The 62,934-nt window shown below is 39.0% G+C and overlaps 4 protein-coding genes, 1 long non-coding RNA gene and 1 other non-coding gene across 10 annotated transcripts; 5 read left to right on the top strand and 1 right to left on the bottom strand.

Moving 5' to 3' along the window:
- The first annotated feature begins 8,625 nt into the window (after nucleotides 1-8,625).
- Nucleotides 8,626-19,155, top strand: AFH14 (Formin Homology 14). 3 transcript variants are annotated; one of them, XR_013583219.1, is made up of 20 exons: nucleotides 8,629-8,815; nucleotides 9,177-9,371; nucleotides 9,458-10,158; nucleotides 10,231-10,452; nucleotides 10,548-13,018; nucleotides 13,361-13,490; nucleotides 14,853-14,924; nucleotides 15,108-15,206; nucleotides 15,623-15,664; nucleotides 15,742-15,822; nucleotides 15,894-15,944; nucleotides 16,014-16,095; nucleotides 16,191-16,285; nucleotides 16,719-16,790; nucleotides 17,327-17,443; nucleotides 17,554-17,622; nucleotides 17,941-18,007; nucleotides 18,352-18,518; nucleotides 18,599-18,731; nucleotides 18,826-19,155. XR_013583219.1 is itself a non-coding variant. In XM_078583795.1 (19 exons), the coding sequence occupies exons 2-19, from the start codon at nucleotides 9,299-9,301 to the stop codon at nucleotides 18,599-18,601; spliced, it is 4,614 nt and encodes a 1,537-aa protein (XP_078439921.1). In that variant the 5' UTR covers nucleotides 8,626-8,736; nucleotides 9,177-9,298; the 3' UTR covers nucleotides 18,602-18,811. The 3 variants fall into 3 exon arrangements, 2 of the variants coding, with proteins under 2 accessions (XP_078439921.1, XP_078439919.1); XM_078583795.1 differs by lacking the exon at nucleotides 18,826-19,155 and having other exon boundaries at nucleotides 8,626-8,736; nucleotides 18,599-18,811; XM_078583793.1 differs by lacking the exon at nucleotides 18,826-19,155 and having other exon boundaries at nucleotides 18,599-18,811.
- Nucleotides 19,156-31,741: 12,586 nt separating this feature from the next.
- On the top strand, nucleotides 31,742-34,430 carry LOC144710032 (B3 domain-containing protein Os11g0197600-like). 3 transcript variants are annotated; one of them, XM_078583693.1, is made up of 5 exons: nucleotides 31,742-31,951; nucleotides 32,023-32,578; nucleotides 33,235-33,486; nucleotides 34,089-34,203; nucleotides 34,273-34,430. In XM_078583693.1, exons 1-4 carry the CDS (start codon nucleotides 31,781-31,783, stop codon nucleotides 34,160-34,162), a joined length of 1,053 nt encoding a protein of 350 aa, XP_078439819.1. In that variant the 5' UTR covers nucleotides 31,742-31,780; the 3' UTR covers nucleotides 34,163-34,203; nucleotides 34,273-34,430. The 3 variants fall into 3 exon arrangements, with proteins under 3 accessions (XP_078439819.1, XP_078439818.1, XP_078439820.1); XM_078583692.1 differs by having other exon boundaries at nucleotides 34,089-34,430; XM_078583694.1 differs by lacking the exons at nucleotides 34,089-34,203; nucleotides 34,273-34,430 and having other exon boundaries at nucleotides 32,023-32,574; nucleotides 33,235-33,308.
- Nucleotides 34,431-34,478: 48 nt separating this feature from the next.
- LOC144710757 (U6 spliceosomal RNA) lies at nucleotides 34,479-34,581 on the bottom strand. Its single transcript, XR_013583401.1, has one exon. It is a non-coding gene; the product is annotated as a U6 spliceosomal RNA (small nuclear RNA).
- A 5,106-nt stretch (nucleotides 34,582-39,687) lies between these two features.
- On the top strand, nucleotides 39,688-42,134 carry LOC144710031 (uncharacterized). Its single transcript, XM_078583690.1, has 2 exons — nucleotides 39,688-41,643; nucleotides 41,730-42,134. Exon 1 carries the CDS (start codon nucleotides 39,723-39,725, stop codon nucleotides 41,571-41,573), a length of 1,851 nt encoding a protein of 616 aa, XP_078439816.1. The 5' UTR covers nucleotides 39,688-39,722; the 3' UTR covers nucleotides 41,574-41,643; nucleotides 41,730-42,134.
- A 1,645-nt stretch (nucleotides 42,135-43,779) lies between these two features.
- Nucleotides 43,780-49,163, top strand: LOC144710676 (uncharacterized). The gene is made up of 2 exons (XR_013583369.1): nucleotides 43,780-46,245; nucleotides 46,511-49,163. It is a non-coding gene; the product is annotated as an uncharacterized LOC144710676 (long non-coding RNA).
- Nucleotides 49,164-49,371: 208 nt separating this feature from the next.
- On the top strand, nucleotides 49,372-50,641 carry LOC144710284 (TRP-like ion channel protein (Protein of unknown function, DUF599)). The gene is made up of 2 exons (XM_078584010.1): nucleotides 49,372-49,936; nucleotides 50,001-50,641. Exons 1-2 carry the CDS (start codon nucleotides 49,775-49,777, stop codon nucleotides 50,523-50,525), a joined length of 687 nt encoding a protein of 228 aa, XP_078440136.1. The 5' UTR covers nucleotides 49,372-49,774; the 3' UTR covers nucleotides 50,526-50,641.
- The last annotated feature ends 12,293 nt before the right edge of the window (nucleotides 50,642-62,934 follow it).

Raw genomic sequence — 62,934 nt, 5'->3', positions numbered from 1 at the left:
ATAGTAATTATAAATGACTAATTAGGAGTATTTATGGATTTATATATAATTAATGATATATATCAATAAATCTAATTGGATCATTTAAAGTAATTAACTAGACTGTTACATGGGCTTTGTGGGTGACACATAAGATCTATTGATGTTAATTGATATTTTGATGTCATTCTAGAGTATATTTATATTTATCCTATAATGAGTATAAATAGGGGGAGCCCATTTTAGGTGCCCATGCCAGTTAGATTTGAGCTACCCCTTGTGTTATCCCCATCACAAATTCTCTCACCCTTAAGTGTAAATGGATGGTTGGAAGATCAACCAGATCTGCAAGGAGAATTGAATAAGCTAAAGAGGAGATCACTCGTTCCAGTGATTGTATGGATACTTCTAGATGCCAGATATGTGAATGACTTAACATTACTCTTCTGGAGGAAAAATTGTGAGTGATGTCAGCTATGTAAAAGGTGATATGATCATCTATAAATTTAAGTTTTCATACAAATTGAAACATATATAATGATGGGATATTTACCATTACATATTCCCATCAACTATAGCAAATTAATCCCATTCTAGTTCATATAAAAATGTTATATCATACACATGAAAATAATACATCTGATAAGTTATTTAGTTGAACTTATCACTTAAGGCGACTGAGGCATGTGGCAAAGGAGACATCACATGTGGGTTAGAAGTTATGAACTAGAAATAAAGATGCAGATGGGAAAAGCGTTTGCATACATCTTTTTAATAATCATTGACGAGTGGGACTGAGTGGGAGCACTTAGAAGGAGCACTCCTAACAACCAAAAAAGAGCACCAAAATTTCTCTTCCCTTGATTTCTATGGACATTCCCAAGAGTGTTTCAATATAAGTTAAGTTCTTCATCAATCAATATACTGTTTCATTATTCAGGTTCATCTATATTTCTTTGTGACATAGTACTAACTATGTTGGCATCTCTTCAAGATAGAGTATAAGCGCAATATTGTGTCAACTTGAGAATTACTATAAAGCATAATTGATGAGAGACAATACACATAGTAATCAAAACACAAAAATATCAACATTCTAGTGATTCTGTGATCAAACATTAATATGTGCACTAACGTTTGGTGTATCAGTCTAGTGATTCTTTCATTTTGATGGAGCTTCTATCATTCTGATGCTCCCCCTCTTCCACGAGCACGAGCTTGTCTTCTTCATCCTATTGAGTCCCTCGTATTTGTCCTTCTAAGTTGTTCATAACCATTATCTATTGATCTTGATTCAAATTTGGAAGGAAAGCTTGAATTATGAATTAGATGTAACTTTATATAATTCTATACAATTTATGCAAACTCTATTTGGTATTGTTTAGCATCATATATATATATCATATTTCTTTTTTCATCTTCCAAAACAAAGAAACACCCTCATTTTTCATGGATACATATGATGAAAACTTCACCCTAAATCCTTTTTTAAAAACATAAAATGAAATTATTTTGATGTATAGTGAGCAGATCCTCTCTCTTGTATCTTGTTTATTTGTATATATTTTCATGCCCATTAACTTCTGCCTTAATATCTCTCCTCTATTTGAGATTTTTTTAACTGCTAATGGAGAAAGTTAAATGGGTGAATTATATTTTCCCTCTTTCAAAAGCATCAATCCCTCCCTCGCTCCTCATCCTTAGGTATCTGGCTGAAGACTAGGGTTCTCCTGGTATAAATTAACCATGGTATAAACAAAAGAGTTGATGTACACTGGCTTTTTCTCCGTCAGGCAGAAGTCCCATTAATCAGAAATTGATGACAACCATATCTCTATAGCTTCACCAAGTGTTTCTCATCTATCTCTGTGTACAAGGCACTTACTCCTTTTTAAGATGACCTCATTTTTTGAATGTCCTCCTGGTTATAAGAGGGGGATAACTTGATAAGTTGATTAAATGTTCACATCAAGACCACACGCCTAGGTGGTCTATTTGCGTTGATGCATACCTTTGAGTCACAAAAGTATTGTGCATCTGCTAGCTAAGATATGTTACCATGAATCCATAGGCAGCATTCCTTTTATTGACCTGTCTCATGAATCTGATAAGCACTACTGTTGATGTTTTTTACTTAGTCTGCATGTTTTTTTCTTTAGATGATCAGTTTCAAGTTCATCAATCATTTATTCCTTGGTTGATATGATCTGAACCCTATTTTTTTCTGAAATGGATAATTAAACCCAAAACATTGTTTGAATAATCTCCCAAGGCTGTGTTAAGTTATCCTTATTATTTTTCATTATTCTATTTTATATATTGTCTTGCCTCTGTTTTCATTTCATAGAACTACAGATTGATATGTAACATAATACGTCTTCACATTTATTGGATTTCGTAGGCATGCCTACATAAGATGAATCAAATGACTTTAGCACAAATAACAAGAAAAAACTCGCCTTAACACCAGAGTTGTGTGAAGATTCAACACATGAAGGAAGATAGAAATTAAAATGCTACTTATGTGGTGTCACCATGTACAATAGTAAATATCAAAGCTGTACTCCTCTTTGTAGACATCCTTAAAGGTTTCTTTGTAATGTGTTTGTTACCTTGAAGGGAATGGGGAATAGAGTGATAGTAGATACATCATTAACTAACTTGGTTGACACAATATTGTATGGAGGAGTACTATATAGGCCATAGAGTAGAGAAGACAAAGAAAGTCTCTACAATTGATGGAAATATATGTGGCCGTCAAGCCAATCACACATTTCACATCTCGTTCCATGTTCATAAATAAAGCATATTCATTATAGTGCATGTGTGCTGTTTATAATGAAGTTCATAAATACATGATCAGACTTAGTGAATTATGATGAGATCGTAATATGAAGATCACTTGTCTTTAAGCATGTGTTATAAATATTCCTATTCAAAGGATATTCGAGAATAACACTATCTAGCCTCACTCAGGATGAATATGGCTGTTCTCGTTGCCATTAGTGTGAAGACACAAAGGATAGATAGTGGGTACTCTTTAATGGAAAGCGTTAATTGAGTTGATCAGTACGAATCACAGGAATGATATTACACCAAACCGTTAATCAGGTTGATTCACATGACGGTTGTGTAAGTGGTCCTTAGACCTAAGACGCCAAAGACGTCTTGTGGACAAACAATTGTACTTTTGACTATAATCATGAATTTGTAATCATGTAATTCTAAATAATCTTAGTTTGGGTGCATCAAGAAGTTCAGAAAGACGAGTGAGTGATCAAGATGGTATTGTCCAATGTCGATATAAGAGGAGATAATTTAATGAAGATGATGTGATTAACTTGGCCGAGGTTGTGAAACATCGGAGAAGAGTTCTCTAATGATTTCAGAATGCATCTAAACTAACTCGGATGACCGATTAGGGTTTGATAGTTGACTATACCCTACGTCATCATAGGAGCGTTAAGTGGATGAGGGACTACGTAGATGATAACCGATGATAAACAAATTCCATGAATGGCATGATACACAGTCTTTTGTATCTTCTAGAGTACAAGGTGTAGCTTGGCTCTCCATGTGGTGGAGACTCAACCTATCGACTGTGTTAAATCAATACGACATTAATTAATCAATATGATGATGTAGTTAATTAATTTGAAAGGCCAATAAAGGATATTGGTCCGATAGAGTTATTAACTAGAACGATACATGGATCTAGAAAGTCACATGCGAATGATCTTTTGGACGTCGGAAGATAAACTTAATATTGAGGGTTTTTATGATAAATACACATTTAGTATGAATAGGGGAAGGCCATGAACAGAATTCCCCTGGGCCTTCTGAGGCCTTACCCTTCTTCTCCCTTATCACCACACCTCCTTTCCACTCCCGATGTGATTGGACGGTGTAACGATGGCGGAAGTTGAACAGAGCTTGATGGAGGACCATCAATGTGATCAGGTCCAGACTCTGTCACCGGCCACTTTGCGGAGCCCTGAGCCGACGTGAAGAACCCAAACTTTTTAGGGCTGACCAAACTTTTCGATCTGGGTCCACCGGACCGAACCCACCAGACCGAAGAACGTTCCTCTCTCTCTCTCTCACCTGACGTCTCTCCCTCTCCCCCTCTCTCCCTTTCCCCCTCTCTCCCTCTGTTCTCTCTCCCTCTCTCTTTCGTCCTCTCCCCCTCTCTCCCACTTGTTCTCTCTCTCTGTCGTCCTCTTTCCCTCTCACCTGGCGTTCTCTCTCTCTCTCTCGTTCTCTCGTTTGTCTCTCCCTCTCTCCCGCTCGTTCTCTCTCACTCTCTCCCGCTCATTCTCTCTCCCTCTATTCCAGTCTCACTCTCCCTCTCGTTCGCTCTCCCTCCCTCCCTCCCTCCCTCCCTTTCTCCCTCTGTCCCGTTCTCCCTCTCTCCCTCTCGTTTTCTTTCCCTCTATCCGTCTCCCTATCTCGTTCTCTCCCTCTCTTTCTCTCGCCCTCTCTCCCTCTCTCCTTTCTTCCTCCCTCTCCCTCCCTCTCCCTCTCTCTTCCCGTCTTAGTCTCTCTCTCGTTTGCTCTCCATCCCTCGCTCCCTCTTTCCATTGCTCCGATTCTCATTCTCTTCCACTCATTTTCTTTTCCTCTATCCCTCTCTCTATCTCGTTCTCTCCTCCTCTCTCTCCCCTTCTCTCTCGATCTCCCTCTCCTCCTCTCTCTATTTCGTTCTCTCCCTCTCTCTCTCACCCTCTCTCCCGCTCTCCCTTTCCTCCCTCTCTCACTCTATCACCCTGCTCTCCCTCTCCTCCTGTCTCCCTCTCTCTCAAGTCCCTCTCTCCCGCCCTCCCTCTCTCACAAGGCCATCTCTCTCTCACCCTCTCTCCTGCTCTTCCTCTCCTCCTCTCTCTCAAGGCCCTCTCTCCCTCTCTCCCTCTCTCCCCCTCTCCCTCCACCTCTCTCCTGCTCTCCCTCTCCTCCTCTCTCCCTCTCTCTCTCAAGCCCTCTTGTTCTCTCTCCGCTCTCTGTCACCCCCTCTCTCCTGCTCTTACTCTCCGCCTCTCTCCCTCTAGTCCTCTTTCTTGCTCGCCCTCTGATTTGCTCTCCCTCTCTCATTCTCTCCCACACATTCTTTCCCTCTTGCAATCTCTCTCTATTGAACTCCCTACCTCTAGCCTGCTCCCTCTCCCTCTCTCCCCCTCTCTTCCCTCTCAGGCTCTCCCCCTCTCTCCATCTCTCACTCTCTTCCTCTTTCTCTCTTGTACTCTCCTTCTTACCTGCTCCCTCTCTCCCTCTCTAACTGTCTCTCTCTCTCTCTCACTATCTTCCTATGGTATTCTCCCTGCATTTGCACTATCTCAGTGTCACTCTCTCCCTCTCTCATTTGCACACTTTTTCACTATCCCCTCTCACTCTCCCATTATTCAACACTACTTCAGCACTAGAGGTGACAATAGATGCAGTGAGATGACCAAGTCAACTTAACATTGACTAGTCAACATGACCGATCGAAGAGCGGACTGGACCGAGCCCAGACCGAGACCGAGCACCTGACTGAACTTCAGGTCTAGGTTTAGGTTTTCGGTAAAACCGGACCAAGACTGGGCCGTGTCCTTCCCTATGTGGAGGCATGCCTGATTGTTGTGAAGAAACCAGATCTGTATTTTCGTTTGCAGTTATCATGTTGTTCATTGGAGTCCCGTTTCTCTTCCGTTTGGGATTTCGTCATTGACAATTCACCTTCCCGATTTTCTCATTGCTCATCGGGTCTCCTGCCATATTTCTAAGATTTGTTTGAAGAAAGGAATCGTAGAAGAACTCGAACAACATCACTGATTTTCCCCACCCAGACTTTTGTGAGTTTCTCTTCCGATAAGAACACCTTCGGATTGCTTGAAGAAAACTCCTTGGAGCGGCCGTCACCATGGGATTTCTATTGTTGCCTTTGGAGGGACCTTACATTCCAAGTTCTTGCCGTGATGTGTACTTCGACCGTGAATGACAAAGCCAATGATTTTTTTTTCACAACGCGGTGCTGTGTACTTCCAACGACGTCGTCTTGCGCTTCCTCTCATGTTTGAATCGTAGGGCCCATAATCTGACTCCACAGCGCTGCCCGTATGTTTGAAGCTTATGCGCCTTGGAATCCTGCCGTCAAAGTCCAATGGAGTTGCACCTGTTTGGCCTAGAATCTAAACCCACAGGACGATTGGAAGTCCAATATACTACAGAGCTGCTTGCACCACTAGAGTGTCGGAATCATATCCCTCGTGTCCTCCTGTCTCGAAGATCTTCTGGTGTCAGACTTATCTGTTCTGTTGTGAAGGCCACGGTGTTCTCAAGCCCAAGGAATAGCTTTAGGTCATTTCTTCTCTCCTTCAGTATTATTATCTCTCTCAGTATTGGTTCCCACTGTTCCTCTGCTCGAGTGTTTTTATACCTGTTTAGGACTAGCCATTGTTTCGTGATAGAGTTTCTCATTGACGGTGCCGGACTGGTGTCACTCTTGGTGACAGTGTGGATGCTCACGGATGGTGAACGCCTCCCACCCATTAGCCTCGAGTCAATTGCCTGGCCATTGGGAGCCGTTCATGCCTCAACTCTCCTCGTTGCTTATTGTGCTTGCACCCATATCAACAGAGCTTACGTACTTCTCGTACTTTTAATATACGTTCATACCTATTTATCTTATTTAAAACATGTTATTTAGTCAGCCCTATGGTGCAACACAAGCCGCTTGATCCCGGCCGTCGTGTTACATCAGAGCTCTTCAAGGTGAAGGAGGATATTTGACATGCCATGGGCTGTGTGGATATGTCTAGAGGCTGCACACATGAGCAAATACATACATCTCACTTGAGTATCAAAGAAATCATGGATGTGATCTGTGGAAAGGTGATTCATTTCATGTTTTAGTTGATGCTATTACGATTCATTAAAGCCTTCCGTTGTGGATCATTTTGAGTTGTTCATCTAAAACAGGCCTTTAGAACCTAATACACTACCCTAAGTTGTTGGACCCGACCCAGCTACAGCCCACTGGCCCAACAATCGACGGGCCAACGCTGTAGAGCCCATTATAGTGGATTGGGTATGACCTGATCTGCCAAATGGTGTGCCCACCCATGGCTAAGCTAGTCCCACTTGCCATGGATTGTGTTAGCCCGTTCAGCTTGACACTTGTCCTTCCATGTTTATATATGGGGCTACATGGCTAGGCTACGTAGGGCCATGGATTAAAAGGGGGGGCACCACCTAAGAGGCTTGCTCAGATGATCGGAGCCACCTAGATGGGTCCTGTTGTAACTTTATCTAAATCAAAATATTACCAAGTTTGCATAATATAATAATTATTATGCACATATTGGTGAATAATTATGAAGTCAACTACAAACTTCTAAATGCTTTAAAAAATACTGCATGGCTATGTAAAAACTTGTGGTTGTTAGATATTAATTAAAGCATTGTTAAGTCCACATAATCTAATAATCATTATCTACATAGTGGTGGATGTGAATAATTATAAATTAAACCACAAACTTATAAATACTTTTAAAAATACTGCACCGTTACATAAGAAATTAATCAGAACATTAATAAGTTTACATGATATAGTAATTAATATGTGCATAATGGTGGATGTGAACAATTAAAAATCTTAATTACATAGTTTAGAAAATACTGCACAGCTACGTAAAAGTTATGGCTGAAAAATATTAATCAGAACCGTATTAAGTTCGCATGATATAATAATTATAATCTACATAGTTGTGGAATTGAATATTTATAAAGTTAATCACAAACCTATAATTACTTTAGAAAATACTGCATGGATACATAAAAACTTATGGTTGTAAAATATCAATCAAAACATTTTTAAATTTGCATAACATTAAAATTATAATCTACATACTGATGGACGTGAATAGTTATAAAGATAAGTAAAGCATAAAATTATAAATACTTCAGAAAATACTGCACGACTACATAAAAAGTTATGGGTGTAAAATATTAATCAGAAAATTTTTAAATTTGCGTAATATAAAAATTATAGTCTACATAATGATGGACGTAAATATTTATAAAGATAAGTAAATCATAAAATTATAAATACTTCAGAAAATACTACACGACTACATAAAAAGTTATGGGTGTAAAACATTAATCAGATGATAAATAAATTTGCATAATATATCCGCGTAATGCTGGACATGAATAATTAATGGTCTGATTAATGTTAATTAATATTTTATAAAATATTACCATGAAAAAAGTTAGGTTGTAAATATTAATCAGAAACTTATTAATTTTGCATAAAATTTATTTCATGCAGAGTGGCGTAAGTGAATAATTATAAAATTAACTACCAACTAATAAACACTTTGGAATACACTGCATGGCTTCTTAGAAAGTATGGTTATAAAATATTAATCATAACATTATCAAGTTTGCATAATAAAATAATTAGTTTACCCAGTGGTGGAGGTGAGCAATCATAAAGGTAATTAAAAACTTCTAAAATTTTTATGAAATATAAATTGTCCAGCGGATGATACTACAATATTATTTAATTTTGTGTCATTTAAATATTTTTCAAAACGATAAAGTAAAGTATTATCTTTAAAGCGGAAATTATATAAGACCAGAAGTGAACCGAAACGAGGTAAGTGGGAGAAATAAATAATTTCAAAAATTCGGAGAACTTCTTCCCCCATTTGTTTTTGAAACTTGTTGCACTCCATCGACACGCCCGCCGTCCTCTCCACAGCTACAAATTTCGCTCTGGTATGATTTCTTGGCGCTCTTCAGCATCGCCTCTCCTCGCCTTGCATCGATTCGGCATCGTATGATTGAAATTTTCATGGTATTTCATCTCCGCTTGCCCACTTTCAACTTCGTTCTTGACCGTCGCCAGTTAGCCGTTTCTCTGAAAAAAACCTAAACCGAATCATCTCTTAAACGAGAATTTAGCCTGCGCGCGGAGTAGTTCTTTCGTTGGGTGTCCTGGTCCGATCAGCCATTAAGACCCGGCCCTTGAACTCTGAATCTGGGGACCTTTTCCGCGAGGTTGCCGAGGAGATCGGAAGAAAACCCATTGCCAAAGAACTAATTTTTCCGTTCTTTTTATTATTATTTAATTTGAGCTGCTTAGTAGAATGTATTGTGTTTTATTCATTATTGGTCTATGTTTTCGAAAACTTTTGATTGTTTTATTTTCATTGCAGAGCATCTTGGCAATGGATCTCATGGAAATGACGGAAAATTAGTAATTTATTGATGGAAGCTTCTTTTTTGGCAAAGGGAGGTATTTCATCAGTATTGATGAGAGTTAAAGCTGATCTGAGATATGTCACTCTTCAGTAGATTCTTTTATAGAAGGCCCCCTAGTGGGTTGCTGGAGTTTGTCGAAAGGGTTTATGGTTGAATTTCTATCTTGCGTCTTAAGTTGCTGCTACTTTATTTTAATTTTTTTTGTTAAGCTGTGTTTCTTTTTCACTTTGTGCAGTTTTCGATTCGTGCTTCTCAACTGAAGTTCTGTCGGACGAAATATATGAAGTCTATCTGCGTGAAATATTGACAGAGCTGCATGAAGAATTTTCTGAATCTTCATTTCTTGCCATAAATTTTAGAGAAGGAGAAAAGAAAAGCAAGTTTGCTCAAGTATTATGTGAATATGATGTGACAGTCATAGACTATCCTCGGCATTATGAAGGCTGCCCCCTTCTTCCTCTTTCCTTAATCCAACATTACCTTCGTGTCACCGAGTCCTGGCTTTCCTCTGGAGATTCACAAAATATTATTTTGATCCACTGTGAGAGAGGTGGGTGGCCTCTATTGGCATTTTTATTGGCCAGTTTTCTAGTTTTCAGAAAATTACAGGCCAGTGAACAACGAGCTTTAGAAATCATTCATCGAGAAGCACCTAAAAGTCTTCTTCGCCTTCTATCACCCCTGAACCCTTGTCCATCTCAACTTCGTTATCTTCAATATGTTGCAAGGAGGAATATTTCACCAGAATGGCCACCTTCTGAGAGAGCTGTTACTCTGGATTGCCTGATCCTTCGAGCTATTCCAAGCTTTGATGGGGGTAACGGCTGTCGGCCATTGGTCCGTATTTTCGGGCGTGACTTCTATGGAAAGGGGGGTATTTCTACTACTATGTTGTTCTCCATGTCAAAGAAGAAGTATTTACGGCAATATCGTCAGGTATAATGTATACTTTTATTTGTTTCGTGTCCCTTCTCCATCTCAAGTTGCCGTCTTTCTTTTCTTTTGCAGGCAGAGTGTGATATCATAAAGATTGATATTCAATGCTTGGTTCAAGGAGATGTTGTTCTGGAATGCCTTCATCTAGATACAGATTCTGAGAGAGAAGTCATGATGTTCCGTATGATGTTCAACACTGCATTTATTCGTTCAAACATCCTGATGCTGAACTCTGATGATATAGATATCCTTTGGGGCTCAAAGGAACGGTTCCCAAAGGGTTTTCGAGCTGAGGTAACTCATATTTATCCAATAATTCATCTTATGTTGCTGGTTTTAAGACGAGATTCTGGTAACACTTAAATATGACATTGCTGGTTTTATTTCAGGTACTCTTTGGCGATGTTGAAAGTGTTTCACCGCGGACCCCCCCTACAACGTTTAGTGGGGAGGAGAAAGGTGGGTTGCCCATTGAGGCATTCTCCAAAGTGCAAGAACTTTTTGGCGGCGTCGAATGGGTTGATGGTGGAGATGATGCTGCTCTCTGGTTGCTCAAACATTTCTCTACCAGTGCCTTACAAGAGAAGCTTGAGAAACTGATCCTGAGTGATGTCAAAGAATCACCAAGTGTTCATAGAAAATTCCCAAGAAAGAGGTATCCTATGTCGCCAACTGATTCAGAAGATGATCTGACCTCAGAAAACTCGGATTTTCTTGAGTCAGTAGATGGAGGAAAGGATCAACAAGAAGGGAACATTTTGACAGATGGTTCACCTACTATGATTGATACACATATTCCTGATATTCTCGTGCCTCCACATCCACCATCATCAATGGATCATCCTTCGTCTTCTCCCCCACGCCTTGTGTCTCCGATTAATCCATCATCCAGGAATGACTCTGCTCCATGTCTGGAACCTGTTGATTTGTCTCGCAGATTGCCTTTCTCTTTGCCTGAATCTCCTTCAGCTACATCTGTACCTCCACCTCCACCTTCACCACTTGACGAAATAGAAATTTCTCACCGACCTCTGCCACCTGTCACTCTCTTTTCTCCACTTGATACAAATGTCATTCCACCTTCCTCACCTCCTCCACCTCTCTCACTTGCTCATAAAGTTACTCCAATTCCACCTCCTCCACCTCCTCCTCCTCCCCCATTTGTTAAACAAGCAACCCCACCCCCACCACCTCCACCACCTCCACCACCTCCACCACCTCCACCTCCACCTCCCCCATTTTCTAAGAAAGTTACCCCACCTCCACCACCTCCACCTCTACCTCCCCCATTTTCGAAGAAAGTTACCCCACCTCCACCACTTCCACCTCCACCTCCCCCATTTTCGAAGAAAGTTACCCCACCTCCACCGCCTCCACCTCCTCCCTCATTTTCTAAGAAAGTTACCCCACCTCCTCCTCCCCCATTTTCTAAGAAAGTTACCCCACCTCCACCACCTCCACCACCTCCACCACCTCCACCTCCTCCCCCACCTCCACCACCTCCACCACCTCCACCACCTCCACCACCTCCACCACCTCCACCACCTCCACCACCTCCACCACCTCCACCACCTCCTCCACCTACCCCACCTCCCCCACTTGCTAAGAAAGTTACTCCGCCTCCCCCACCACCACCACCACCTCCTCCACCTCCTCCACCTCCTCCACTTGCAAAGAAAGTTACTACACTTCCACCTCCATCTCCCCTTCCCCCATCTCCCTCACTTTCAAGGAAAGTTACTCTACCTCCCATGCCTCCACCTCCCCCACTTGCTACCAAAGTTACTCCCCCTCCTCCTCCCCCACCTCCCCGACCTCCCTCATTTGCTAACAAAGTTACTCCACCACCACCACCTCCACCTCCTCCACCTCCCACGCTTGCTAACAAAGTAACTCGACCACCTCCTCCACCTCCTCCACCTCCAGCACTTGCTAACAAAGAAACTCCACCTCCACCTCCCCCACTTGCTAACAAGGTTCTCCCACCTCCCCCTCCCCCACTTCCCCCATTTGTTACTACACCTCCTCCTCCTTCCCCACTTACTAATAAAGTTACTCCACCTCCACCTCCACCTACTCCACCTCCCCCGCTTACTAATAAAGTTACTCCACCTCCACCTCCTCCACCTCCCCCACTTACTAATAAATTTACTCCACCTCCACCTCCTCCACCTCCCCCCCTTACTAATAAAGTTACTCCCCCTCCACCTCCTCCACCTCCCCCCCTTACTAATAAAGTTACTCCCCCTCCACCTCCTCCACCTCCCCCACTTGTGCAGAGAGGAACTCCACCTCCACCTCTACCTCCACAACCTCCTCCTCTACCTCCATTTGCTAAAGGGGGTTCTAGTTCCCCTGCTCCACCTCCGGCTCTGCCTCCTTCCCTTTCTAAATCAGGTACCATTTTCCCACCTCCTCCACCTCCACCTCCATCATCCGCACTTTCATCTCCTGCCCCAACATATGCAGGAACAAAAAACACTTCCGTTGCATCCTCAGCTCCAACCCCTTCACTTCCTGCTAATAGTAGACTGGTCCCGCCCCCACCACCTCCATTTCCATCTCAGGCATCAAGACCGTCTGGGCCTGTGCCCTCTCAACCCTCTTTTCATGGGGCCTATAATGGATATGCACCTGGCCTGTCGCAAGCTCTAGGGTCAAAAACACTTGCTAGCTCAGCGTTGCCGCCTCCAGGTGTCATTGGAAGTGGTAAAGTTTCAGGCCCTTCTTCAGGAAGAACAATGCCTGGCGCCCATGCACAGAAAAAACCATCTTTGAAACCACTTCACTGGGTCAAAGTCACACGAGCATTACAGGGAAGCTTGTGGGCGGATTCTCAAAAGCAGGAGAACCAAGAAAGGTTGTTGACAAAAACTCCAAACATCAAGAATCTTTTATACTAATATATGGCTGGTGATGCAGATTTTCCTAAGATGACACCCATTTTTCCTTATTGTCCATTAATCCGTTGGTTGAGATAGGTTCTTTTTTTGTTTTCTAACACCAGATGAATACAATCAAGTTTCTTCAACTTAATCTCGACCCTTCAATTTATGGATCTATTGTTAGTGACCTTGTTCCTTTCTATTAACTGTTGTATTCAAGACTTTGTCATGATTTTATTAGCTCATTTCCTCTCTCCCCTCCCAAAAAAAAAGCAGAAACAAGGATGCTGATCTTCGTCTTGATTCACACATTTCAGTGCCCCGGAGATAGATATTTCAGAGCTTGAAAGCCTGTTTTCAACTGCGGCATCAGCTGAAGTTGGTGGTCCGGATAAAGCTGCAGTACGCAGGGGTCCTAGTGTAAATAAGCCTGAGACAGTCCATTTGGTATGCAGCATAGAATCTTGTAGATCCAATACCTCCAATTAATTTTCCTGAAGTACCTGTCCAATGTTTGTTCTGTTGTTTCTCCAACATGATTATGAATCAGTAAATTCGATTGTAGCTTTGAGAATTGCATTATTTGTCTTCAAAACAATAGCAATGAAGTCACAAGCCCATGGATATTGGCTTTACGAGTCAGTTCTCATGCAGTTTCTTGTTCTTTCCTCCCGGAATACGCTGAAACAACATACAAACTATGAAAAGAAAAAAATACCAATGCTGTACTGTTGCTCCTCCTTTCTGTTTGCATACTGTGCAACTCCACGGCTTGATACCCTAGTTTTGTACAGTCTAAAGTTAGGGATTTGTCGTGGCTTATTTGAAACTTTTTTGCTCCATATTGTTGCGTTGAATGTCGAATTGCCCTTGAGCTATGCAAATAGCTTACTTCTTAATGATAGAAAGATAGTCCTGCCTTTATTTACGTTTTAGAAATTCTGTAGCTTAGGTCCAGTTTCAATGTCACTCTCACTGGAAAGTGTGATGGAAGTTACATGTGTCCTTAGATAAATCTTTGGATAATTTATTTTCTTCGGCTATCTGTTTGGCTGACAAGGAGAGAAGTTACAATAAGCACTGAATTGTTAGGCCGTTTGAGTTCAGATACTACAGGATACTTTGTTACGATCCACTCTGTCTAGTAAGCGCACTAGGGGCATTCTCGTCTTTCGCATCTCCTTTAAATATGTAGCCTCCTCTTTGGAGGGCAGGACATGAGTTGTTAGTTGTTATTTCCCTTCCAGTAGTCTCTCCTCTCTCGACGACGTCCATTCTGTCGAGCCCCGTCTCTCAGGCGACACCCACTCCGCTGTTTCCCCGCTGCTCCCGTCCCCTCGGCGTCGTCCACTCCGCTAGGATCAACCTTGTTCTCGATACGATCCCGGTTGGGATCTTATCATATTCTGATCAGCTCTTGTCCGTACAACCTTGTGGGATGGTCCTGGTTCATATAGAAAAATTATAACTCTCAGTCCTGGTTACGAAGAAAGAGTCTGTGATTTCCTCACGTAGTCATCGGTGGTCCCCTATTTTTCACCAGAAACACCTGAAATTGTGAGAAGGCCATTAATTGTGATTTTGTATTTGTTTCCTCGGTATTCAAAATATTTTATCTGCGATTTTTTTATTGTTTTTTCTGTTGAATTTGTATCAATATAGTTTATCTATTTCTTCCAAATAAAAATTTATTTCGTTTTTTGCACCATTTTCATCTCAGTAATATTCTTCCTCTCAAATTTCGTTAGATAAACATTCTTCATCACATATCAAAATACCTTTTCATTTCTCCTTGTTTCCTTCGTGAAGGTTGACTTGCGCAGGGCAAATAATTGTGAAATTATGCTGACCAAGATAAAGATGCCACTCCCTGATATGATGGTAGGTCGAATGATACCATTTCCTGATAATCTTATTAACATCAAATTTCATATTTTATCGTTTGGTCACTGGTAGCTTCCCCTTTTTTTATGCACTCTTATATGGCCTGTTTATAGAGCATATCGCAGGGGAGCCATAGTTTTTAATTACTGATGGTTTCTTTCAAAATTTTGAATATCTTAGAGTGCCATCTTGGCTTTGGATGCGGCTACTTTAGATATCGACCAAGTTGAAAACCTTATCAAATTTTCCCCGACAAAGGAAGAAATGGAGATGCTAAAGGTGAATATTACCTTCTGGGCATTATGTTACTTTTCACATTATATTTGTAATTTCCAATTTTCTGAATCTCTTTCTTTGCCTTTGATCCTGGCTCTGCCTCTCCTCTGATATCACAGGAGAAGTCAATTTCCTTTTCATTTATTAAAATCGATTTGCCATCAACTTCTTTTTTACCAATTTGATTGTTTAGCGGCCTTGACTTTATGAGGATGAATCGTTTTCTTGGATGATCTTATTAAATGTTTCGTTTCGAAAAAATTCTTCTGATGTATTCTGCTTTTCAAAATGTCATCTAATTACATAACTTAACAACATATCAACTTTCGTTACTGGCTTCTTGCTCATGTCTTTCCATATCTGAGTTGTTCTTGGATTGCGTTTAATGAAAATTTCCATGAACTTTATAAACCTTACAGAATTACAATGGCAACAAGGACATGCTTGGAAGGTGCGAGCAGGTATGAAGAATCTTTCAAAGCACATATGGACATAATTGCCTTGCAGAAGTTGATTATGACTCTCTCTGGGCTGGCAGTTTTTTCTTGAGATGATGAAGGTCCCCCGTGTAGAATCCAAATTGCGCGTTTTCTCTTTTAGAATTACATTCTCTACCCAAGTAAGATCTCTATATTTGGCCTCCCAAAATTATCCTTTTGGAGAAGGTTTATGATTTGTGATGATTTTCAGATGAATGAGCTCCGATCAAACTTGAACACTATCAATGCTGCCTCACTCGAGGTAGATGATCTTATCTAAGAAGAAGCCCATTCTATGTTATTTGGCCCTAATATCTGTCCCTATTTGCAGGTTAAAGGTTCGAAGAAGCTGAAGCAGATAATGCAGACAATTCTGACGCTGGGAAATGTTTTAAACCAGGGAACAGCGCGGGGTTGTGTGACTTTCCACTCTACATTATCAAATTCTTGCATTTGGCTAGATGGTGGAGTCTTACTGTTGGATTTTTGGCCAATGATGGTCTCATAGGATCCGCTGTGGGCTTCAAATTGGACTCGTTGCTCAAGTTAGCAGACATTCGTGCGAGGAACAATAAGATGACCTTGATGCATTATTTATGCAAGGTTTCTACTTTTCCAATTTCAGTTTCTTGAGTATTTTTAAAATTTTATTTTGTTGTTTTCTGAATTTTGGCATTAGTCAGCGCTGCAAAGTGGTATGTTTTCCAATTCGTAATCCTCCTATGAGTGGGCCATTGAATATTTTTAATGTTTCTAATTTTTCACTTGGTGAGGGCCAAGGCCCACTATGCCAACTGGTGTTTAGACCACCTTTTCGAGGATGCTATATTTTTCATTTGGATAAAATCATAAACGAGGAATAGATAGGCTTGGAGGGCACCGGGGTAGGAGCTTTGCCATGCTGAAGTTTTCTTCTTTTTGTGGTATCATGCCTGTAAAATATGTTTCTTTGCGATGAGGAGCGTCTCTTTTCCTTTTGTAAATTTGTACTTGAATTTCTGTTACTTTTTAATTTGCGTATTGTATGCAATTTCAGCTAATCGCAGAGAAGATGCCTGAGCTGCTGGATTTTGGGAAGGACCTCGTTCATTTAGAAGCGGCTTCTAAGGTGCTCAAATTACCTTTCCCTCTTAGTGGGATGTGATAAATGGTCAAATTATTGATCATACTTCTTGGACTTGTTCTTCTTTTCATCTTACGTTTCTGATCCAAAGTCCTCGTAGTGGAAAATGCTTCCTAGGGGCTCATACTGTCTTTTCCTCTTAGGACAACGAGATAAATGATCTAGCTTGTTTATTTAACTCTTTTCTTCTAATTTTTATGATGTCAAATCTCTTATTTCCCATGAAGCTGCTGCTTAAGTTTTCACATCGCCTTTTCTTTTCTGGAGAATGTGATTAATGACCATTTTCCTGATAAAGCTTGTATTATTTCTCTACGTTTTAAAATCCAAAATTTCTGATGTGCTCTGAGTTGATTTCCTGTTACCTTAGAAGTGGCTGCTCGAGTTTTCAGATTGCTTTTCCCTCTTAGGAGAAATAGATTAGTGATTTTAATTTCCATCAAGATGGAGGTGTATTTTTTGTTTTGATGTTTATTTTAATTTCCATCTAACTTAAATTCGTGGTTTTTTGAAACTGGTAGATTCAACTCAAGCTGCTGGCAGAAGAGATGCAGGCGGTGAGCAAGGGCCTGGAAAAGGTGGAGCAGGAACTCTCTGCTTCAGAAGGCGATGGTGCAATCTCCATCGGTTTTCGCAAGGTTAGAATCAATGTGTTCAAGCTTATAAAACATAAATTGATCCTAAAATTTGATTTTATATTTTTTTAGAATTTATCCTAAAATTAAAGGAATCTGCAATTTTCCTTCAGGTTTCAAAGGATTTTCTCCACATGGCGGAAGCTGATGTTAGATCACTTACTGCTCTGTATTCCGAAGTGGTTAGCTTCTGAGCCCATCTCCACTCTTGCCTCTGTGCCAAACCTTAATTCTCTAATTACCGTCTATTTATGATTGTAAAAATCTCTTCTTTTATCTTAAAAAATCATTTAAATCGCATCCTTGTTTTTCTTTTTATATCATAAAAATCTCATATTTTTCTTCTCGGGTTGCTAGAATCTGGTCTATTTCCTCTTCAATCATAAACTATCATAATTTGTCTTCTCAAAACATCAAAATCTTATATTTTTCTTCGCAAAATGTCAAGATCTTATTTTCTTCTATTTGTGATTGTAAAAATCTCTTCTTTTGTTTTATAGGGAAGGAGTGCAGATTCTCTAGCCCAGTACTTTGGGGAAGATCCAGCTCGCTGCCCCTTTGAACAAGGTCCGACTGCTCCTCATCCTCTTTCTTCTTTTTTCTCCTGCTATCAAGATCGTGTCACAGATGGAGTTTTTGAATTATCAGTCACCTTGATCCAGTATCTTTGATCCATAAAAGCAGAGAGAGATCCGAGTTTTGATTTCCATTTTATGAGAATGAGAATATTTTTCAAGGCAAAATTTCATTTAGGCTAATTGTCAGAGAATGCCGAAAAAAAATTACCAAGATCTTATGCTACAATATTATATAGACCTAAAAAATATTAGTTGCTTGCTGTTCTACCATCTGATTGAAGCTTGTGGGGTTTTCTATCTTACTGTGCGTTTATTTGATTGGATTCCCTTCAGTGACGTCGACTCTAGTTTTGTTCGTCAACATGTTCAACAAAGCTCGAGACGAGAATGCAAAACAGGCGGAGGCGGAGAAGAAGAAAGTGGAGAAGGAAGCCAGAAAAGACAAGGCCAGCCACCCACCCTCCGAGACGACTAAACTCATTTCACCAATCAGGAAAAAGGTTTGGATCATAAACAATTTACCCTCGATCTCTCGCCTACTTGAAATCTGATTCTTTTTCTTGATTATCTATGTATGCAGTGATTGATTGGCACTGATCCGTCCTTTTATCAAAGAACTGGATGGTCGATCTCTTCAGATGATCAGCTCAGGGGCAGACAATCCTTTCGACATAGATCAAACAACTGCACAGCCGGAGTCACTTGTAAAATATGTACATACTCCTTCCTGCACACGCTAATATCAGCTAATTTTTATAAGATCTCTATTTTAATTGCCTTATGTTCTCTGACTGATGAGTGTAACAGAATACTAACAGTGGAGACAGGAAGAGTTATGCTAACGATGGATCAAGAAATTCCATCAGACCATTCCACACAGTGAAACCGAGAGATCCTATGCGTGAATACTTATTATATATTCTGTTGAACACAGGCATTCTTCCCTGAGTTGTTAATCAATGTTCCTAGTAACAGATGTTGTGCAGCCAGTAACTACGCCCATACTGGATAACTTAATTTCTGTTGAATTTTATTATTCTGGGCAGATTAGTGACTTTCTCTGAATGTACCCTTCACATGTAACTGGTATTTAAGCCAGTAATCGCGGATTAATAAATTTGAGGTTCTTCTTTCGAATCCTACTTGTCCACTGTTGTAGTCAGGGAAGAACATTGGACCTGCAGTGTTTGACGGGTGCTTTAGTCAATATTTGAGAACAACCATTTTGTACTCTCTATGTTTGAGACCCCCGATTAGTCATTCAATTTCCTTTTAGACAATCAATTATAATTAGAAGAAGTGGAGCTTTGCGAATATAACGGGTAATGGAGTATCTAGGTGTTGGGCATTTTACTATGGATGGACATTCAGGATGAGAAAATCTTGACATGGGGAGAGATCATAACATAGCTGACAAAGTAGTTCTACCCCATTCAGTAAATTTGTGTCCCAAGAGGTTATTACACATTTATGACAGACTTAGACTTCAGAAGAGTGTAAAAACATTCATCAAAGGATGTTGTTAAATGTATGATGGCTCCAATAATGGGCAAGATTCAAATAGATAAACAGAGGGATGAACTGTCCCTTGGTAATTACTGTGCTAGAATGCTTGGATGAGACAAGGTAGAGATCGAACTGCATGAGAAGAGGGACCCATCTAGTCCACTTGATACCTAAATCATTTAGATAAATTATCCATTAGGTTACTCTTAAAAATTCAATAATGTCATAAATGTGAAACCCATATAAAAATAAGAATATTAAAAGAGAAGGATCAATGTGAATGTGGCATAAGCCTCATTCCATTTTTAATTATTTTTTAATTTAAGTTTATTCTTAATTTATGACACTGTAGGACTGAAAGAGAGATAAATGGGAAATGATAAAAAATTAGTAATTCATTTATAATCCATTGTAATAATTTGATATCAATGTGGTTTATCCAGAAAAAAATAAAATTGTAATTTAAATCCATACTTAGATTGGGTTGTGATATAAGCGGACAATTAATATTTACTAAATATTTAAATTTATTAAACTTGAGTCCCAGCATGAGGGGAAGCACAAGCATGAAAGTAAATGTGAGAGAGAGAGAGAGAGAGAGAGAGAGAGAGAGAGAGAGAGAGAGAGAGAGAGAGAGAGAGAGAGAGAGAGAGAGAGAGAGAGAGAGAGAGGAAGAGAGAGAGAGAGAGAGAGAGAGAGAGAGAGAGAGAGAGAGAGAGAGAGAGAGAGAGAGAGAGAGAGAGAGAGAGAGAGAGAGAGAGAGAGAGAGAGAGAGAGAGAGAGAGGGAGAGAGAGAGAGAGAGAGAGAGAGAGAGAGAGAGAGAGAGAGAGAGAGAGAGAGAGAGAGAGAGAGAGAGAGAGAGAGAGAGAGAGAGAGGGAGAGAGAAAGAGAGAGAGAGAGAGAGAGAGAGAGAGAGAGAGAGAGAGAGAGAGAGAGAGAGAGAGAGAGAGAGAGAGAGAGAGAGAGAGAGAGAGAGAGAGAGAGAGAGAGAGAGAGAGAGAGAGAGAGAGGGGAAGAGAGAGAGAGAGAGAGAGAGAGAGAGAGAGAGAGAGAGACAAATTGATTGAGAAAGAGATATAAAAAGAGAGAGAAAGAGAGAGAGAGAGATAGATAGAAATAGATACAGAAAGACAGAAAGAGATAGAGAGAGACAGAGATAGATATATAGACAGACACAGAGAGAGAGAGATAGATAGATAGAGAGACACAGAGAGACAGAGAGATAGAGAAAGATAGATAGAAAGAGATACAGGCAGAGAGAGAAAGAGATAGAGAGACACACACAAAGAGATAAGGAGAGAGAGAGATAGAGATAGAAAGAGATAGATTAAGATAGATAGAGAGAGATACAGACAAGGAGAGAAAAAAGATAGAGTGAGACAGATAGAGAGAGAGACACAAAGAGACAAGGAGAGAGAGATAGAGATAGATAGAGAGATACAAACAGAGAGAAAGAGATAGAGAGAGACAGAGATAGATAGATAGAGAGAGATACAGACAGAGAGAAAGAGATAGAGAGACAGAGATAGATAGATAGATAGATAGATAGAGAGAGAGATACAGACAGAGAGAAAGAGATATAGACAGACAGAGATAGAGAGACACAGAGAGACAAGGAGAGACTGAGAGAGAAAGCTAGAGAGACTGAAAGAGAGACAGAGAGACAAAGAGAGAGACAAAGAGAGAGGCATAGTGATAGAGATAAACTGAGATAGAGAGAGAGAGGTAGAGAGATAAAGAGAGAGAGAGAGAGACAGAGAAAGAGAGATAGAAAGCTAGACAAATAGAGAGAGACAAAAAGAGAGACAGGGAGACAGAAAGAGACATAATGATGGAGAGAGAGGGAGGGAGAGAGAGAGAAATACAGAGAGACATACAAACAAAGATAGAGAGAAAGCTAGAGAGATAGCGAGAGAGACAGAAAGAGAGACGGAGGACAACGAGAGCGACAGAGAGAGATACGGAGAGAAAGAGAGAGACCTAGAGAGAGAGACACAGACATTGAGATATATTAACAGAGAGAGGGAGAGAGAGAGAGACAAAGAGAGACATACACAGAGAGAGTCGGTAGCACAAGAAATAAGTTCAAGCATAAGTGCAGGTGAGAGGGAGGGAGAGAGCACAAAAGTAGAGTAAGTGTACGCATGAGTGAAAAGAGAGAACAGAACAAGGAAAGTAAGTGATGAAAGCCTACACATTTTAAGGCTCTTTTGGTGTTGTAATGTTTATCTTTGTTTAATTTTAATGAGACATTATATTTCATGTAAAAATTGAGTCATTGTGGTAAATTTACATTTTTTACTATGATATTTACATAACTTACTGGCTGCGACCTTGAGAGATGAGAAGAGAAAACATAAAAGAAGGATTGCAGCCAAACAGGCTGCAATTTTAAGAAAAGAAGAAAGAAAAGATGACCTTGGATTTGACCTGGGCCAAAGCCCATGTCATGACTGGCCTATTTTAAGTATGCCGATTAATCTCAGCCGTTTGATCTTGTTAAGAAAGATCAGGTGGTGAGATTTAAATCACATAATGTTATTTATCTTTTTTTTTTTCTATTGCAGGTCCTGAATTCATGGCTGCGGTGGGAGACCAGTCCAAGGATTGTCCAACCAAAATAGGGTCCATGACAGCCCGGGAAAGGCTTGCCTAGCTCAGTAAAGTGCCAAAGGAGGTCAAGAATGCCTAGGATCTATGGCAGCATAGTCTAAGACGATCGGTGTCCTTGCTCTTGCTCCTCTCAATCAGGGAAAGCTGGGTGATTTCTGAACTCAGTTTGGTGGATATCTAGTTGATAAATATGTTTTTATGTATAGATTTAGTAGAAATCAATGTAGAAATTGGATTTTCAGTTGAGTTTCATAGATCATGCTCATATTGAGGCTTTATGTCAAACATAAAGTTTCAATATGATTTTCATGCTCAAATTGGATTTTCAGGTGTTCATGCAAGTTCTTTTTTCCTATTTTGCTGATTTTCATCCTATTTTATATTAAAAATATTCAAAATTACTTATTAACTATATAAACCTATATTGATCACAATCTATTACTAGAATATACCCACTAACCATACAGTAATATAAATAATAATCCTTAATTACTCCTATTAGTCCCTATTATCTTCTACTCTTTTCTCCCTCTCTATCTAAGTTCTTATATTCCCCTAAAAATATATTAAAAAATTCTCTCATCTCTGTTAATCTTAAATTCTTATCATATATAAATATTTCTTCACTTCATTAATCTATATCTAATTAATAATATCTTCCTTACTATTGTCATAATTATTATCTCCTATTCTTGTCCTTTCTTTCTATTATCTTCTACTAACGTACAGTACCTCTATTCACTACTTCCCTAAATCTCAATATCCATTTAATTATTATAACTACGTTTCCTATCTTACATAAAAATTAAAAACAATAAAAATCAATAATAATTTGAAAAATACGTTCTACGAAGAATTACATCTTAACTAATCTATCTGTACATTATTACTCTTACATCTTAATTAAAAATCTAGAAATAAGTCTTCTACTACCTAAATATCTTCATTTATTATAATAATAATATATCAATTTTGCTAACTTCCATCATACCAATTATTCGCTACCTCTAATATCTATAAAATATTAACCCTAATAATAATATACATAATATTTTAACTTATAAATATATTAACTCTCACTTTTCTAGCTCTCTCTAACACTACCTAATATTAGTTATTATTATAAAATTATACCTTAATTTAATTACTTCTTTCTACTTACTAATCTTATACCTGTCCATTATCTTCATAATTATCACTTTATCCCTTCTATTATTCTACTACATAGCTAATTTCTGTCACTACTTGTAGTAGCCATTAATCTTCCAAAACCTAATGCAAGTATTATACCTACATCTAAAGGCCTGTCCCTATGGAGACGCCCTAAATCCAACTATAAATATCTGAGTGAGTTTGTATAATTGTAAAATTTCTTTGATTTGTATAAAAGCACCCTAATTTTGCTTTGTCAAAGTGTAAGAATGAGTGCATCAGAGAGAGAGAGAGAGTAAGAGTGTGTGTAAAAGATCAAGAGAAAAGGATAGAGTGCAATAAAATACCTTTCATGTGGAAAATAATATAATTGAGTGAATGCGAGCCTGAGAAGGAGACCCAATTTTTATTAGAAAGAGATAAACAGAGAGACCAAATGCAAGATAAAGTTCTAGCCCACAGGCATCAGAGAGTGCAGGTGAGAGAGAAAAAATTGAGCAATCAGAAGTGAAAGAGGAACTCAATTACCAGTCGAGAGTTAGCTCTATCCTACAGTGAGGATAAGCTTGAGGATCAGCAGAAGAGTTAGAGCAAGAACAAACAAAAAGTGTGAGTGTAATAGCAAAAGAAAATATAAGATCTAGTGAGAGTGTGATAACATGAATATTGTGCTTCACTATATTTAATGCCTAGTTCTTATGATTATGATGCATATTATCATTATTTTATGCTATTTTCACCATTACCGTGCCATTCCACTAATTCACAGTTTTTACCTTGATTCAATAATATCTTTTAATCACATGTGATCTTTCTCAAGGTCAAACCATTTCAAATTATAGACATTTTTGGACATAAATTATTTCAGGACTCAAGTGGATGAACATTGAAGCAAGAGATGAAGACGAAGAATATAAGAATAAAAGTTGTCCTAGTTTCACTTTTCAAGTCAAACTGTGATTCCTGTAAACTAACCAATTCTCTGTAATTATTAATTTCAGCTGGAGTGTGTTTAAAGGATTATTTATTAAAAGATATAAATTTTATAAGTTATATTATTTATTTTGAAATTTAATGATTTTTAGGGCCTAAATGTAAAAAACAGTGATTGACATGGACCAACATCAGCAGCTGACATGGTATTATATAGATTTAACTATTTTCAGATGGGATTATTATTTTGAAGTTCTATGCAGATACAAATGGAAGAATGTAAGCGGTAGGATGATGATCTAATGAACATGACTTGGACCACAATTAGGACCTCACAATGTCTTGTGGCCTCTCTCATGGTGTCATGTGTCATAATATCAACATTCAAAGTTTATTTAAAATAATGGATAGCTGAGATCTCTCACATTCATGAGTTTAGTTAAGTCTTTTTCTCTGTTCACAAGGAAGACAACTGAGAAATCCTCGATCGATCCAGCATGTGGTCATGTTTTTTTGGCCAAGAATAGAGTGCTTTGCATTGTTGACCTGGTGACACTTATTTTGGCAAAAATATCATCAATACATCAAATGAAGAGGGAGAATTGTTGCCCACATGCTGGAATATTCCAGAAGCAAAACATGAGGTGATTAGCAAGCTTTAGACTTGATTCAAGGCCTAAATTTTCAGGGTTCTATGTTGGGAACATGTACTCTTAGATTAGAAGAAATATAAATTTTGTTTGAATCCTCATCGCTTTTCCTCAAGTTCACCGCAACTTTTTTGCGGTAACTTCAGAAACCTTTTTCTCATTCTCATTCTCAACTAAATCTCACAATTTTGGTTGCATTAGACCTGGCTTTGAGTCCTATGACCTTTGATCAATTATTTTTAATATTTGATCCCAAAAGTTTTTCTTTGAGTACAGCTTCATCATGCGAGTCATGCTTTTTGGGCATTGAAGTATGACATTCATATCTTGGTACTTGAATTTTCAAATTGTATTATTTTTATATTTTTGGAATATTTTTTCATTGGATTTCCATCCAAAACTTATGAATCCATTAATCGCGTGAATTTCAAAGCCTTGACTTTGAAATTTTGATATTAATTTTAGACTGTCTAAAAATTTACCTAATTTACATGATAATTATCCGTTCTCTCTCTAGTTTATGCAAATATACATTTTGTACAATTATATTACCATTTTGACCCCTACTCATCATCATACTTGTGTGTACGCATTTGAGTGAGTTCAGAATTTTATATACATTTTGATTTATCAATCATGTGCTAAAAGAACCACATGATTTGTTCCCATCCAAGTGTAAGCCCAAGTGTGAGAGATATAAAAATTCGAAGGAGGAGCACAAGCATGACCGAGAGTAAAACCAAGAATGAGCAAGATTGAGTGAAGCTGCGAGACCAAGTGAGAGTTCAAGAACAAGAGTAATCACAAGACTGAGGGGGAATGCAAGTGGTGAATGAGTGTGAATGTGACAATTATTGGGTCTTATGGCCATTATAAGCCATGCAAAAATGATTAGTGAAGCAAAATACAGACTGATAGTAACATACCTTTAAAATAAAAAATATAGATGATCAAATCACCTTGTGCAGAATCAAATATGATATCCTTTTAGTTCCTCGAATGACTTTCAGAAGCCTCACCAATGTTTGTCATCTAAATTTGTCCACATAGTCCTTGACAAGCACCGTTATTTATCCACAATGGATCTTCTCTCCTCTTATTGCACTGGGAAGGGAGGGTGGCCAATGAGATAGGAAACGGGGGGCTCCTAAAAATTTGTTGAAATGGGGATTTTTGGTTTGGATCTTCCATCCTTTTAGTTTAATGAGATTTTTTTACAAAAGCCCATGTCCTTTTAGTATCACTAAATTTCTAATAAGCTTTATGTGAGTGATCCTCTTGGCCCATGTACCAGTCTAGTTAATGACTCCAAAGGTCCAATAACTATTGATTGACTAAGACAGTTAATTAACTATATCCAACATACAGATTAACTAACAACAAAAAAACTTAACCTAATGGATAGGCTGAGTCACCAACATGTAAGGGTGACAAGCTACTCCACATTCTCTTTAGGAAATTAAGAAGTTTAACAACTTTTTCATCGAAAATTTTTTTATCGGTTAACATGCATATATAAACCCCCATACATGTGACAGTCTCGAATGAATTAGTATATAAATAAGTGTCAACTTATAACTGATCATTCCAATTTTCACTGTTGCATCTGGGAAATTAAATAGTTGGAAAAAAATTTGTCTGCTATTTTTTTTGCCTTAGCTAAGGACTGCATTCCTTCATCTTCCTTGAGTTTTATCTTCCGCTATTGTAGGTGGAGGATCCTATGACCACAGAATCACCTTGTGAACTTTTTTTTTGCTTCTAGCTAAGCACTTTTGGAATGAGGTGATTAGGGACTAGGAGGGCATGGTCAACGACAATCATCCATCCACAAGATGTCATGTGTCTCAGATTTGAGGGCTAGTTACCCAATAATGGCATGAATCAACTTGGTTTGTAGGTATAAATCTACATGGATATTATTTTCCATGACAATGTGGGAGGCCAGACAGGTTAGGTCTGGTTGTGTAGCTAACTGATTACACTTACCTTAAGTTATAAACCACACTAACTGAATCAATTTAAAAATATACACATTATTATATATAGGATTTGTAATGATACTTTTTTTAACTATAACATGTGATACACTTTTTTAAAAATTAATCTGATTACACTTACCTTAAGTTATATAAATCAAACTAACCTAATGAAGCTAAAAATCTAATATTAGTATATACTAAATTTCTAATTATATACATTGGAAGTGTAACATATGATATTTTTTTTTTCATAAATCTCTCTGAACCTTAAGTTATATAAATCAAACTAACCTAATGAAGCTAAAAATCTAATATTAGTATATACTAAATTTATAATTATATACATTGGAAGTGTAACATACGATACACTTTTTTCATAAATTAATCTGATTACACTCACCTTAAGTTATATAAATCACACTAACCTAATGAAGCTAAAAATCTAATATTGGTATATACTAAATTTCGAATTATATATATTGTAAATGTAACATATGATACACTTTTTTCATAAATTAATCTGATTACACTCACCTTAAGTTATATAAATCACACTAACCTAATGAAGCTAAAAATCTAATATTAGTATATACTAAATTTCTAATTATATATATTGTAAATGTAACATATGATACATTTTTTTCATAAATTAATCTGATTACACTCACCTTAAGTTATATAAATCACACTAACCTACTGAAGCTAAAAATATGATATTAGTATATACTAAATTTCTAATTATATATATTGTAAATGTAACATATGATACACTTTTTTCATAAATTAATCTGATTACACTCACCTTAAGTTATATAAATCACACTAACCTAATGAAGCTAAAAATATGATATTAGTATATACTAAATTTCTAATTATATATATTGTAAATGTAACATATGATACACTTTTTTCATAAATTAATCTGATTACACTCACCTTAAGTTATATAAATCACACTAACCTAATGAAGCTAAAAATATGATATTAGTATATACTAAATTTCTAATTATATATATTGTAAATGTAACATATGATACACTTTTTTCATAAATTAATCTGATTACACTCACCTTAAGTTATATAAATCACACTAACCTAATGAAGCTAAAAATATGATATTAGTATATACTAAATTTCTAATTATATATATTGTAAATATAACATATGATACACGTTTTTCATAAATTAATCTGATTACACTCATCTTACTTAACTTACAAATCACACTAACTGAATCAATTAAAAATATACATATTAGTCTTTAGTGAATTTGTAATTATATATTTTTTAACAATAACATGTGATAAAATTTTTTGATAAATTAATATGATTACACTTACCATACTTAAGTTATAAATCACACTAACTTAATCGATTTGAAGTTAGACATCTTTTTATATAGAGAACTACACCTATCTTGACTATTTAAAACATCATTAAGTTTTGATCGTTTCCTCAAATTATGAAAACATAGATAATGAGAAAATTTTAAATGGACAAATTATTTACTTCATGTTTGTTATGAAACATATTATCATTTTTTCAGTGATAGATTAATAGGACTAAACTTTAATCTGCTTATATTTTTTTAATGTATTTCAGCCATATCTTTCAAATTTGCGACAAGATTGTGCAATCATTAATATTTTAATTAAATATGAATATACATTGTTCTTTAATTATTTTTATTCCTCTGTAAGGTAATTATTTACTAAATTTAGATAACTCATATTATACATTTTCATCAATAATATTTAATGCATGCTGTAGAAAATTCGAACTTATTTGAATAATATTAGTTTAGGACTAGTTCAATTAGTTAGACTTGGATTTAACACCAGGAAAATAGGTTTTTTAAATAAACTTGTTAGATAAGTAGGCCAAACACCTATATCTTGGCCAGTAAAATATGCAAAGAAGGGGATTTATGGAGGAATGAATTGATTGAAAAAATGACAGAATTGGGAGAAAAAAGTGTAATTACTTAAAGTAACAAGTGGTGTTACAGCCTACTGATAAACCATAATAAGACGTGTCACAGGGTTAATAAGTCGTTTCAAGCTCTGATTTATGCAACATGGTTTATTAAATTTTCTTTAGAATAGGGTAACTTAGGATCGAAGCCACAAGGATCAAGAAATGACAGAGTAAATTCTATATTGATTTCACATATGTTTTAAAATCATTGTTTTAGGTGATTTTATACTTTTGTGTACTTTTAACTATTTTATAAACAGTAAAATGAATTAAATGAATGAAAATTAGTCAAAACTATTTAAACTAATTAAATAAATATTTATTTTGTTTTAGATAAGTTTCAATAATTTAATGTAATTTTTAGGAATGTTTGGGGATTTTTAGGGAAAGAAATAAATTTTAAGGTTAAAGAGCACCTTTGGCCGCCCTTCCCATGGAAAAATCTGCGGGAAGCTGCACTGTCCAGCACACAATCTGCAGGTGGCCGTGCACTGCTGGGCGATAGAATTGGTACCATTGGGTAGTAGATGAAAAATGTTGTAAATTTTACCACAAGAGGAATTTTTTAGTGTTGTTTGATGCGTTGGAAATCTAGAAGCCTAGGCTATCCACCGAAATTTTGATCTAGAAAAAAACTTGAGAAAATTCAAATCAAGAATTCAGGAGATCACCCAAACCTTGTTGTTACTTCCCCCAAGGGCCAAGTGGTGCTTTTTTTCAAAGAATCTTGATCACCCTTGAACTCTCTCTCCCACACTCTTCTAGGATAAGAATGCATCAAATAATTCTGATGCAATAGGCCTCCAATAACAAGTTTGTAACAAAAGTCCAAGATGGGATACAAAGAGAGGGGATACGAGATTGGCTAAAAGTGCACTACCTCTCCCAGCCATTGGAGTTGATTCAAAGGGTTTCGAGGGTTAGGATTACTTGATTTCCAGCCTGGATCCACGTTTCCTCATTTTTAAAAACAGGCATTTAAAATTCAAATTATCGGTTACTTCTATAATTATTGCCTTTAATTAACCTGACTCTTTAAGAGGTTTGAATGGGCTTCTAGAGTGAGATTCTTGTGTATTGGGCCTCTTCTTGCTATCTAGGAGATGGCTTGGGTTTCTTATTTTCTCCCGTTTGTATACCAAAATTTTCACTTTGTTCACCTAACTCCTGTATTTCAAATTAACTCTAAGAAGATGTGGGAAATCCACTTTACTCTAAGGTATCAAGTGAGGTAAGTCTCAAAAATTAATAAAATACACTAAAGTAGAGCATGGGAAAATAAATCATAAAATTCTCATTTTATTCTTTTATGGTGAATAATGCAAGTGCAAATAAAAAGTAATGGAAAAAATAAGTATAAATGCATGTTTTTATGCATCTAATTTGATGTTATCACCTAATGGGACCTAGAACCATAATTGATATCTAGGACTCGACTAGAGTACAACATTCACCCTGATATTGTCATCCCATACATAGCGAAGCTTCCCCCCTGATATCATCATCCATCACCCGAGCACAACATGTAGCCTCATATTGTCATCCAAGCACAACATCCACCCCAATATCATCATCCAACATCTGGTACAGCCTTTGCCCTGATATCATCATTCGGCACCCGAACACAACATCTACCCCGATATTGTCATCCGGGCATAACATCCACCCTGATATCATCATCTGACATTTGATATAGCCTTTGCCCTGATATCATCATCTGTCACCCGAGTACAACATCTGCCCCAATATCATCATCCAAGCACAACATACGCTCCTATATCGTTGTCTGACATCTAGTACAACATTCACCCTGATATCATCATCCATCACCTAATCACAACATTTGCCCCGAGATTGCCATCTTAACACATCATCCACCTTGATATCGTCATCTGGTACAACCTCCACCCTCATATGATCATCCATCAACTGAGCGCATCGTCTCCCCTCATATCGTCATCTGAGCACAACATCTGCCCCCATATCATCATCTTACATCTGGTATAACCTCCATCTTGATATCATCATCAGTCACCCGATCACAACAACTGCTCCGATATCTTCATCCGAGCACATCATCCGTCCCTATATCATCATCTGACATCTAGTACTGGCATCCGCCCCGATATCATCATCCATCACTTGAGCACAACATCTGCCCTGAGGTGGTCATCTGAGCACAAAATCTGCCCTAATATCGTCATCCGACATTTGGTATAGCCTACACCTAAAATCATCAGTCGTCATCCGATCACAATGTCTGCCCAGATATCGTCATCTGAGCATATTATCTGCCCCGATATCACCATCTGACATCTGGTACGACCTCTGCCTCAATATCATCCTCTAATATCTGGTACTACATCCGTCCCAATATCGCCATCTGACATGAGGTACAACCTCCGCCTCAATATCGTCCTCTAATATCTGGTACTACATCAGTCCCAATATCGCCATCTGACATCTGGCACAACCTCCGCCTCAGTATCGTCCTCTGACGTCAGGTACTGCATCCATCCCAATATCGCCATCTGAGTAGAGGATCTGCCATGATGTCGCCATCCAAGATCCAGTACATCATTCACCCCGACAGAATCATCCGTCATCTGAGCACAACATCCGTCCCTATGAAGTCATCTGAGTACAGCATCCACCTTGATATCATCATCTGATATCTAATACAATATTCGGCCCGATACCATCATCCACCATCTGAGTACAGCATCCGCCTCGATATCGTCATCCGAATATCTAGTAAAACATGCTGCCCAATACCATCATCCGCCATCCCAGTGCAGCATCCGGCCCGACACCGTCATCCGATACATGGCACAGCACCAGCCCAATGCATGAACTATATATATATATATATTATATATATATATATAAATATATATATGAGCTTCATTTGAAAACATGATGAAACAGAGGAGAGAAGAGCGGGAACAATGGCGAGAGAGGCTCCATCCAGGCAGAAGACGGAGGAGATCAAGAAGCAACCATCGGGAGAGAAGGAAACGACGTTCACTCGTTGCTCAATGAACTGCTCCAAAGCGCAAGGTGGAACGATTCATCCTTCCTTCTTCAAAATCATGCTCGGAAACTACGAGAAAACCCTGGTTTGCATCCCTTTCCCCTTCTCTTCTCCTTCGTTTTCTGTGAAAATCCAGCCGCACCCTTCATTCTGCAGGCCATGCCTCTCAAATTTCGTCGCGTCTGTGGAAATCTGCTGGGGAGAATCGCTCAGCTGCAAGATTCGGACGGCCGATCGTGGGCAGTGGAGGTTTCTGAGGTCGCCGATCGTCTTGCCTTTCGCGGAGGATGGGACAAGTTCGTGTCCGATCACTCGATCGTTTTCGGAGAGTTTCTCGTGTTCGGGTACTCCGGCGATTTGAGCTTCTCAGTGCGGATTTTCGGTAGAAGCGGCTGTGAAAGGCGAAATTTTCGCCAATCTGAGCCGGAACGGAGGAGTGGATCAAAGAGGCGTGCCTCTGAGCTGTTCTTGGTTTCCCATGGCGATAGTGGTGGTAATGTCTCCAAGTCTGCTGCTTCCTGCAGCTCAGAACCGGAGATCGCCGACGGAGGAGATAGAGATTGTGTGAACAGCTCCTGTGAAATTTCGTCTAAAGAAGATGATGATGTGAAGAAGAAGAAGAAACAGGAAATGGGTGCAAATTTGTCATCAAATTCTTCTGGGCAGGTGGGAAACAAAGCTTCTGCGCCGAATGTCCATCTGGACGAAGTGGGTTAGTTCAAAATTTCATCATTTTGCGAGCTTATAGATTAATTTATCTGGTTTGTATTTGTCGTGGGATTTTTCTGCGTTACTCTGAAAATTTACTAGTGTGGCACTCGGACGTAAATGATTTTCTTATTACTCTAAAAATCATGGGTTTTTCTCTTTTACATTTTAATTTTTCATGAAGTGGAGGTTTTATTTCATGCTGGTTTAGAAGGGTGTGAATGGTGGGGAGAGACCATTTTGGTCCTCCTTGAACTCTTTTTTATATTTTTATAGTACTGGGTTGGTCGCTGATTTTGGGTGATCTTCCTTTTTCTTTGGAAGAAAATATAATTTACATTACTTTACACTCATGAACCAACTCTCTACAGAACTGCAGTGTGTCTATTTCGAGAGCCTGTGTTAGTTCAAAATTTCAACTTTCTCCGACTTTTTTTTTATTTTTTCAGATTTTTTGCTGTAGTCTAAAATATCAACTTTCTGTGACTTTCTGACATAATTCATCCGCATGGTTTTCTATTTTTCGTGTTAATTTACTTATCCATTTACACACATGATCTCGAATTGCTGGATATCCGTTTCGTCAGTTTGTGTTAGTTCATATTTCAACTTTTATGAATCTCTTAAGTAACTTTTCTGTTTTATATCTTATCGTGGCAGTTGTCATCAGCGATGGCGAGGATGAAGTAGAAGAAGATGGGGAGAAACCCTGTTCAGAGAGTAAGAAGAAGAAAGTGGTGTCAAAACTTGGGCAGGCAGAGAATAAAGCTTCTGTTGCTGGAAGCCAACAAACTAGCAGAAGTATAAGAGCTTTGAATCGTCGCCTGATGTTGCAGGCGATGACAAATAAGGCAAACGTTTCTGCGAGTCAACTTCCTGCCGACGTCCCTACTGTCAATTTGAAGGAACAGCGTTAGTTTAAAATTTCAACCTTTAGAGACCCTTTAGATTAATTTATATGTTTTAGATTTAGTGGGATTTTTCTGCATTGATCTAAATATCCGCTTTTGTGATACTCTGACTGAAAATGTTTTAGATTTGGGGCAAAGAATTTTATCATTGATTTTTTATTTTAAGCTGTAATATTTACTTATTAAGTTACCCACAGGATTCGACTTTCTCAGGAAATGCAGAATGTCCATTTGGAAATCTGTGTTAGTTCATAATTTCAACCATTTTTCTGTCTCTCCTGTTAATCATCCTTTTTTTAATGTAATGTGGGAGTTTTTAGCGTTACTCCAAAATATCTACTTTTTGTAATACTCTTGCCTAAATTGTTTGCACATTACTTTATCTTGAGATTTTCTATTTTACGATTAATTCACATTTTCTTTTTATATTTTATAGTGGGAGTTTCTTTCAGAAAAAAATATCATGGGAGTTATTGTGTCATTTTAAAATATTTAGTTTTATGATACTCTGGGGTCAAAAACTCACATATTAGTTTATCATAGGTTTTCTATGTAACATATTACATAGCACATTAATTTACTCACAGAGTCAACTCTCTCCAGAACTGCAGAGTACTGATTTGATACCCCACAGTGTGTACCAACGGAGAGCCCAGCGGTACGGGACGGCAACCTAAATAAGGAAGCCGCTACCCGTGACGAAGGCAGGAAGTAACTCGTGAGTACCCAAATCTTGCTGTCTCATCTCTTTAACCTTTATGTAACTAAATCGACCCTCGCATCCCAGAGTAGCATCTTGTCCACCGATGCTCCTCCTAGGCAGAGATATCTTCAGTCCTGGGCTCCCTGTACATTGTGATAGTGTTTTGGGCAAAAATGATTTCTATTTTGTGTAAGACTTTGCATTTTTTGGGAAGATCTTATAAAATATCCATTTTGGGATCCTGTGTCAGTTTAGAATATCAGTTTTTTTACAACCCTCTTTTGTTTTTTTTAAATCTCGATCACTTCTCGATTTATCTTTGTCATCCTTGCTGAGGGCCCCTATTAATCTTCTCTGTACCATTCCTTTTATATTAGATGTCCTGAATGGATCACCCTCTTTTGTAAAATAATATGTTTGACATTTTAGCGTGGGAGTCTTAAATGTGTACCTTTTAGACATTGCGGTGTAATAATTTGCTTATTAGTTTTACCCACATGAGTCAACTTCCTCCAGAACTGCAGAGTATCTATTTTGGGAACTTGTGCTACCTCAAAATGACTATTTTTTAAAAAACTTATACAAAAGACTATCCTGCCCTTAATGTGAAGGTGTCGAACAATAGGAAATTTTCTCCTTTTTAAAAAAGGAAATGTGGCAATGACCTTATTTTGTTAAACTGTTTGCACACGTGACATACACTCACAGGCGTCATTAACACCTTCAGTCAAACAGGGAATGGATATTGCTCATTCCCTGCTTGAACATAAGTGACTCATGGAGATCCCAAGATTGTGATTTTAGTTAGGAGCTCATCAAGTTGTAGTTTCATGAGTGATGAACCGTGCAATGAGGTTAAATAACATTGTTTAAGGCTTCGGATTTATGGAACACTATTTATGAATGATGGGCAAATAACGGTAGAATCCATAGGGAGCAATAATTTAGTAAATTAGTTTTAAGTTGAATATTATATATTTTAAATAATTAATGTAGTTTAATAAAGACAAACTAGTGAAAATTAATTCAGCATCTTTCTTATAGAAAGTGAAAATAATTTAGTTATTTAACATAATTCATTCAAATTTTATAGAAAAATTTGGGAATTTAGATGATGTTTTTTTAAGAAAAATAATTAAGTTACATTTACCAGCACATTGGTAGTGTTGTATGATAGGGAGCAGGCCAAGTGGATTGATCATAATGGAGTTTTACCATCGCAAGTTGTAGTGGGGATCGCTATGGATATGTTTCGATGAGGGGTGAATTGGGTTAGTGATGTGGATTTACAGTTGCCGGTGATGACCGGAGATGAAGGGTGACACATACTGGTGAGTGGCGGAGTTGCTGATGGTGTGCACAATGGTAAAAACCTAGGCTATCTCTGATGACAATAATCTAGGAAAAAGGACAAAGATATGTGTTTTAAAAGACAAAGATCACACTAACCTTGTCATGACATGCTTAATGGGTTGAGTGGCATTTTCTCTTCATGAGTCTTTAAGCACCAAAACTAAAGTGTCGTCTCCATTCTGAATTTGCCTATTAGCAGGTAAGGTTTTAATATTGTTAAAAACACATTTGCTCTATTGTCAGGTCATCCAAAGCACCAGAGTCTAAGATCCGTGAGTGAGAAAGTTGTTTGGGTACTGAATTAATGTTTTAAAAATAATATATACATGAAAAGGACCCCACAATGTTCGAGTGATTTTTAATGAGGCTCTAGGTTTATCAAGATATTCTTAAATTTGTGTCATACCGCCTGATTTCTGTTGTGTCTTTGACTGTTGATCATAATCATGAGTAGAAACTTGAGGGATTATGTTCCTTCTACTAGTTTTTGGGGCTTTTATGTGCATTTTCAAAAGGTTTTATTCTGTATCATAATTTCTTACAGTAAACACAAAACCTATGGTCTTTCAATTCATCACATTTCTTGGGTATATTTTCTTTTTTTCATGAGATGTATGCTTGAGAGGTTGTCTGGGAACATTTGGTTTGAACTGTCTAGGCATTCCTTGTCAAGGCTTCACATGGGAAGCTGCATTTTGAATATAGCTTTTATATCTCCTTCAGAAGTGAGACCCAAACAACCTTCCTCATTCGGCTCCTTGATATCAATGTCTTCAAAATTGAAGTTATGTTTGTGGCTGAAAATTTGAACATGAAATGTTTCAAATTCAAAACATAACCCCTCCAGGAAGCGATAAAGTTAGTCATGTAATATATGTTCCCTATAAAAATAGTTGTTTGGAGAGGGAAATAAAAGTTAATATATTTCCATAGAGCTTCAAGCTCGTTGGCATATTACAATGTCACATGCTGCTCTTGAAGGAGGTGCATGAATATATCCATTGAATCAGTAATTTTCTATTCATCCTCGTATTAAGAGAGCTGATTCTGTAAAGTATTACATACATCTTTAGCAGCATCAATGTCTATGTAAGGCCCAAGTGAATGGAATAATACCCTCCTCATTTGGACAATTTATAGAAGACTTGGTTGTAGGATCAGCCACGTTCTTTGTAAACATAATACATGCCCCCAAGGATGGAATTTATTCTGGGCATATTTAGTTCATTGGTAGGATTGTGTCCAGTAAAATAGGTTGCGGGGGGCTATTTGAGGTAGATGTAAATACAATTTCCCCCAAATGCATTACGTTACCTATCAGACCAGTATTTTCAGTACTCACTATTTTCTCCTTGGCTACCGATTAAAAGGTCACATTTATTACTGGTATAGGTAAATCATTCTACTATTTTAGCTTCCAATATATATAAACATAGCAGGAGGTTTATAGAATGAGACGAGATGAGAAAGGACAAAATAGCTATTGGTTGTACGAAGACAACCTATCTATAGATGATCAATTAGCTGATAATGACACACATGGTGCTTTGTGTCAGGAAGTCGATCACATTGAAGTTCGTTCAAAATTAGTGAGAAGTTGAATATTGGATGGTTTTTAGCATTTGTGTAGTAAATTTGCAGGCTCTAGAGGAAGACTCAACAAAGAATAGAAAAACAATAAAAAACTTAGTTTGGGATCATCCTTACCTCGAGCTGGATACCATGGAACAGCATTAAGGACTACCTTAAGCTGCCTTAAAATTCAAATAACCTAATTCAACCCCACCCCTTCTTAGGACATACCTTAGCCACTCAAACTAACATAAGCAAAACATGTGCTATAAACTATCCGATCCATGATCAAGACCCCATAGTGGTTCTATCCATGAGCCATCCATATCCGGGGTGGTGGGGGCTCCGTAAAAGATAGGATGAGGACATCCTAGTGTTTGACTTGTGTGATCCTTGTTAAAGAAAAAGTGATATCATTTCCAATAAATATGATAACTCCACTCCACAAGTGAGAGGTCATCTTGTCGCTGACCAAAACATGGAGTTCACACATGGGGTCGATCCAAACAAGGTGAAAGTTCTAAGGAGTCACTTAATACTCATGTACATAATTATGATTTTCACCAATCATTACAAAAGCACTTTAGCCATGGTGATATCAATGATTGGGTCTGTCTTCACAACATCATCGTCTTGGGCTGTGTTAGCTAGCCTGACACAATATTGTCATCAGATTGGGAATTGAAGCCGATGACAAGAAGAGTAGAGTTTTCGGGTGATTTATCAGTGCATTGCAGGAGGGATTGTGCACTTGGGTCGGGAAGGTGGATGATGTGTTTATCTGGTTTTATGCTTCTCAGGAAGTGGTATGAAGGTATCACTGGTTTTGATGTGTTATCACTGAGCATTGTGCATACCTACAGTTGAGATAACATTAAAAATATTTTGTTCCATGTGAAAGTCATTAAGGACAAGCGCAACATTGAATTTTGTCTCTAGGTCAAATGGCTCCATCAGGTTGCCGAGGATCTCAGCCATCAACTCGCTATCGTTGTTCATATAAAGCTTACAAATGGCAATTACACACTTGTGATACCACCAACAATTATTGATCTAGTGCATGCTCGGTGGATGTCAAGATAATCACAGTTCCATGTCATGATAAAGTTCACAAAAAGTATTAACATTATGATTTTTCTGTGATGTTTATAATAAAAGCCTTCAATATATCTAATGACTTAGTAAATTAAGATTATATCATAATAGAGTGGTCTCTGGTGTTTAAACATGTATTCAAAATATTATAATTGACGGATACTCAAGATGGCCATCAAACCATCTAGAAAGAATGTCTTATTTGTTCCTCGTTATACGATAACAATGGCTGATCATATGGACATAAGTATAGAAACTCTAAGGATAGATGGTGGGTGCTCTTTTGGGAACGAGTTCGCGTGACTTGATGTGGATGAATCATTGATGGTACCATACATAAAGTAGTTGATTCATGGTTATATTTCGAATCATTTTAAATTACCATGTCATGGTTATATTTGGAACCAGTTCCACAGAAGCTGATGTGATTATCTAGTTTTTATTAGATTAATAATGAATTTATTATGTTATTCCACTACAAGAAGTTTGATTCCACATGGTCAAACAAAGTCACTAAACCCAACACACAACCAAGTTTCCTTCTACACATTAGTATCAACTCAACATCATGGTAATTAAGTGTGGCAAGCAGGCCATCTGATGACGTCTATTGTCTAATTTGGTGTATAACCCTTCAAGGTTCTCATTTTCCTAAAGACCCCTGCCAAAAGACTCTTGTACTTGTATTGGCTGGTATCTACACTTGGTTGACCTTTGTCACATTTTCTTGCATGAGAAAGATGACATTAATGCATCAAAAGCTTTGCCATGAGCCGCGTACTTTAGTATAGGAGGCCTCTTGGTTCATCTTTGGACTCTGAAAGATCTTAGTAGTCTCTTCTTCTAAGACCCAGTTGTATGCTACCCCACCTTTTAGGACAACATGCTATCTGTCATCTTCATTCCCCTTATTCAAATCCTCAACTCGACATCAGAAATTTTTTGAATGAAACACTTATCGATATCGACATCTGATATCCATTTCTAGATCTGATATCTGAACCGTATCACCTTAATTGGAAATGTAATTTCACCACTATTCCTAGCAAGATGATAAAATCATGAAGGCCTGTAGTAGCAAAAATATGATCTTTCTTTCTGATTGGGGGGGGGGACAGGATAAGTAAACGAGTGGCAGGGTACAAGAGACCCAACTTCAGGGTTCTATTATATCCTTGATCCAAATCCGCAACCCGACACCCGATACCCGATAAACCGATTCCCCAATACCCGACAAATTTTGAATGAAATCCTTATCGATATCAACATCTGATATCCATTTCCAGATCCCATATCTGAACCACAGCACCCTAATTGGAAATGTAATTTCACCACTATTCCTAGCAAGATGATAAAATCATGAAGGCCTGTAGTAGCAAAAATATGATCTTTCTAATTTGGGGGGGGGGAACAGGATAACTAAACGGGTGGCAAGGTACAGGAGACCCACCTACGGGCTCGTACTATATCCTTGCGACTGGTCCGTGTTCTTCTCGAAGGGAAGTGATGAAGGGATGATATCGTCGCACAAGGCAGGGTTTTGCTTCCTCGCGAGCTCCTCCCACTTCGGCCATGGCAGCGGCGGAAGGGGCGATGCCGAGCTCCAAGGACCTCCCATGGCGCTGCGCTGCTCAGCCCTCTCCAACCCATCAACCTCCATGGCCGCGGCTTCCACAATCCGCTCTTGTAGCCTCCCCAACTTCTCCAAGGAGCTCAATTTCGCGTTCTGGAAGGCCCAATCGAGGGGGGAAATCGGGGTTTCCAGGAGGAGGAGGCGGCGGAAGGTCTCCGCCGCGGTCTCCGTGGCCGATCGCCGGCCCAATTCGAGCTCCGGCTATGGCGGGGGCAAACGATTCTTCCGCGGAATCGAGGGTTTGAAGAGCAATGAGCGACTCCACCGCCTGGTTCGACAGGGGGAGCTCCAAGAAGGGCTTGTTTTCCTCGAAGACATGTACCGGCGAGGCGAGATCCCCGACATCATCCCCTGCACCAGCCTCATCCGCGGCCTCTGCAAGCTCGGCGAAACCCGGAAAGCCGCCCGCGTCCTCAGAATTGTGGAGGAATCCGGAGCTTCCCCCGACGTGATCACCTACAACGTGATGATCAGCGGGTTCTGCAAGCTCGGCGAGACCGACAACGCGCTCCGAGCCCTCGGCCGGATGACCGTGGCGCCCGACGTGGTCACCTACAACACCATCTTCCAGAGCCTCTGCGAAAGGGGCAAGCTCGATCAAGCCCTGGAGGTGCTCGACGGAATGCTCCAAAGAGACTGCCTCCCCGACGTCTTCACCTACACAATTCTCATCGAAGCCACCTGCAAGGCGAGCGGTGTCGCGCAGGCGATGAAGCTCCTCGACGAGATGCGAAGCAAAGGGTGCAAGCCGGACGTCGTCACCTACAACGTGATCATCAATGGCATGTGCAAGGAAGGGAAGGTGGAGGAGGCAATTGGGTTTCTTAGGGAGATGCCCTCCCATGGCTGCAACCCGAATGTCATCAGCCATAACATTGTTCTAAGGAGCTTGTGCAGCACTGGGAGATGGATGGAAGCAGAGGGAATTCTGAAGGAGATGGTGCAGAGAGGGTGCTCTCCTAGCGTTGTCACCTTCAACATACTGATCAATTTCTTGTGCAGGAAAGGGTTGATGGGCCGGGCCGTCGACGTCCTCGAGACGATGCCGGAACACGGGTGCACCCCGAATTCGCTTAGCTACAACCCTCTTCTCCATGGATTCTGCAGAGAGAAGAAGATGAACAAGGCCATTGAATACCTGGAAATCATGGTCTCCAGAGGGTGCTATCCTGACATTGTCACTTATAACACTTTGCTTACTGCTCTTTGCAAGGATGGGAAGGTGGAGGTTGCAGTGGAGATGCTGCATCAGCTCGGCCGAAGAGGCTGCTCTCCGGTGCTGATCACGTATAATACCGTGATTGATGGGCTGTCAAAGGTGGGCATGACGGAGACGGCGCTGGAGCTCTTGAAGGAGATGATAGGGAAGGGGCTCAGACCTGATATCATCACGTATTCGTCGATTGTTTCTGGGCTTAGTAGAGAAGGAAAGATTGAAGAGGCTATTAGAATTTTGCATGAGTTGAAGAGCTTGAGCATCAGGGCCAATGCCATTACTTACAATGCCATCATCCTTGGCCTGTGCAAGCTCCGCCGAACAGACCGCGCTATTGACTTCTTTGCTCATATGGTTTCTAGTGGATGCATGCCCACCGAAGCTACGTACACCACTCTTATTGAAGGTCTGGCTTATCAGGGTATGGCCAAGGAGGCCCTGGATTTGCTGAATGAACTGTCTTGCAGAGGGGTCATGAGGAAGAACTTTGTTACAAATGTTGCGGTCAGCTCTTAGGCCCTTCTTTGCCTATTATTTTGGATGGGCATCTCAGCTTTCGTTTGTATGATGACATATTCACATCATAGTGAGTGGTTTCTAAAATGAAAAATTTTGAAAATTTCAAATGCCATATTTTTTTTAATGACTCTTCCCTTTTGCTCACCTCGGCAGCGTTTGAAGTCCCAGAAACTGAATAAAGTGGATAAGACTTGCGCAAAGGATTTTTATTCTGAAGTAAAACTATTTTAATTGAGAGTCGTTTGATTCCTTGGTTTTGTGGAGTACCCATTTGATGCTGCTGTCAGGATATTTGTCAGTTTTGTTGCATCATCCATCAAGTCGTTGGTTTTTACACCTTTGGAGGCATGGGAGCTCCATGATCAATGACTGTGGAGTAACATCCCAATTAAATTTGAAACTATGAATTCAGCTCCAAATCTCTCTTTGAAATTCCATTTGATCCATCTGGTCGAATCCATGTTTTTCTATGTGACTCAGGTGAGGTAGTTGATTTAAAAGTTGAACCTGATAGTACCAGTTTTTAGTATTTTGTCTAAACCATGTTTTTTTAATTTACAGTACTGTGTCTACTATCCACTTGATTGAGCACAATTCTATCTAGATGTATTTTCAAAGAGCGTTCAAACATCCTTCACCTAAACATAACTATTTTGAATATTCCAAGTTCATATAGAATATAAAAGAAGGATGGTGAAATCTTAAAACAGAATAATCGTGGATCGATTCTCATAGTGAATCAGACAAAACCATAACATAAAACATAACAGTAACCCCACGGCCTTAAACTTAGACATTATCAAGTTAACGGTAAACTTAGATTTAGACTACCCCCATCGTAGTGATGGTGTGTGGCGCACCCTAACCAGTTCATGAAGATTTCCAAGACAACAAATCGGATATTTCTGAATTAAATTTCTCTCCACCTTAAACAGAAAATTTCATCCATAAATGAGTTACTATCTGATAACATGGCAATAAGGTTAAAATGATAATTTTGTCATCATACCCCCAAATTCAAGCTCATGTTTCCTTTAATCGCATTCATTTTCAAAGAAACAACCCTGAAATAAATATATTTTGAGATTTAATATCTGCTCTAGCCGATGAAGTTTAATCCATCATTCAGCTTATTTCAGTTTCACTCATACCAAGAGAAACCTACTACAGCCCAAACAATAACAGACATCTCTCTTAATAAAACTCCATAACACTTTTTTTTTATCAAATAACTTAATGAAAACTCCATAAATAAAACATAAGATCTAAGTACAGGAAGAACATGAACATCTATTTTTAGAAAAAAATATTTTCATTTACAAAGTAGTTAAGGCAATCGTGAAATCATATAATTTGAAGATTTGTTCAAGAATATTATATATCTTTTTTTATTTTTTTATGTGAATAAAAAAAATAAAAAAAATATTCTTGAAAAATAATTTTTTTTAATAATTATGAATTTTTTATTTTTTTATGTGAATTTTTTTTTTATTTTTCAAGAATTTTATTTTCTTTTTTATATTATAACTTAGTTTTATAATATAACTTTTGGCATGTTCCTAAAGTTATTAAAAATTTGAAATGGATAAGAAATTCCATAATCTGAAGGGATTAATACATCATGTGTGGAAGTAAAAAATTACATCATAATTATTATCTTTTCAAGTATATATTAGGTTTAATGGTTAGTGTGTTTAACCCTGGATTATCAAAGATAATGTTAAGGAGACAAAGACTCCTCTGTAACACTAGATCAGATCAAAGGAACTAGACGACCCATTAAAATACTATATCAAGATCATTTGTAAAGAGAAAGAAAAGACACGTACCGCGGTTATATATCTACTACCTTGGTCTGGCTTAACATACGCCTGAAACTTTGCATCTTCCAGGGGATACAATTTTTAGAGAGAGGTACTTTACGGTAAGTTAACTTTCAGCGCATATCACAGGAGGTAAAAAAGTATATGAAAAATCTACATGACGTGAACAAAATAAGTCAATTTTGGAGATAATATGACGTATTGCGTGTGACTGCATACGTCGCAGAAGGCTGGAGTCAAGGCTCTACATGGGGGCCTTACTGGTTGGTAAGCCTCCCCCATGCTTAGTAAGTAAACTAGTTAATGAAGTATTGAAGACTGATTTGCCTTTAAATATCTCCGGGAAAGGGGATGAACGCAGTTTTTTTGTTTTGGAAGTATTGAACTTTCTCTTTTCCGTCTAGCGTGGTCTCTCTTCTTCTAGCTCATCTATCTCTTCTTCTAGCATTCTCTTCCTAACGTTTCTCTTTCCTTTGCCCCTCCGAAGGTCCGCCCCTCGCCATCTGGGCAGCTTGTTCCCGAAGACGTCTGACCAAGCGCAGAGTTCCGGTCTTCCCTGGGATATTCCTGCTGTTCGGAGTCTTCCGTCCGGGAGTGACTTTCCACATGAGAAGTTTCCTTCCAACCCAAGGTATCTTGTCTCGACCGTTCCGTAAGTTGAAGCTCCTCAATATTAAATTACGGGGACCAGCCAAGGTCTTTTGGAAGAATCTGTTGGAAACCATGGATCAAAGGCGAGATCGACCGATAGTCACGTGGGAGGCCGCCAAGATGAAGTTGAGAGAAAAATATATTACCGAAGGATGTCATTCACGTATCATTGATATATGGCAGAGAATCTACCAAGGCAATAGAAGCTCTCGAGACTACATTAAAGAATTTGATGCATTGATGCTAGCATGTGGACTCAATGAAGACCCAATACTGACGCTGTCACATTTCCGCATGGGCTTAAAGGCGCCTATTCGGAAAGAAGTGGGGCTCAGGTGGGTAAGAACGTTGGAAGAAGCTTACCGCACGACACTGGAATATGATGAGTTCCTGGCTGAGCCACTGGCGGGATTTACGTTGGAGGCTTAGGGATCAGATTCTTGATGCTCCCGTCCCAGTACCTATCGTCCTGGTGAAGGAACGTATCGGTATGCAAAGGGTGTTTTGGATAATCCTCCTAACAGTCAATCTGCAGGAGTTGGGACACGAGACAGACCCACCGTCGGTGCGAAGCCTACGGTCATTGCGCCTTCGCATGAGACTGGCGGGTTACTTGAAGCACCACCCGGTCCACGTGCACCTCCCACAATATTGAATCGGCATTGTTTCTCTTGTGGGGGGTACGACCACTTTTTAGGAAACTGCCCCAACCGAACCATCGCTGTTACACAAGAGGAAGAAGTTGGAGAAGTTCCCGAAGGACGGCCGCCGGAAACATTACTTGATGTTGAAGATGAAGAATATGAGCTGGACCCTAATTTTATAGCCCCTGAGGAAGAAGCAGAAGACTTACATCTATTGCAACCTCTATATCATCAAGCACATATTATGGATCCAGCACGCACATCTATCTTGAGTACGTATATCTGCCATTGTGGTCAACATTACAAGATTATTATTGACAACGGAAGCAGTGTCAATGCCATATCCCAAGAAGCCGTCAAGAAAATGCAACTACCTCTCCAGAAACATCCGTCACCATACCATGTGGCGTGGGTAAATTCTTAGTCCATTCCCGTAACCCATCGATGCTTGTTTAATCTACAGATACGATCCTATCAAGATGACGTGTGGATGGATGTACTGCCCATGAAAGTCAGCAGCATGCTGCTTGGTCGACCATGGTTATATGACACGGACACAACTTTACATGGGCGAAGTAACACGTGCACATTTCTACACGCTAACGAGAGGGTGATGATCAAGCCCTTCCATCCGCAACCTAAAGCTTTCACCCCCAAACCAGTCATGGGCCTCCAATTACACATTCTGCCTTTACAAGTCATACTTAGGCAACTTCATACAGAAGCAGTTCCCCTCTTCTTAGCCTATCCATCACTGACAATTGTTGATGCTAACTCCACCATCAGTGGCCCTCAAGAGCAGCAACTGCGCAAGGAGTTCCAAGATGTCTTCTCAGAATCTGACCCTCCCTCACTACCGCCCCTCAGGGATGTACAACATATCGTTGATTTGCACCCCGGAACGCAGTTACCGAATATGCCTTATTATCGTCTAGCTTCGGCAGAACACCAAGAGTTACGTCGACAAGTCCAAGAGCTTCTTGACCGCGGTTTTATCAGAGAAAGCCTCAGCCCGTGTGCAGTACCTGCCTTATTAGTCCCCAAGAAAGATGGCTCGTGGCGAATATGTGTAGATTACCGCGCCATCAACAAAATTACGGTCAAGTATCGATTCCCGATCCCTCGACTAGATGACATGGTGGACATGATGGCCGGGGCCCAAGTGTTTTCTAAAATTGACCTGCGGAGCAGATATCATCAGATGCGCATTCGTCCAGGAGACGAGTGAAAGACAGCGTTCAAACTAAAGATGGACTCTATGAGTGGCTGGTGATGCCTTTTGGTCTCTCTAACGCCCCCAATACGTTCATGCGGATTATGACCCATACATTCTGCGAGCAACTGGGAAAGTTCATGGTTGTGTATTTTGACGATATCCTTGTCTACAGTCCCACTATCGATAAGCACTTGGAACATTTCTCTATTGTTTGTCGTCTTCTGAAAGCTCACCAATTTATGGCTAACAAAAAAAAATGCAGTTTCTTTCAAGATCGGGTTCTCTTCTTGGGCTTCATCATTTCGGTGGATGGAGTCTCGGTCGACCCTGAAAAGGTACACGCCATCAACGACTGGCCCGTTCCCATGAATATCCATGATGTTCGTAGTTTTCATTGATTAGCTGCGTTCTGCCGAAGATTCATTAAGAATTTCAGTACTATCATGTCCCCTATCACCAATTGCCTACGCAAAGGAGAATTCTCCTGGAATGCGGGGGCCGAAGCTGCCTTTGATTAGATTAAAGGCCTGATGGCCAGTGCGCCCGTTTTAAGACTTCCTGACTTTGAGATTTTTTTTGAAGTTTCTTGTGACACTTCAGGCACTGGATTGGGCAGAGTCCTCAGTCAAGGTGGTCATCCCATTGCCTTCCACAGCGAAAAGTTTAATGAGGCCAGACAGAAGTATTCTACATACAAGAAAGAGCTCTATGTCGTAGTCCAAGTCTTGAAGCACTGGCGGCATTACCTTATTTCACAAGAATTTGTGTTATTCTCCGACCACGAAGCATTGAAGTATCTCAACACTCAGCACCACCTCCACCCGAAGCACGCAAAATGGGTGGAATATATTCAGTCGTTTCAATTCTGTCTTAAACACAAGCCAGGCCTCGATAACCAAGTTGCAGACGCTCTAAGCCAACGATGCCACATATTATCTGTTGTATCGACCCAGCTCGTGGGATTTGACGGTATCCTCACTCTCTACCAGGATTGTCCCGATTTCTCAAGAATTTATGCAGATCTTTAAGCTGCCCCAAACCACCACGTCGACCCCTTCAAATTGACTAACAGGTTTGTCTTCAGAGAGCAGCGTTTACGTATCCCGCGCATGTCTATACAAGATTTTCTTATTTGTGAAGTGCACCAAGGAGGGCTCTCGGGACATGCCGGGCGTACCAAGACTTATGAAGCCATTCGGGAGAGGTTCTATTGGCCGGGAATGGGACGCCACATTAACAAGACTCTAGAAAGATGCCGCACATGTGTCGAGGGCAAGACTGTGCGTACGAATCAAGGCCTGTGCCTGCCAGACCATGGGAAGACGTCAGCATGGACTTTGTCCTAGGGCTCCCTCCCACTCACAATAAATTCGACTCTATTTGTGTCGTCGTGGATCGGTTTTCGAAAATGGCTTACTTCTTGGCGTGTTGGAAAACGCCTGATGCATCTCATATAGCCAAACTTTTTTTCGGCGAAATAGTCAGACTTCACGAGATTCCTAAGACAATCGTCTCGAATCGGGATCCAAAGTTTATGAGTTATTTCTGGAAAACCTTATGGTACCATATGGGCACCAAGTTATAATTCTCGTCAGCTTTCCATCCTCAAACTGACGGGCAAACAGAGGTGGTTAATCGCAGCCTGGGCAACTTATTGAGGTGTCTTGTGATAGATTCTCATGTTCCTTGGGATCAGTTACTATCCCATGCTGAGTTTGCTTTCAACAGCACCAACAATCGCTCTACTTGCCGGAGTCCCTTCATGATAGTATATGGCCACCAACCCCGCAAACAGATCGACTTACCCCCTCTGAAGCATTTGGGCAGGGCATCGTTTACAGCAGAATTATTGGCCGAACGCATCCAGTCCCTGCACAATGAAGTAGCACGCAAGATTGCCATGTCCAATCAGATGTACAAGACTCTTGCGGACACCCGTCGCAGTTTCGCTGAATTCCAAGAGGGAGATCAGGTTATGGTCCGAACAAACCCAGCCCGGTTTATGTCTGCGCACAACAAACTGCAAAAACAAAGTACAGGACCTTTCAAGATTATCAAGAAACTGGGCCCTAATGCGTATGTGTTAGATTTACCAGCACGGTGGAATATCAGTTCTACATTCAATATAGCAGATCTGACGCGTTATTACAGCGAACCGTCAGTCCCAATCAGCCCAACGGATTCGGGCCCCTTTTTGAACCCCGAAAGACCAATTGATGATGCCTTGTCAGGTCCCGTGGTCGACTCCCCTCCACCTCTACAGATTTTAGCCACAAGACCTCATCCAGCTGGTCAACCGTCGATCGAAGTGTTGGTACAATGGCAGGGCCAGCCCGCCCAAGAGGCTTCCTAGATTTCTCTAACAGATGTTTTAACACTTGCTCCACACTTGTGGGACGAGTATTTTGCAGGTACATAGGAGTCACCGTTTCGTCACACAACTATGCCTGGATCATCATCGACACCCCAAGGTCACGAAGAATCATGCCACGATACCCTGCGACGAAGCCAACGCAACCCGCGCCGCAGTCTTCGTCTGCTCCTTCAACGCTTGGCATATCATCACCCAAATGAAGACACTATCATCATCAGTTCGGATTCGGATTCTGAAGACTTGACGCCTCCCTCGCCGCAACCAACTGAACAGTTGCCTACGTCGTCAACCATCCGGCTTCATCAGTGGACGCCTCACCAACACGCGCTAAACACGGAAAGTGCCCGCCGCATGCTCTCCCGTTTGCAGCCCTTCCTGTCTGGGGTTCCTGACCCCTCTCAGAAGGTACCCAATGATTGCTTCAAGGATTTTGCTTTTTTGGGAATTCCATGACTTTTCACAGGAGATGATCGGCCAAGTACGTGCCATAGTCGCCCAACCATTTTGTGAAGATCACATCACCACCAACACACACACGACCACGTCTCTCTCAGAGGATAGTGGCGGCAACGGGTGGCTAGTCGAGTAACAACCTTGGAAGTTCAGAGAAAACTGCACTGAAGCTACTCCCTGCTTCGACGGAGTTGAATCTTCTGAACCCCGGGGGAGTTGACGTATTGCGTATGACTGCATACGTCGCAGAAGGCTGGAGTCAAGGCTCTACATGGGGGCCTTACCGGTTGGTAAGCCTCCCCCATGCTTAGTAAGTAAACTAGTTAATGAAGTATTGAAGACTGGTTTGCCTTTAAATATCTCCGGGAAAGGGGATGAACGCAGTTTTTTTGTTTTGGAAGTATTGAACTTTCTCTTTTCTCTCTAGCGTGATCTCTCTTCTTCAAGCTCCTCTTTCTCTTCTTCTAGCGTTCTCGACTGTTCAGTTCTTTAGCTCGTCTCACATAATAATAATATTATTATTATTATTATTATTATTCTTGTTTTAGTTGTGTTTCTTTTTCAGCAAAAAAATGGCAAAACATTGGAGATCTTTCCAAATCAACTTGTATGCATTTAAAGTAAAACTCTCATGTATGAATAAACACTAGAGACGTAAGAGCAATAGTCTACTTTAATGTAACCCACGATTATTTCCGCCCGTTGTTTATTTTGACATATAAAACAATGCTGGGAAGATGGTAAACAAGCGATTGAAAGCCATACCCCCCCACCGCCACCGAATTAAAAAAAATTCCCCAAATAAGACAAGAAAGAAAATCAAACGTCATGCAAGTCGTCACTACTATTCCCATTCATCTCTCTTAGCCGCTGACTTCTTTGAGACAGATGTATCTTTGTCCCTAGACTTCACTTAAATGATTATCGGAAATCAGATCTTCCCTTCTTCAACTCCATTATATAAAGAACCCATCTGGGCTCTTTCTTGAAATCCATCTCTACCCAACCTTCTCCTTCTAATCCCAAATTCTCAAGAAATGAAGAGGGTCGTCTTGGACTTCGTCTTGGTGCCGTTGGGGTTGTCCTTCCTCGTCTTCTATCACGTTTGGCTACTTCAACTCATCCGCAAAAAGCCGAAGAGGACCGTCTTGGGAGTCAACAGCATCAATCGCTTCTTCTGGGTTCAAAGCATGATGCAGGTACACGTTTGAGCCAAAATTTAATTTTATTCGACGGGTTTTCTCAATTTTGGTTATCTCTCAGGACCCAGCAAAGATGGGTGTTCTAGCAGTTCAAAGCCTCAGAAACAACATAATGGCATCCACGTTGATGGCCTCCACAGCGATCATGCTCTCCTCCGTGATCGCCGTTTTAATGACAAATAGCGGAGGATGGCCAACGAGGCTCGAACAAGGCCGCGTTAAACTCGCTCTCGGCGACGTTAGCGAGCTCGGCCTCACCATCAAATTCTTCGCTATTCTCTCTTGCTTTCTCTTCGCCTTCTTCTTCGAGGTGCAGTCCGTGCGCTTCTACAGCCACTCCAGCATCCTAATAAACGTGCCCGTTTACGTTCCCCCCGAGATGGTCGCGAAGATGCTGGACAAGGGGAATTACTTCTGGTCTCTGGGTCTGAGGTCCTTCTATTTTTCTTTCCCTCTCTTTTTCTGGATATTTGGACCCTTGCCCATGTTCATCTGCTGCGTCGCTCTCGTTTTCCTTCTCTACAACCTCGACTTGTCCTCCGAAGAAGCCGCCTCCAAGGGGAAGACGATCGGTGAAGAGCCGTGAAGTGGCGACGGCACGATAATCCGTTCAACGGAAGTTGAACGCTTCGAATAAGCCCCTGATGTTTTCTTTCGATTGTTCTGTCGGAAATAAGTCGTTCTTGTTTTCGTTCTTTACAACCTCGACTTGTCCTCCGAAAAAGATGCCTCAAAGGGGAAGACGATCGGTGAAGAACCATGAAGTAGTGACGGCGTGATAATCCGTTTAACAGAAAAATGCTTCGAATAAGCCGCCGAGGTTTTCTTTCGAGTGTTCTCTCAGAAATATCGTGTTGTTTCCAAAACTAAATGAAAATCTAAGTTTGAGGGGAGGAGAAGATATGGGACAAGATACCGGCAAGAATCGCCGTTGGAGGTCGCTGTCGGCCTTCTTATCTGCGTTGTATTCTCCTGATGGGTGTTTCGATCATGGCTTACATCGGCGTTGGCTATGGCGGTGGCGAGAGTAACTTCATTGCCACAGGACAAAACGTATGTTCCACGTGGCTGCTACGCTCCTCCCAAAAACAACACGCAAGTCTTCGACTTGAAAATAACATGCAAGTTTGTCGAATCCTTTTCGAGTTATACAGTTCAGTATGATCGTCGCTCGCTTTACTCTGCTCACAATCGTAAATAAACTCACTCCTCTTTACAAACTCTGTGTTTTTTGTATACCTACTGCAGCGCCTCTAATAAGTAAAGCCTCAAAGGAACATGGCATGTTGTTGCAGAACTGCTTGATGAACTTAGTGGGCAACTCAGCTAGAATGGATTTGGCTTGGGGTTAGGCCGGTAAGCCAGTCTAATGGTGGCCCACTAGTTTATGTGCAATTCTATAATGAAGTACATGGATATCTGAGATGATGAGTGAATTATCATGAAATCATATTACAGTGGTTATTCATCTTTAAATATGTAAACAGTTTGATATCCTTCATTATAGATCTGTAATATGAAAAGGATATCAAAATATCTACATGAATCTCTTATGCATGCTCAAATGATGAGGATCACTGATCTTGTAGCCATTGGTAGAGGGAAAGTATTAGGTTGTGGGTATACATCCAGATCGTCCGGCCCGTGGATGTTGGACAGGACAGGACGAAGTTCGTCTCATCCCGCATCCAAAATTTTGCAGATTTGTCCAAACTGTCCCATCCAAGAATTCGTTCCCAGACGAAATAGTTCATCCACATCCCGTCCATGCCAGATTCGTCCCATTCGTAAAAAAAGCGTCTCATCCCTCATCCCTTTCAAGAAAATGGAACAATTTTTTAATGCCCCAAAATTATTTTCTCTCTCTCTCCCTCTCACCCGCTCTCCCTGCGTCATTTAATTCCCTAAAATTGTTTAAATTCATCTTCGTCGGGCTAAAATCGTTTAATGCCCTAACGTCGTTCTCTCCCTAAAACCGTCTTCGTCAGGCTGTGCTCACTCTCCTCTCTCCATTTCTTTCCCTCACTCTCCTCTCTCCATTTCGTTCCCTCACTCTCCTCTCTCCATTTCTTTCTCTCACTCTCCTCTCTCCATTTTGTTCTCTCACTCTTGTCTCTCCCTCTCTCTCTCTCTCACGCTCTCCCTCTCTTCCTCCCCCACTGATACTGTGGATTCCAAGTTCTTCAATCTCGGGCTATTGGGGAGTTTCCACCTCATCAATTTGGCATCTTCTCTCTGGGTTCATCTGGAGCGGGCTATTCTGTTGGGTTCGGTGCCTTGGTTCGTCCATGGAAAATACGACTCCGTGGATGCGGAAGCATGTCGATCGGTTTATAATATATCTTTATAACAAAAAATTAAATGTACGAACTCATTCCACCCTTGACTTTGCTGCTCTGAGACTGTTCTAAAGCCATTCACGCATCCGACCTCTAGAAGTATCCCCGCGACCATTCGGTGCTTGGATCTCCACGTCTTCTTCTTAAACTCTTCTTAAAAATCTAGAAGATCTTTCCATGAAGACACTCTCCTTGGATGAGTGGAGAAGAGAGTGGATAACGGGAGGGGCTCTCAAATATGGCTTACATGGGTGCTTGAAATGAGAGCCCTTTCCCTCTTCATATTTCAATTGAAGTTTTTCCCGAAAACCCTAAAAGTAAAATATATCCACCAATGCCCTTATGACCTTATTGTGTGACCCTCTAGGCCCATGTATCGTTCTAGTTAATAACTTTAGTGGCCCAATAACAATTATTGACCAACCTTATTATTTAACTACATCAACATACATATTAATTAAATAAGGATCGATTTAGCCCAATCGATAGGGTAAGTTTCCAGCCCATGGGTTGCCAAGCTACACCTTGTGCTCTAGAAGATACTGAGAAGTGTTGAACTCCCTCATGAAACCTTAGCATCATCGGTTACCGTATATGTATAATCCATCATCCGCGTGAGACTCTCGAATGATTTAGGGTGTAGTTTATTGTCAAACCCTAATCCGCCATTCGATTAGTACTGATGCGTAACGGGGATCATTGGAGAATGCCTTCTGAAATATCCTCACTAGCCTGGACAGGGATTTTTCTGCATCATCTTCCTTTAGTGGACCTCCTCTTATACTGAGGGCAGATGATCCCGCCTTAACCACTCAATCATCTCCGTGAGCTTCTTACTACATTCGAGCTATGAATTGCTTGAATCCCATGATTAGAGGCTCATAAGTCATAGTCAAAATGTATTCGTCCATTCACAAGATGTCCTTGGTGTCTCAGGTTAGTGGATCAGTTATACAATTGTGGCAGGAATCAACTTGATTGACGTTTAGGTATGATACCATTAAGGAATTCGTACAGATCAATTCAGTGAACTCTTCCTCCAAAGAGCACCCACTATATGTCCTTACTGTTGTCACACTAATAGCCACAAGATCAACTATACTTATTGTATAAGTATCCATCGAATAGGAATATTTAGAATACATGTTTAAAGACTAGTGATTATTGTACTATGATCTCATCATAATTCACTAAGTCATTGCACGTATTCATGGACTTCATTATAAACATCACACGGAATAATAATGAACACAAATATTTTATTCAATGAACATAAATAAACATGGTAGTGTGATTGGCTTGACAGCCACATAATATCCATCATATTCTAGTTAGTTCTTTGTTTTCTTTAAACTCTTTCATGAAGATGTTTCTCTATTGTGATGTAATTCATCAATTTGGCATGTTCTCTCAGGGTTCATTTGATGTAATTTATCTCTACGTACGAATTCTCCTTTGTTTTTCTGATCGACTGGCATTTGACCGACAATTTCCATTTGTATTAATGTGAAATCTCTGCATACTAATTATCCTTTGTGGTTTTCATCGAGTGGCATCTGATCCGTAATTTCCATTAGTATTAATGTGCAATCTTTGCATGCTAATTCTCCTATGTGGTTTTGATTGTGTGCCATCTGATCAGTAGTTTCCATTTGTGAACCTTTGATCTATGCGAGGTAATTTTCCTTTGTGTTTTTGATCTACTAGCATCTTCCTTGGCGACTTGTGAAGAAGTCATTCTGAAGACTATGGTTCTGCATGACACAAGTGGTCTCGGAGGCCCCTAGTCCAGATGTTGTCAAAGCAACAGCAAAAATGATGTACAGAGAAGTGAAAGGGAAATTGGTGGAAATGTTTGCTGACGTCCACAGTGTCTCTCTTACCGTGGATGCTTGGACATCCCAAAATAACATCGCCCTTTTAGGTGTCACTGCCCACTGGATTGTCATTGACTGGAAGCTCTGTGGGCTATTTCTTGGTATGCGACAGATCAAGGGATCCCATAGCGACACCAACTTGGCGAGGATCATCATGGAAGTTGCATATGAATATGGCATTGAGTCAAAGCTTTTTGTGATCACTATGGACAATGCGTCTATCAACATAAAAATGCTGGCCACCATTGTGGATTCACTAAAGACCTTAAACCCTCAATTCGTTATGGAACGACATGTACCATGCATTGGATTTTGAGCGTAGGGATGCATTAGATTTTGAGCGTTGGGATGCATTACAGTCCACGTGTAATACTATGCATACTAAGCTGACGCAATATGCAGTGGCACTTTGGGCCAATCAAACATTTGCTACAACAGCAACATTGGATCCATTTTCCAAAATAGAGGTTGTGGATCCATCATGTCGCCAAAATGTGATTTCCTATCTTGGCAGACTTTTGGACTATACCTTAGTTTCAAAAGCTACTGAATGTGACTTGGAGCAGGGAAATCTATCAGAAAGTCGACGTCTGCCACAGTATGTTACCTCTAGACGACAGTATATACATCCAAGCAATCGTCAGTGACCACTCTGCACGCCCAGACAAGAGTTGGATAAGTATCTCAACATCCCATGCAGCGAGGAGGAGGATACTCCGTTGGGCTGGTAGGAGGAGGTTGGCACGCGATACTTTCCAAACTTGACCAAAATTTCACTCATGTTTCTTGCCATCAGCCCGACCAGCGCACCGGTGGAGCGGCTTTTCTCAATCGGCTGAGGCATCATTACATATCCAAGATCACGCCTAGATGTAGAGAACGTTGAGATGTTGATGATGTTACGAGCATGGTTTCATCATGTAGACCATTAATCCTTAGATTCCGATGATGAGTATGACGACGATGACAGCTTATGTGCTGATACGTTATGTTCCATCACTTTCTATCTTGTGCGCAATCATGCTTCTTTCCCTTAATTCTCTCTATTTCATGTAACAAAATAACGGGGGGAACAACAGGAAGGCAGTCTATGGGATTCCATTGCTGTTCGTTCTAACATTGGTGTAATTCATGATACTTTACTATATTTATTATTCTATGCTTTGTTAAAAACAGCATGGCGGTGGCAATAGAATAAAGAACTTTAAACTTAACCTTCATTTTTGGTATGCTTTATCTTTATCTTTCTATTTGTCATAAGTTGTAAATCCTTTTGCTGTCATTGTTCAGATAGCCCTATCACTATTTGCTTCATTCTCCTGCAGCAAAACATGTTGATAATGAGTTTTTTCCCAAAGAAACACATTTAGAACGTTACACTGCTTTCTTGTATCCATAATTTCAAGGGGAATCTGCATATTGCTGTCATTGAGTTTTCAGTTATGATTTTCCAGTCATTGTTTTACCCTAATTTTGGATCCCCACTTAAAATCTGTTGAATAACTTTGTCAACTTTGGAAATTTTATTACCATTAAGTTAGACGAGAATATGTATATATTTTTCACATGAAGGCAAGAAACAGGGATTTCAAGTCCAGGTTCACATCGCCCCTTGAAAATGGGTTCCCCCTTAATTGAACTCTTTTGAATATTTCTCATAAAAATCCTAATAAAATACTCTTTTGTTACTATTTTGTAGTTTTGTTACTGTTTTATGTGCCTAATTGATTTATACACCGATCTTCTTGGAATGAAAAAAAATTACCAATTTAATTTTCTGCAGATATGTTGTTCTTCAGGTGTCAGTATGGATTGCCTAAAAATGTGAGAGATAACAAGTCCATTTCAACACTGCCATCCTATACCACGGTGAAGATAATTTTGTGCAAGCTGAATGGATGGCTGAGTGAACTCTACTCTACATTTTGTCTTAGATTCTGAATGAACACTGCCAATGTCTTGTCCTTCTTTGACGTGGTGAATGAACGACTGATTTAACCCCACAAAAACCAATCATTTTTAATTCAGCGTACGTGTGCTTTCATTTTAAGTCCTATGGACATTTGAAAGGGTAAGTGAAATAAATGTCTACAATTTCCCATTACTAAATTTTTAACCATTTCAATTTTAGATTGAAAGAAAAATAGATATATAGATACAGATAAAGATACATGTGCAGAGAGAGAACAATATAGAGAGTGAGATATAGAGGAACTCAGATTTCCTTGGGATGAAGAAATTTGAAAATTGGCAGGTTTAACTCAAATTTTCTGGAAAATATTGAATTTTGTCTGAATTTAATCCACGAATAAATAAAGTGTGAAATTATGATTTTGCCTTAATTATCTGTTAAATTATGAATTTCATTCAATTTATTTAACTTTGAATAACTCTATTTAACTGATATTGGCTTCTTTAAATTATTTTAATTGTTGACTAATCTGGGGATTAAATAATGAAATTTCTACATTTCTCTGGAAAGTTATTGCATATTTTGGGAATTTAATCGAAGAATAAATGAAATTCAAAATAATGATTTTACCGTAATTATCTCTTAAAATATTCATTTCACACAAATTATTTAAGCTTGAAATTACTATAATAAAAGGATAATGGCATGTCTAAAAATAAATTCTACTCTTGATTAATTAGGGGATTAAATTATGAATTTTGTATATTTTTCTGGAAATCTATTGAATTTTTTGGCTATTTAATTGATGAATAAATAAATTTTAAATTTCTGTTTTACTCTTATTGTCTGTTATAATATTTATTTTACACAGTTTATTTGAGCTTCGAATTAGTGTACTAAAATTGTAATGGCATGTCTAAAAAGAAATTTTACTTTGAATTAATGTGGGAATTAAATAATGAATTTTCAACATTGTTTCTGGAAATTTTATTAAAATTTTTAAGAATTTAATTGATGAAGAATTGAATATTTAAATCGCAAAAGGATACAATTATAAGAAAAAAAAGAGTTTAAAGTAATTTTGAAAGTCGTGGGGAATCTATTTGAAATTTTGTTGCAAATATGCCCTTAAGACAGCTCTCGGTTGAGTGTTGCAAATATAAATATCCAATAAAAATAGTTCCAAGGTCTGGTTGAATTAAAATGGATTTTTCTAAGTTGTTTATAAAAATACGGTGGAGAGAGAAAGCAGAGGGACATATGTACAATTACTTTTGAGTGACGTTAGTTCGGGCGTGCACAAAAACACAGGGACTTTGATGCAAAATGTCTAGGAATTGATATAGCGATGCCACGTGCAAGATCTCAACCGCCGGAAGCGAGTCCGACGGATTTTTGTCAATCTGTTACTGTCCATCGTCCAAGACCTCTAGATGGACAGTTTTTTCGTCCGACTGGACGAAAACCGTCTCGACTGTTCGTCCCGAGATGAATTTTCATCCCGGTTTTTATCCAATCCCATAGACGGGACAATTTTTTGTCCTGGGATGAAAAAACCGTCCTGTACATGTCCCTGCCTGAAATTTGTAGGGCCTTGATTGAGTTAAAACATAAATCATTCACACAGCCAAGGAAAAATAATAGAGTTGTAACGGAACCCTAAAATCAATGAACAAATCATGTGCACGGGTTGGTACGTGATTTCTTGAGTACTTGAGTGAGACATGTTGAGCTGTCTATGTGGCTAGCTTCTAGACATGTTGGGCACATCAAATTTCTTTGATTTCAACAATCACACTATCACTCAACCATCAACGTTACATCGTTCCAACTGCATTGGGAGTGGAAATGAGTGAAGGTGAGAAGGGATAAGAAGGGTGTGCACCTAAACAATTTTTTTAGGGTCTTTCTAGATTTGTAGTCAATGAAAATTTTTCACAAACACTTAGGTTGGGTATATCTTCCAACATCCAAAAGACCATTTGCATGTGACCCTCTAGGGCCATGTCTCAATAAATTTAATGACCCTAATACCCCAATGATATTTACTGGCCTCCCAAAGTATTTCTCTCTATCATCTCAAAGATTAATTTATCCCCCAATAACACTTTACACTTTTTGAGGTGTCATGATAAATCTCATGATCAAGAAGATACAAAATAGTGTATTAACTAATGGAAATATTTGTGGTTGGAAATTCAATCACACATTCCACATCCCATTCATTGTTCATTAAAATGATCTAAGTTATAGCGGACATGTGATGCTTATAATGAAGCCCACCAATACATCATCTGATTTATTGAATCATAAGACGAAAATTGCAAGTATTTACACTTGTGTTCTAAATATTCCTATTTGAAAGATACTTGATAAGTACAAGAAAGTATCTGGACATAATAGCATTATCTAGTCTCACTCATATGAGGAGTATGGCCAGTCCCTTAGCTATTATTGTGGAGACACCAAGCATACTAAAGATGTCTTGTGGATGGACAACCACATTAGAGGAGACAACTCTAGGAAGATGATGTGATGAAGTTCTTGGCCATGTCACTATAGTATCGGAGTAGTTCTATGATGAATTATGAATGCATTATTACTAACTTGTATGACCTATTAGGTTTGACAATTAACCATACCCTAAGTCATTTTAAGATCATCAAGCGATGAGGGATAATACATGTAGGGTAACCAATGACAAATAATTTCGATGAGTGAGTTGTTAAACACTATTTTGACCTTCTAGAGCGTGAGGTGTAGCTTGGCACCCTATGGGCTGGAGACTCGACATATCAATTGGGTAAAATCAATATGTCATGACTTAATCTATTTGACAACGTAGTTAATTAAATTAGAAGGTCAATAAAGGTTATTGGTCCATTGCAGTCCCTGGATGACTTTGTGCCAATTTGCCAATGATGTAGTGATAGATGTATTAATTTTGTAAGTGGTCTTTAGACTTGAGACACCAAAGGCATAGGTAGTACAAATATTAGACATAATTTTTATGTTTCACAGATGCAGTACTACTGATTATAGTGGTAGATCATGGCGTAATATTTGAACGTATTTTAACTCTTTGTTGGATTGTTTAGTAGATGTAGGTTTAGAAATGCACAATAATCAATGAAGGAAATGTTTCCTGAAAGAGTTAATAAAATATTTTTTGCCTCCACGAACATGCAATGTAGTTGGGCATCACTTTTGTTGGAAACTCAACCAATCAATTTTTTTATAGTGATACCTAATTAATTAATATATTGATTATTTACATTGAATGAATTAGGTTAACCGACAAACCTATTGGCATTTGGGTTTCTTAGATGTCAGGGGATATACTTGAAGTAATAGAGTTTTATGAGAAAACTATATAAAAGGGTATAAATCCTAACATGAAAAGATCCATACATTTTTATGGTTCCCCATCTTCCTAACTCTCATATTGATGTCCTTCCTCCCTTCCCCCCTTCTCCGCTAATGTGGCTGGAATGGCGTGAAAATGTTGAAGCTATGATGGTGCTTATCAAGTAGTAGATGATGATATCTAATGTAAGGAGGACTACATGGATACGCCTGTAAAGATATTTGTGAAACTTAAAATGGTTGGTGAAGTAAACCCAAAGGATTGGTACTCTAATTCCATGTCAGGTGATTCAATCATCCTGTGTTTTGCTTTTAGTTTTAATGGTTCATTTTGATATTTTTCTTCTGGTCCATGAAAGGTATTCCGATTGTTGAACGTGGACAAAAATTAAACAAATTGGACATGTCATATGTACAGCTGTCATCCTAGGAGTCGTAATCAGATAAATTATTTCTCAATGAGAAAGTAGACTATCTTACATTTAGGGAAGTAGAGATTGGGTAATCATTCGCTGAATATTTTGACATGTATAAGCAAACCATTATAAACATTATAAATTAATTTTTAAACAGGTCAGAATCTCAAAACCCACTAATCATTGGTAAGATGGAATTTGTTCATCATTGAATAATGTATGTTGAAGACCAAAGGAACCAGTCTTATCTCAATCACAGGTTTTCAAAAGAAATATTTAAAAAATTAACTCAGTTAGACTAGTATTTGTGGACCATCTAGATGTTTTCACCATTTATGTCACTTCAGTTTTGATAATCCTTATTGACATGGATAGATGACATGGCTGTCTATCTTTGATAGTGCTTTATTAGCCTATGATGTTGAGAAGGTAATATAGATAGGAAACATTCCAAAGATTAATATATTTTTATAGAAAGACAGAAGAAGGATAGAGGGGGAGATGGATACATGCACAAGCGAGGGAGAGTAACCAAAGTAGTGTCTCGCAGATAGAGAGGGAGAGATATAGAGATATAAAGAGAGAAGAATGAGAGAGGGGGAGATAAAGTGTGTGAACAATGAGAGAGATGAAGAAACAAAGAGAGTGAAAAATGAGTTAGACAGACAGAATGGGTGAGAGAGATATCATAGAGAAAATAGTATGTGATAAAGTAAAGAAGAAGAGATGGTGGGGGATGTGAAGAATAGAGAATGATAGTGAGAATGAAAAATATAATAAGATAATATCAATAGAGACATACTGGTAAACCACAAATAGAGTTAAAATATGATGTTTAAAATATTCCTTTCTAGAGAGAGGGTTGAATCAATGGGTAGCAGGTAATGAAAGAGTAAATTTTATTTAAAAGGTCTATTTTGAATATTTAGTTTTTTTTTGTTTTTTGGTATCTTTAGATATTTTTCTAGGAATCAAAGTTAATTAAAAATATTTAAAATAGTTAACACGCATGTAGAAATTCTCAGGATTTTATGGTATTTTTAGGGCACAAAATCCGTTCCCAAAAATTCAATACCTTTTATCCCATGATCTAGGTATAGAATTTGTGGCTCAAAAAGTTGGGTGGAGTAAATATGCTATAACTTTTATCACATGAGGAAAGTTTTAGATTTTTTATTTATTTTGGAAATAGTTCTGTCTAATAAATCTACCTGATATTTATCTAGAGGGAAAAAAGATATAAAAATAATTAAGATCACAGAACCATAACTAATTAGTCAATATGCTATGGTTGATTTTTTTCTACTGACTTATATTTTTTTTATTCCTAAGATGTTTAAAACACAATTGTAGCTCTTAAATGTGATTGTAGAACCTTGGACTTAATTATACACAAATATTTCAATTTTTCTTAACTGAATTTCATGTTTTCAAATTCTACGGTTCCAGTGACATTTTTAGCATCAAGGGGTATGAGTACCCCGGATCTTGAAACCCAGGTCTGGGATACTACCCGCTGAATGGTCTCCATGAAATACCATATTCGAGGGATTGGAGGCGCGCTGTCACACTTTGGTAGTCCATGTGAGACAGATGCTCCCATATTGGACCAAGACATATAATGCTCCCACACACATCCCGACGATGCTACGTAAGGTAGATAAACCTACAAAAATCACAGAATGTTGTGCACTCATGTGGCTTTTAGAGGCACCATGTGATGTAGAGTTGTCTACGCTTGGTCCAGGCAGATGACAGTATTTCATGCCTTCAACCAAGGATTAATCAATCATTGATGCAAATTTTTATGAATAACTAGGATTAATCAAGATAGAGAAAATTTATTATTCAGCACAATACTTCATCTCAACCCTATTGATGATGTACATAGGGAGAATAATCCAATAGAGTATCGAATTACATATTGTTCATGCACTCAAGTACATCTTTTTCCAACAATACTATGTATATGGTTTCCTAGTCTGATTAACATGCATAGCATTACATTCAAAGAAGATGTGGAAACAATTAACTCTGGGTCATCAACACCAGCTAAACTTCTCACACACATGGAGTGCTAGCGGCCAAATAAGTCCATGGTCACAAAGCATCGCTGTAAATTTTATTTTCAAGCAATGTCTCGTCATGTTTGGAGCGTTGGGTAGAGTTCCAATATTATTGATAAAGGCATATCCACCTTAAAAAATCAAGGAATAACGATAATAAACATCATTGTTTTTTTTGCTCGTGGAACATCCGATATTTAATTAAAACTTTGGTACAAACAGGTTAACCTCTTTAGCTACTTCAGTAACAGCCATATATGCAACCTGTGTAGTGGATAACATATTATAGAATTTTAATGTGGCTTTCCATCACATAGCACTACCAAAAATTGGTAAAAAATATCATGCAAGGGATCCCCTTTTACATGATCAGTAGCATAGTTAGAGTAAACATAAACTACAATATTCCAAGATGTAGTGTGTGATTCCAATATTTGACATATACTTCCTCACTATGCCAAAAGCATGTGATCTATCAGTATGAGTGCAAATCAAGGCATACATGTGTGGACTGATATGACTTGTAATAGGGGTTTTAGGTTACATGGAATTTTAGATTAAGTCAAAGAAGATAAAGCCCGTGAAATATCAAAATGTACAGCAAGAGGGGTGCTTAATGGCTTCACGCCTTTCATGTAAATGATTCATTGAATATTTTCATTATAACCTTTTTCTGAGATATATTGTGCATGCCCCTCTAATTTTTCATATCTCCATCTGACGTATCTTTGAAGGTGTGCTGCAATCATTCATCAGTTGTATAAGTGATCCATTTACTATAGACACCAAGGCCATATTGTAAATGGATGACCATGTTTTGACTGTGATGTACCAGTCCCTTACCATGGATCAAACATCTTAGCTGAAACATGATAAAAAATAAAGGAAGGTGATTGAGTGGTCAGGATGGGATCATCTATCCTTGGTAAGAGGAGATTAACTAGAGGAAGAAGATGCATCAAATTGCACACTAGGGATGTAGGATATTGAAGAAGGTGTTCTCCAATGATCTACATTAT

The sequence above is a fragment of the Wolffia australiana genome, chromosome 12, assembly GCF_029677425.1.
Source record: "Wolffia australiana isolate 7733 chromosome 12, ASM2967742v1".
In the NCBI taxonomy this organism is placed as follows: Eukaryota; Viridiplantae; Streptophyta; class Magnoliopsida; order Alismatales; family Araceae; genus Wolffia; species Wolffia australiana.
Note: the sequence above shows the minus strand (reverse complement) of the source record. Positions and strands in the feature narration are given on the sequence as shown.

What these genes read in the sequence shown, in the direction of transcription:
- LOC144710032 (XM_078583693.1), top strand. Translation starts at nt 31,781, where the DNA reads ATGGCGAGAGAGGCTCCATCCAGGCAGAAGACGGAGGAGATCAAGAAG. An exon ending in TGTCCATCTGGACGAAGTGG is followed by an intron (nt 32,579 to 33,234) that starts GTTAGTTCAAAA and finishes TTATCGTGGCAG; the next exon opens with TTGTCATCAGCGATGGCGAG. An exon ending in TGTCAATTTGAAGGAACAGC is followed by an intron (nt 33,487 to 34,088) that starts GTTAGTTTAAAA and finishes AACTCTCTCCAG; the next exon opens with AACTGCAGAGTACTGATTTG.
- LOC144710031 (XM_078583690.1), top strand. Translation starts at nt 39,723, where the DNA reads ATGATATCGTCGCACAAGGCAGGGTTTTGCTTCCTCGCGAGCTCCTCC.
- LOC144710284 (XM_078584010.1), top strand. Translation starts at nt 49,775, where the DNA reads ATGAAGAGGGTCGTCTTGGACTTCGTCTTGGTGCCGTTGGGGTTGTCC. An exon ending in GGGTTCAAAGCATGATGCAG is followed by an intron (nt 49,937 to 50,000) that starts GTACACGTTTGA and finishes GTTATCTCTCAG; the next exon opens with GACCCAGCAAAGATGGGTGT.
- AFH14 (XM_078583795.1), top strand. Translation starts at nt 9,299, where the DNA reads ATGTCACTCTTCAGTAGATTCTTTTATAGAAGGCCCCCTAGTGGGTTG. An exon ending in AAACCAGGGAACAGCGCGGG is followed by an intron (nt 16,096 to 16,190) that starts GTTGTGTGACTT and finishes ATGGTCTCATAG; the next exon opens with GATCCGCTGTGGGCTTCAAA. An exon ending in CTGCTCTGTATTCCGAAGTG is followed by an intron (nt 17,623 to 17,940) that starts GTTAGCTTCTGA and finishes TTTGTTTTATAG; the next exon opens with GGAAGGAGTGCAGATTCTCT.